The 65,395-nt window shown below is 43.5% G+C and overlaps 1 protein-coding gene and 3 long non-coding RNA genes across 4 annotated transcripts; 2 read left to right on the forward strand and 2 right to left on the reverse strand.

Annotated features, from left to right (window-relative positions):
- Positions 1-21,000: 21,000 nt before the first annotated feature.
- LOC113017781 (uncharacterized) lies at positions 21,001-21,689 on the forward strand. The gene is made up of 2 exons (XR_003271564.1): positions 21,001-21,141; positions 21,368-21,689. It is a non-coding gene; the product is annotated as an uncharacterized LOC113017781 (long non-coding RNA).
- Positions 21,690-27,307: 5,618 nt separating this feature from the next.
- On the forward strand, positions 27,308-28,878 carry LOC113017783 (uncharacterized). The gene is made up of 2 exons (XR_003271566.1): positions 27,308-28,330; positions 28,557-28,878. It is a non-coding gene; the product is annotated as an uncharacterized LOC113017783 (long non-coding RNA).
- An 8,400-nt stretch (positions 28,879-37,278) lies between these two features.
- LOC113017787 (uncharacterized) lies at positions 37,279-38,404 on the reverse strand. The gene is made up of 3 exons (XR_003271570.1): positions 38,195-38,404; positions 37,580-38,098; positions 37,279-37,496 (listed from the first exon to the last, which is right to left on the reverse strand). It is a non-coding gene; the product is annotated as an uncharacterized LOC113017787 (long non-coding RNA).
- Positions 38,405-58,300: 19,896 nt separating this feature from the next.
- Positions 58,301-59,872, reverse strand: LOC113017768 (nuclear factor 7, brain-like). The gene has a single exon (XM_026160883.1). The coding sequence runs from the start codon at positions 59,849-59,851 to the stop codon at positions 58,475-58,477; it is 1,377 nt and encodes a 458-aa protein (XP_026016668.1). The 5' UTR covers positions 59,852-59,872; the 3' UTR covers positions 58,301-58,474.
- Positions 59,873-65,395: the final 5,523 nt, after the last annotated feature.

A 65,395-nucleotide genomic window follows, 5' to 3' on the forward strand; every position in this document is an offset into this window, starting at 1 on the left:
GTATCACAGTATCACCTTAAAGCACTTGTTGCAGGCTGCTGAGTTTGCATCTTTTGCTGTGAAGTACAGCCAGACTTTTGACCGCTTCACCTTGGGCATTTTTACTTGTTGGTTCCAGGGCCGGTGGTTGGACATTGTGGTGTGGTAGTTCACCGGCTTCCTTGGTGGCCAGGGGTGGCTTTGAGCTCTTCCATGTCAGGAGGTAACTGTCTTGTGTACTGGGCAGTTCTTCAGCACATGGAGCACTGGGACCCTGGTCTCGGCTCTCACCTATAGTGGGATCTGCTGCTCATCGACTGGCCCTCTGGGGCTGTCAACCTTTGGCCATAGGTGCCCATCTAGGGCCTCTTCCCTTTTTCCTTCTTGCCCTGCCGTAGACAGGATCATACTCTATACAACATATATTGTAATAACCAAAATAGCATGCATAGACGATATACTGTTATCGCTACGTGTTGGATACACTGTGTATGTTAACGCAGGTCAACAGCAAGCCAAACTCAATTTTCATGAGCCAGGAAACTGAGCGTCTTGCTCCTTTATTACAGTCTTCTCGACGGCTTACAACTTTTACAACTGTGGCTTGATGAAAGTGCTGAGTGAAACTAAAAAATAAACCAGAAAATAAAATATCCTTTAGCTCTTTAACATTGTGAAATAAATGCAGAAAAGAAATAGTTAGTAATAGAAAACATGTATCAAAGTTAGTCTTAGCTGCTAAGTAATGATAAACAGTAGTTTTAACAATCCTCTGATATGCATATTAGGTTGCTAGCATCATTGCTATGTTAATAGACCATGCTCTAAGCAAAAACCGATTCTGGGATAAGGCTAATTCCTGGTACAAACACATTCACACAACGATCTCTAAATCAGCATATAAAACATATAAAACAAACCAGAACATGTAATAAACTTACAGCCATTGCTTTTGATGATGTATATAAAGATTCAGGCCACAGGAGATGAAATTTAAACACAGATAGGCAGGTTTTCTGTACAATGCTTTTTTCCCAACTGACTGCAGCTCCTGCTTTCCACAATGCATTGCGATCACAGATTACTCCTTCAAAATAAGATACAGAAAAACTAATGCTGACTGTATAGAATATATTTTTAACTAAATGACTCTCTTTTTTAACATAAATTACCACAGTTGAAATATTACATTTTTATCACTATATTATTATGAACCATTTTTAATCTTTTACTTGGGACAGAGAAGACAAAATAAACAGTTAAACCTTAAACAAGGGGAGCCCATAGAGAATATACAGAGCTGATTTGGAAAAGCAAAATGTGTTTGGCACAACAGTGCATTCATATCATAATTCTGATTGCAAAGGCTGCCAGACAGAACTGGATTTTTAAAAAGAAAAAAAGGAAAAACTGAAATATCATCATCCTCAACTCTGCTCCACTGACACTGACACCTTCAACGGCAACACTTTCACTTCATCATCAGTGCTAATGTATGGGAACATCCTGTCAGTGAAAGTGTGTGTGAAGGTGTGTATGTGTGTGTTAGTATCAAGATCAGAGAACGACAGCTTTCCTCTGTTCCAGTCCAGATTCACTCTGATCCTCTGGATCATCTGTGCTGCGAGAGCAGTGGATCCTGCTAATGGAGACCATGCTGAGTATTTATCTTCCTCAAACCATATTATCCATAATCCAGACAGTATGCTTCCCTTCCTCTGCACAGACTCTGCTAGAACACCCAGTCCCCACCATGTACTGTCTCCAACTTCAATATCCCAGCTGTGAGTCCCTGAGTTAAAGCCCTCAGAGCCCAGGACAGAGCTGTAATAATCAAACCTCTCTGGATTATCAGGAAGCTGCTGCCTCTCTCCTCGTCGTCTCACACTGGTCAGATCTTCAGACAGGATGAGTTTTGGATGAGCAGTGTTTGGGTCCAGAATGAGAGGAGTGTAGGAGACCATGTCCTTCATGTTGTTCCAGATGTTGAAGGTCAGGTTGCCCAGGTGTTTGGCCTGGTCTATCAGAGCTCCTGAGGGCAGCTGTGGATCATCCAGCAGGGGGCAGCGCTGGACTCTTTCCACTGCAGCCTTGTAGTTGTGCAGGAATGAGACGTCTTCAGCTCTCAGCTCCTCCTCTGTGGCTCTGACTGTGTCTGAAAGAGCTGCTATCTCTCTGCTCAGAGCCTCCATCTTCTCCTTCATCATCCCACTCTTCTGCTCCTCTTCCTCCCTCAGTGCAGCCAGCCTGGCCTCCTCTTCCTCTGCTAGAAACTGGTGAAGCTTCTTAAACTGCTCCTTAATCTGCCTCTCTGTGTGTCGGGCCTGGACCTTAATGTGTTCTGCTGTTTGATCAAACTTCACTTGAACTCGTTTGCAAACATTTAACTTCTTCTTTAAGGGCTCCAGAGTTTCCTGAAGTTCCTTCTTGTGTTGTTGTGCAGCTTCATCGATGGGTCTGAATCTGTGATTGGTGTGTTTTTCTGTTTCTCTGCAGATGTGACACACTGGCACTCTGCTCTGCTCTCTGAAGACCTCCTGACAGACCGGACAGCAGAGATCCTCCTCTGATCTGGAAGCCATTGAGTCTGCGAGTGAAGCTGAAAACAGCAGACAGGAAGTACAGTCAGTCCTGGCTCCCCTCCCTCCTCTACCACCTTCACTGAAACTTCCTTTGAGTCGTGTTTTTGCTCAAACTCACATTCAGTGTGTGGAGCGTCAGCAGCTTGAAGCAGCAGTGTTGGAGTTTTCCACTTTTCTCTCCTGTAGCTGGACTCACTCAGAGGAAGCTGCTAGTTTGGACCAAATGTGAGTGTGATTCCAGTGTTGTTGTTACAGCCCTTACAACTCAGAGTGTGTTTTATTCCAAAGTTCAGACTGCCAGAAGCTACAAAAGTTATTGATTAACAGCGTTTATCTCATTTCACTTGCACAGGTCAGTGCATGAAATCAGCTGTTTGAGAACGTTTAGCATCAATGTGCTGCAGGAGCATGAAAACATGATGTTGCTTTTTTCTGCTTTGGTGGATAATTTACAGTATAGAGGCATGAACAAACTACATTATATAATTCATTGTATGAATAGCCTCTTTGGGCAGCTTTGATAGTGTTGTTTTTGTTGCAAAGTAAGCAAAGCATTTCATTGTGAATCACGTGCAATTAAAACAGAAGAATACCTCGATAAAAACTCGGTCATTCAGTTCAGAAAATTACAAAAAGGTTGGATCTGTTCATCTGGACGTAGCGTTTTTAGTCAGAGAAATGTTTCGTCACTCATCCAAGTGACTTCTTCAGTATCAACTGACTGGAGGTTTCCCCAAATCTTATAAACAGTACATTTACACAATAACTAAAACTCGCCCACAGACTAACAATAGGCTGTAACCTCAGCTTTGTGATCATTAATATTCAAATTGTCACAGCCATCAATCAAAAACGATCGATCAGTGGTCTTTGATCAAGACTTTTGGGTTTTATTTACCTGGGTGATTGAGCATGCTTTAAGAAAAGTTATGAAAATAATTTGTTAAATATGTGTTTTTTACAGTAAAAAAAAAACCCTTTTCTACTCAGATGTTAGTTGTTGTAATAGTTTTATTACAACATTTTGCCACATTGCCTTTTTCATAAGTTGGCCTACTCTTTTTAGTTTTATCAATATTGGCAATAGTGAGAGGTGTTATTGTTGGGTTCGAATATATTTGATATAGGTCATCGAATTAATGCAAATTTCATGTTTTTAGCTGTTATAATCTGATGAGCAATATTTTATTTTATTTTTTTGTGGTTTCATTTTTCAATTTTTCCCCTAAGAGAGTTCCAGCTTTATGTGGTCAGTTGTGTGCCTCAGTGACTCTAAGAGCTAGACGAGCAGAAGCTTAGCTTTCAGGTGATACACCCAACTTGGTCAGGTCAGGGTTGAGGCCTGACAGTGCAATCCAATTACGTGACAAAAACAGTTATCCAGAGAGTCATTTCAGAGATAAAACCTTTAAATCAATCAAATTTGACTGGAGCACAAGGGGGGGGGGGGGTTCTATAAAACCCCGGGGGTTTCTACCAGTGGGTTAGAATCCCATTTGGACTCAGCTCCGCCCCAGCAGAGTTTCAGGGGAGCTTAGAGGAGTGTCTTTGGGGTCTGCGTGATGATACCTGTCTACCGTTCCTTGATGACAATTTGGTCCACAGTAAATCTTTTGAGGACCATGTTGAGCATGTAAGAGCTGTGCTACAAAGGTATCAGACACATGGGGTCAAATACTGCTAAGAAATGTGAACTGTTCAAGCCTAAGGTCAGGTTTTTGGGTAGAGTGGTGTCAAAAGATGGCCATAGTATGGATCCAGCAGAGGTCGCCTCCGTGATGTCACTTAAAGAGAACACCCTAGTACAGTGGGGGAATTGAGACAGATTTTGGGATATTTAACGCTGTCTCCTTCCACACCCTTCAGCATCAAACGCGAGCAGAGGAACTGCTGGACATGATTCAGCCAATACCGAGAGAGGAAATCTGTGCAGCACAGCGGCAAGACCCCGTGATAGGTATAATGTATGAGTCTGTAGTGCAAAACAAAAGGCCCACCACACAGGAAATTAAAACTGAGAGCACTGAGTTTAAAGCATTAGCTAGAGAGTGGAGCAAACTAAAAATCAGAGAGGATGGAACTATGTTCAGAGAGACTCGACACAAAAAACAACTAGTTCTCCCCTCAGCTTACCACCCGCTAGTGCTCAATGAACTACACCAACAAATGGGTCACTTGGGATCAGAAAGGACCCTTTCTTTTGGCCTAAGATGCAAAGAGACATTGAACACTTTGTCAGTAATGTTTGTGAGTGTCTCAAACAGAGGAAGCTAAACAGGCAGGCACGGGCACCTATGTTGAGCATAGAGACCACTCATCCATTTCAGTTGGTTTCAGTTGACTTTTTGCACCTGGAGCAATGCAAGGGGTGTGTGAATACATACTTGTAGTTATGGACCACTACACCCGCTTCGCTCAGGCCTATGCAACTACAAATAAGTCAGCTAAGAAAAACTATTCAATGATTATTGTCTCAGGTTTGGTTTTCCAGAAAAACTACACCACGATTTGGGGCGAGAGTTTGAGAATAGACTATTGAACCATTTAAAAGAACTGGCTGGTGTTAAAGGGTCACACACTACTCCTTATCACCCACAAGGAAATGGGCAGACCGAAAGATTCAACAGGACCCTGCTCTCTATGTTAAGAACACTAACAGAGGAACAGAAAAGAGACTGGAAAAGCCACCTCCGTAAAGTTGTACATGCCTACAATTGTACTGTTAATGAGGCCACTGGCTACCCCCCTTTTCTCCTAATGTTTGGTAGGTCACCACGGTTACCGGTTGACCTTCTCTTTGGTATTGAGCAGTTAGTTCAGGCTCCTACCAGGACTATGTTGACAGATGGAGAAGGAGAATGGCTGAAGCTTACACTGTCGCCTCCAAAAATGCAGCTAAGTCAGCTGACCGAGGTAAAAGGCAGTACAACAAAAGTGTGCATGGTCCACCACTTCAAATAGAGAGTCGTGTCCTTGTTAGAAATGTTATGGAGAGGGGTGGGCCAGGTAAAATCTGCTCCTATTGGGAAGACAACATCTACATCATTAAAAAACAAAAGGGAGAGGACAGTCCTGTGTTTGAGTTAGAGCCAGAGAATGGTAAAGGCAGGACAAGGATTTTGCACAGGAATATGTTGTTGCCTTGTGATTTTCTTCCGCTCCCAGCAGATAAGGAGGCAACTGTAACTAGTACTAGAACAAGGAAAAGACATTATAACAAACGGAAACAAACATGCATACAAGTGGGGAATGAGGAGGAGGAGGAGGAGGACACAGATGAGTTTTCTGATGCGGTTTTCACCTGGCCTTATCCTGAGCCTCAGTGTTCACCCACATTGGACCCCACAGCGGCAGAGTTTATGCCACTAAGGGACGGGGTGAGCCAGATGAGTTTCCTCACATGTCAGGAGATGGCCAGGGGGACCCCAGCCAAAACTGATGAGGAGAAGATGGACAATATGGAACCAGAGGATGTGGCATTTGTGGGTGCAGGGGAGGTGGACAGCAGCTCTGATGTCAAAAAGGCTTTGGAAACAGACCAGCCAAGTCCATACCCAAAGAGAGAAAGGAGGAGACCACAGACTTTGACCTATAGTAAACTTGGACAACCAAGTCTTGAAGAAAGAATAGTGGCCACTAAATGTGTGAATGTTCAGGGTTACTGGCAACCTTGGTAAAAGAGGAAGATATAATATTTACACTTTGTACCCCTATTTCAGATGGTAACAAATGTACCTATGTTGATTGAGATATCGTGACACATGGATTGCAGGCCGAACATGTGTATGAGTAAAGGGAAGATGCTCAGTGTTCAGATGAGATGTGGACAAAGTTAACGCCCTTACAGTAAAATAGCAAGGTAATTTGATAGATTGAAATTTGGACTAAAAAAAAAAAACCTAAACTGATACAAAAGGAGTACAGGGAGTGCAGAATTATTAGGCAAGTTGTATTTTTGAGGAATAATTTTATTATTGAACAACAACCATGTTCTCAATAAACCCAAAAAACTCATTAATATCAAAGCTGAATGTTTTTGGAAGTAGTTTTTAGTTTGTTTTTAGTTTTAGCTATTTTAGGGGGATATCTGTGTGTGCAGGTGACTATTACTGTGCATAATTATTAGGCAACTTAACAAAAAACAAATATATACCCATTTCAATTATTTATTTTTACCAGTGAAACCAATATAACATCTCCACATTCACAAATATACATTTCTGACATTCAAAAACAAAACAAAAACCAATCAGCGACCAATATAGCCACCTTTCTTTTCAATTACACTCAAAAGCCTGCCATCCATGTATTCTGTCAGTGTTTTGATCTGTTCACCTTCAACATTGAGTGCAGCAGCAACCACAGCCTCCCAGACACTGTTCAGAGAGGTGTACTGTTTTCCCTCCTTGTAAATCTCACATTTGATGATGGACCACAGGTTCTCAATGGGGTTCAGATCAGGTGAACAAGGAGGCCATGTCATTAGTTTTTCTTCTTTTATACCCTTTCTTGCCAGCCACGCTGTGGAGTACTTGGACACGTGTGATGGAGCATTGTCCTGCATGAAAATCATGTTTTTCTTGAAGGATGCAGACTTCTTCCTGTACCACTGCTTGAAGAAGGTGTCTTCCAGAAACTGGCAGTAGGACTGGGAGTTGAGCTTGACTCCATCCTCAACCCGAAAAGGCCCCATAAGCTCATCTTTGATGATACCAGCCCAAACCAGTACTCCACCTCCACCTTGCTGGCGTCTGAGTCGGACTGGAGCTCTCTGCCCTTTACCAATCCAGCCACGGGCCCATCCATCTGGCCCATCAAGACTCACTCTCATTTCATCAGTCCATAAAACCTTAGAAAAACCAGTCTTGAGATATTTCTTGGCCCAGTCTTGACGTTTCAGCTTGTGTGTCTTGTTCAGTGGTGGTCGTCTTTCAGCCTTTCTTACCTTGGCCATGTCTCTGAGTATTGCACACCTTGTGCTTTTGGGCACTCCAGTGATGTTGCAGCTCTGAAATATGGCCAAACTGGTGGCAAGTGGCATCTTGGCAGCTGCATGCTTGACTTTTCTCAGTTCATGGGCAGTTATTTTGCGCCTTGGTTTTTCCACACGCTTCTTGCGACCCTGTTGACTATTTTGAATGAAACGCTTGATTGTTCGATGATCACGCTTCAGAAGCTTTGCAATTTTGAGACTGCTGCATCCCTCTGCAAGATATCTCACTATTTTTGACTTTTCTGAGCCTGTCAAGTCCTTCTTTTGACCCATTTTGCCAAAGGAAAGGACGTTGCCTAATAATTATGCACACCTGATATAGGGTGTTGATGTCATTAGACCACACCCCTTCTCATTACAGAGATGCACATCACCTAATATGCTTAATTGGTACTAGGCTTTCGAGCCTATACAGCTTGGAGTAAGACAACATGCATGAAGAGGATGATGTGGACAAAATACTCATTTGCCTAATAATTCTGCACTCCCTGTATACACAACTACAGTGCACGGTAGTTTGGGTAACTTTTAAAAAAATGGTGTAATGTAACCTGGTAAATAGTCCATGCCATTCTATTGTTCTCTATGGATTGTAGATTGAAAGGCACATTTATGTCGGGACGACATTTCTCGAGTCGGGGAGAGTGTGAGAGATACACATATTGACGGGGTCGGGTTATGTTAAAAAGTATAAATTGTTATACTTTGTTCATTGGTTGAAAGGTACCCCACACTTCTTTTTTTTCTTGCTTGTTTGTTCTGGTGTATTTTTCATTTGAACTGTTATTGTGCCAGAGTACTCATATTTACAATATGGCATTGAACGCCCCATTGGTGTGTCAGGAAAAGTCTTTTGTACGTAGGTTCCTTGAAGGGGATTGGAGTCGTTCTCTTTTTCCACTGCAGCCAAGGGCTAGGAGTTGAAGGGGAGTTGCTGTATGTTTTTGTCATCGATCTGATTTTGAAATAAAGCATATGCAGTGAGAAAGCAACTCCCGGAGTCATCCCTGCCTTAAAGCTGCAACAAATGAAATCATTAAAAATTATTTGGTGTTTTTTTTAAATATATTTTTTTATTAGTTTTTCTGTTTTCACAAATAGTACATAATTACATAACATAATAAAGTGTACAATTCAGAACCAAAAATAAATAAATAAATAAAAACTAACAAAAAATAAAAATAAATAAACAAAACAAAAACAGACTGATAACTAAGCACAGAACACCAGCTCAGTTCCATCTAAAAATAAATAAATAAAGAGAGAATACAATACAGTACAAAACCTGTGGTCCCAATAGTACGTTGCAGTTTGAACACTCAAGAGAATCCTTGTAACATAATATTAGAAACATCAGGTTCCACATAATTCAAGTATGGTTCCCACACCTTAAAGAATTGATCTGTTTTTGAATGCAGTATACATGTAAGATATTCCAATGGTACTAGATCCAACACTACTCTTTGCCAACCTTTAATAGTTGGTGCTTTTTCATAAATCCATTGGAGTAGTATATTCTTCCTTGCCGCATAGATGAGAACACAGTGGAATCTCCTATTATTCTTGGATATTAATCGCCGCCTGGGGAGGGCCAGTATGAGAGACAGAGGGTCCAAACCTCCAGGTTCATTATGACATCTATAAAGAGAAACTTCACAATTATAATTTACAACTGAGGAATGCAAGAAGGTCCTACTTCTCTGACATCATCACTAAAAACAGCCATAATGCTCGGGTCTTATTTTCTACAGTTGACAGGCTAACAAACCCTCCTGTGTCAGTGGCAGCTGAACTTCATTCGACCATGGCCTGCAATGACTTTGCCAAATTCTTCACAGACAAAATCCAAAAGATTAGACAAGCAGTTGGTACATCAACAGCAGATCCGGGATATGTACTGTGTCCACCGAAAAACTGTTTAAACACCATCAAACAGTTTCACCCGGTTAACAGCAAAGACCTGGAGGACATCTTAGGTCAACTGAACTCCGCCTCTTGCTGTTTAGATGTCCTGCCAACAAGTTTTTTCAAAAAGGTCTTAAAGACTTTAGAGCCAGACCTGTTACAGATCGTCAACTTTTCCTTAACCCTTTACAGCCGATCGGAGCGGGCACGCTCTGTTTTGCGTAACTATTTTTAAATCCCGGTAGCTCTGCAACCACGTGAGCTAGCGCAATCATTTTTTTTGCATATGAAACCGGAGGAGATGTACTTACATCTTATGCCATCAGCTTGTCCTAGGTCTCAGTTTCCTTCCACATATATCTTTGCAAAAACTGCATAAAAATCACTTGCAGCAACAAAAACATAATATTCCAGAAACACGCTTCGCCGATCCGATCAGCTGTTTGTAACACTTCCTACGTCCATCAGCGCGAACTATCACATGACCGCATGACCTGCCCGAAACCGGAAGTGACGTCATTTTGCGGAAATGTAGTTTTTTACTTGTGTTTTAAAAAGTTATGTTTGAGTTTATGACTTTCTGTGTCGTTTCTGGGATGCTTAGGACTCATATTTGATGCATATGCTGTTATTTTGCAAATTTGCAGTATAATATTTATTTTCGTTTTTCCTGCAGTATATAAAAATTGGTGTATTTCAAAAATAAAACTATGAAGACACTCAAAATAAATTTCCTGTGGTGGGAAACTAGTTTGTGCAACTTTTTTGTATTTACAGTTTTGAGGGATAAGCCTCTTAAATTTCTCTAACTAGAAATATATGTTAAAAAAACAAAAACGATTTTCAATTTTTTTTGTAGTTTATTGCACTTTTTTGCAATTTATGTAATTACTATGCACCTAATGCAGACATATTATTAAAGTTTGGGCTATAATGGTTGTATTGATGTATAGCAACTTGAAATGCTCCCAAAAATGGCTCCACAGCATGTAAAAATATAATATAAGCTCTGGCGGACTTGGTTCTATGGTAAGTCTTAAAGGGTTAATGTCAGGTGTGTTTCCAGAACCACTAAAAACTGCTGTAATCAAACCTATACTGAAAAAGGACAATCTTGACAAGACACAAATGAAAAACTACAGGCCGATCTCAAATCTCCCATTTTTAAGTAAGATCATTGAAAAAGCAGTTTCTCAACAGCTCAGTTACTTCTTAAAACAGAATAACTGCTACGATGCCTTCCAGTCAGGTTTTAGACAGAACCACAGCACTGAAACCGCTCTGACAAAAGTGTTTAATGACAAATGTCTGAACACAGACAGTGGAAAAATGTCAGTCTTAGTTTTACTGGATCTCAGTGCAGCATTTGATACAGTTGACCACAACATATTACTCAAACGACTGGAGAACTGGGCAGGTCTTTCAGGAACTGTACTAAACTGGTTCAAAACATACTTAGAAAACAGGAAATACTTTGTATCAATAGGTAACTTCACATCCGAGCAGACAAGTATCACATGTGGAGTTCCCCAAGGTTCCATCTTGGGACCCCCTCTGTTTAACATTTACATGCTCCCACTGGCACAGATTATAAACAACAACAAAATAAACTATCATAGCTATGCAGATGACACACAAATATATATCACAATGTCACCAGGAGACCGAGGCCCTGTACAGGCTCTTGGTAAATGCATTGAGGAAATTAATGACTGGTTGTGCCACAATTTTCTCCAACTAAACAAAGACAAAACTGAAGTAATAGTCTTTGGCGCCAAAGAAAAACGATTACAGGTCACCAGAGAAATTCAATCTATACATCTAAAAACCACAAACCAGGCGAGAAATTTGGGTGTAGTGATGGATGCAGACCTAAACTTAGAGAAACACATTAAGACAATAACAAAATCAGCTTACTATCACCTCAAGAATATTTCAAGGATAAAAGATCTGATGTCTCAACAGGACCTGGAAAAACTAGTCCATGCATTCATCTTTAGTAGGCTTGATTACTGTAACAGCATCTTTACAGGTCTACCTAAAAAATCAGTCAGACAACTACAGCTCATTCAGAACTCTGCTGCTCGAGTCCTCCCTAAGACCAAAAAAGTGGACCACATCAGTCCAGCTCTGAGGTCTTTACACTGGTTGCCTGTCCGTCAGAGGATAGACTTTAAAGTTCTGATGCTGGTCTATAAAGCTCTGAATGGTTTAGGACCAAAATACATCAGTGACCTCCTGACCCAGTATGAACCTTCCAGATCCCTCAGGTCATCTGGATCTGGTCTTTTATCAGTTCCCAGAGTCAGAACCAGACACGGAGAAGCTGCATTCAGCTTTTATGCTCCTTATATCTGGACCAAACTCCCAGAAAGCCTCAGATCAGCTGAAACACTCAGTTTATTTAAATCCAGGTTGAAGACTCACCTGTTCTCAGCTGCATTTGAATAAAGCACCAAATCCACACTTTTAAGCTTAAATTTCAAAACTTACATTTAACTACTGATTTTATCTATTGTTCTGATTTTATCTGTTTTGATTTTACATACTGTTTTGTTTGTTTGTTAATTAGTTAAGCTTAAATTTCAAAACTTACATTAACTACTGATTTTATCTACTGTTCTGATTTTATCTGTTTTGATTTTACATACTGCTTTGTTTGTTTGTTTGTTTGTTTGTTTGTTTGTTTGTTTGTTTGTTTGTTTGTTTGTTAAGTGGGTTAGAGCTCTGGGTAGCTCCCCAGCTGGGTCTAGACTGGGTCTAGAGAGTATTTTAAATTCAGGGAATTTAAAATAGAAAGTAGCTCGTCCACAGAAGGACTGTGCGCGAACAGGTGTGAAATGTGTGTGTTTAGTTAGTTTGTTTGTTTGCTTGTTTTAATCAATTTTAAATCATGCTTTTTATTTGTTTTTGTTTCTAATGTCTCTGTAAAGCACTTTGAATCACCTTGTTGTTGAATTGTGCTATACAAATAAATTTGCCTTGCCTTCCCTTGCCTATTCTTAATCTGATTCCACAAAAGCATAAAGAAAAAAATTGACTGAAAGTCTAAACTCTCTGGAATAGCTGCTTCAAATTCTTCTTTTTATGTGTGACAGGTGAGACCTGGGCCCTATTTCAGGAAGCCGGTTTAGAAAACTCAGAGTGAAAAACGATACTCAGGGTTGAGTAACCCCGAACTGTCCAACTCGGAATATTCGGTTTCAGAAAGGCTGATAACAATTAGTTCAATCAACGCGGAGTTGCTTTAACCCCAAGTGAAGCGCGCGGACGAGGATACATAAAGCCCTGATTAGTGGAGCACAGATTAAGCGAGTCACCATGGAGACGGAGGGAAAGAAGGCGCGGTCAACGTATGTCACAGCGCTTGAGGCCGAAATTCTGATGGCAACATATGCTGATAACATGCAAATTCCGCGGAAAAAAGTAACACAGCCACAGCTGCAAAAGAAAGGGAGCATGCATGGCAAAACATAGCCGACAGAGTCAATGCGTGAGTGTTAATATAAACATTGATCTAGGGATTTCCACCCATTTAACACGTTATTTTATCATATGTTATTTTATTTGTTATTTTATACATTTTATTTTGTGATGTGATGTGAGCGCAGGTGCAACCCAACAGGCCCCAAACGTGCCTGGCAGCAAGTAAAAATGAAATATAAAAATTTAGTCCAAACAGGTAAGGTGTAATTGTATTATGAGCCATAGTGCTTGGTCTGTTTGTCCCATGTAAATCAATTGCAGTTAGAGGCTACATTAATTTCCTTTCTGTAAGCACTTATTGAAATTATCTGAGCACATTACAAGTACATATTTGCTTACTCTGTATGCTCAAATGTGGTCCGTTATAGCCAACAGAAAAAAAGCGGAGGCCCGAAAAACAGGTGGGGGTCCTCCACCACCACCACTCACAGAGGCTGAGCAGTTGGCCCTCAGCCAAAACAGTGGGCGCCCTGTGGCCGAAGGCATCTCTGCGGGGACATCCTCTGAGTCAATAACCCCGCAAGACACAAGTGCCGACATAAGGGGTAAATTCAAAATAATACATGATGTGCATACATCCTTTCTTCACAGTCACCTTTGCAGTGCTACTCATTCATCTGATAAGCTCTTTACCATAATGGATTATTTTGTAGTGAAGTTATTTTCCGACTGATTTTGCCTTCCCTCAGCCTTGGTTGTCTTTGAGAGCATAATGACAATGAAGTGTAAGGTGATTGGTATGTTTGTTAATTGCCATTTGGTCCCTTGTAAGTTTAAGTGACCTGTATAAACCTCATATTCTATCAGTTGATGGTGATGGTGTACTGCATCTGGTGCAGCCTCCTGTTGAGCCAGACCAACATGCAGTTGTGAGTAATACTCCACAGATTATATGAGTTTACAGTAGAACAGCAATGTTGTTTATTTCTTTACTACAGGAAAATAATGAAGAAACATTGACAGCTGTTACGGAGGAGGAAGCAACAGAGACACTTTATGAGGTGTACATCTTTTAATACTTTGTGTACAGGAAATACAGGCGACCAATAAAGCCAGTTGAACAAAAAAATCTGTTTATCCTTCTTTCAACATGTTGAGGTGATGGGTCAAAAGAAATGATTGTGACATATGGTGTCTCTGACTGCGCTTCCATCTTGTATGTCCGTGGGAGGGTCAGGATGTTCATGGTTTGGATCACTGCTGATGTTTGGTTCAGAAGGACAGTGTTCTCCTCTAATTGTGGCAATGTTGTGAAGAATCACAAATGCCACAATAATGTCACATGCCCTTTCTGGGGTGACCCTGAGTCTTTGCAGGCACTGGAACCGGGCCTTAAGCATTCCGATAGTCATTTCAATTCTGGCTCTTGTCCTGCAATTAGCCAGATTATATCGCTGCTGTGGGCCCGGTTCAGGGTCAGGGTAAGGGGTAAGCAAATAGGGTAAACATGGATACCCCCTATCACCAAGCAAGTAGCCAGTGAACTCTCCTAAGACAGAAGGATACACTTCAGTTCAAATGTCCCTGAAGCAATTGGTCTTTATATATTTTAAAGTATTCTCAACTCACCATGTCCAAATTTTGTGCTCAGTGTACATTCACGGAATATTTGTGAGTCATGGACAGAGCCTGGCCGCTTGGCTTCCACATTTGTGATAATGTTGGCAGCATCACATATGATCTTCACAGTGCAGAGAACACAAATTAGCATCCATTACTATAATGGAATAATTTGTTAGTTTGAAATGCTACAGGGAACTATGTACCTGCACATTAATGCTGTGGAAAGACTTCCTGTTCACATAGTCTCCTTCATTTACTGAAGGAGCAATGATTGGAATGTGAGTGCCATCTGTACAGCCAATCACGCTTGGGAACCGTGAAAATAAATGTACAATTTAAGTAGTAGTTCAAGTATCACCACATCATAAATTAAGTTTTGGTCATCCTGATACCTGCAATTTTGTGGCATCCCTCTTTGATAAATCTTGTGGGTCTATGACCGGGGAACACCACAAACGAGTACAGGAGACGTTTCAGTGCAACTGTAACATTCCTGACTGCCCGACAGACGGTAGCCTTGGAAACGTGCTCAGCGTCACCAATATTATACAGAAAGCTCCCGTTTGCAAAAAACCGAAGTGCAATACAAATAATATGTACAGAACTGAGAGGATGTCCGCGATGTGTCACATGAGCAATATTAGGCCTGAGGATGTTATTCACATAACTTATAGATTGTGCTGAGAAACGGTAACGTTCGCACAGAAAATCATCAGGAAATGATAAAATGTCCAAACGCGCTCCAATCACTCTCTCCCAGCGGTGAGCTCTGCGGAGAATTTGGGCTTCACGATCTACTGGCTCTTCAAGGAAGTGGCACGCCATGTCCGACACTTCCTACTGTCAGGTTTCCGACAAAGAGGCGGGGACAGTCAGGGTTAGTTGTAGTAAACCTGCTAGGGGGCAGGTTAGCTTCACGGCGTGTGTCGTCATAGTGACTTGTAACGTTGGGTTGTGTTGTGTGGTTGAGAAGAGGCGGCAAAACACCTAGCAGGCTAGGCGGAAGGATACACACCCACGCTGGTATCAGTAATCCACGGTGGTTCTTTAATACGCATTCTTCAGCAACCGTATAAAAGCCCGGCTGAACGGCTGCGGCTCAACAACAAAATGCCCAGCGTTCATACAACCCAAGCGTTGCAAACAAAACAAAAAAAAGGGTCTGGAAAAGAAAACATAAGTCCGTCCCTCGTTAAGCACGAGCGTGAAGGCACGTGTCCTCATAATCCCAGAGCGAGAGAGAGAGCAGTGGCACAAACTGATGACACCATCAACCCTCGACTTGGGTGTCTTAAAGAGACACCACACCATTGTGACTGTTACATATTCCCCCCGGGTTAAACAAAGGCTGTCCCCAGCCGAACACAGCAAAGGTACAGTTCAGACTTAACCAGCCTCCATACATGGTCAGCAGGATAAGACGTTAAAAACAAAATAGGGGAATGTACAGTCCAAAATTGACAAACTGGCATACATGACAGTGTCCCACATGGTGAATGCCCATTCAAATAAATGTCAAAGAAAGAAAATAAACTTAGGATAGCCAGGACAATGACAGAATGAAATTCCCTCTTATTGGTACATTGCGTTTCCACCGTTTTCCCAAAAATTGCAACAGTAAGCATGAACATATCACCACAACATGAAAACAGTGCCAACATGAATCGTAGAAAACTCAAACAACGGTCCTGTGACAACAGTAGACCACATGAAACACATCAGAAAGCAAACAAGGTCACTTTATGTCAAATCTGTCAGTATGAAAAGGGTTGGTCCACCTATTGACTGACCAGTCAGCGGTGACCCTAGGAACTCGTCTTGGTCTGAGGTCATAAGAACCTCTAACAGCACACCCATCGGCAGCAGGAGGTGAACTGTTAACCTCTGTCTCCAGAGCAACATCAGCAGTCTCTTGGAAAGAGTTCTGGTCCATGACAAGCGGGGCAGCGTCAGCACAGTCAAAGTCAGTCTCAGCAGGGGCGTTGCTAAAGACCGCGGGAGTTGCGTCAACCGCGTCACAGGGACTGAAAGAGCAGGAGGCAAACTGCTGTCCGGGACACTGAGATCCAAAGCTGCTGTAACATTTAGCTTCGCACGCTGGCTAGACAAAGCTGAGTCCCAGGTATGGAATGGTTGCATGTTCGCAACATGAAAAACTCCCACTCTCTCCCCAGTGTCCACTGTGGTGAGAGAGTAATTCACATCCGACATCCTCTTGGAGATGCGGTAGGGACCCGTGTAAAGCGGGGCCAACTTAGCAGAGAAGTTGGACGATGCATCTGATTTTGGGTGTGACTTTACCCTGACGAGGTCCCCAACTCCATAAGAAACCGTGCGACGTCTCAGATCATAGTAGCGCTTTTGCCTTTCATGACTCTCTCCGAGCACCAAGCGAGCATGTTCGTGAGCATCCCGAAGCGAAGCTCTCAGGTTATCTGAGTGGGACGTTTCCGGGTCGCTCAGTCCCTCCCAGGAGGGTTGAGTGACAAGGTCCAAGGGCGTGTCCAACTCTCGCCCATACAGCATCATGGACGGGCTCAGGCCTGTGCTCTCGTGAGGCGCAGTGCGCAGTGCAAAACAGATCTGGGGAATATATTTGTCCCAAGAGGTGTGTTTATCCCCAACATAGGCTCGAATGGCCGTTTTCAAAGCGCGATTTACACGCTCAGTTGCATTCGTTTGAGGATGGTATGCAGTCGTTAGTCTGTGTTCAGTCCCAAGAGTCAACAAAACATGCTCAAAGAGTTCACTGACGAAAGGCATTCCCCTATCAGAAATAAGGTGGGAGGGAGAACCATGTCGGGCAAATATGTCAGTAATGAACTTGTTCGCTGCAACTTGAGCAGTGGCTTCTCTCACAGCACTCACCTCGACCCATTTTGAGAAATAGTCCACAAAAACAAGGATATAAGCATTCCCTCTTTGTGTGCGGGGCAGTGGGCCAACATAGTCCACCCCTGCGTACTCCCATGGTCTTTGTGGCTGGATAGGGACCATAAGGCCTGCTGTTTTTCTTTGACTTGGCTTAGTGGCTTGACATGAACAACATGAGACTACATACTTTTTCACGTCAGAGTTCATGTGTGGCCAGAAGAATCTGAGACGCAAGCGTGCCAGCGTTTTTGCAATGCCCAGGTGTCCAGCTGTGGGATGATCGTGGTAATATTTGAGCAGATAACCACGGAGGGCAGTAGGAGCAAACAGTTTAAGCTGCTTTAGTGGGTGGAGACCACACTTTGTCTTTGGGTCGAGGAAATAGAGGAGACTGTCATGGACAACGTACTGTTCCAGATCTTGATTATTCTCCCCCGTTTGTTGGTCAGTTTCCAGTTGATTGAGCAACGGGCCTGTGACTGGGTCCTCAAGCTGCAGCTGACGAACATGCAGGCGGTCCGAAACAATCACAGAAGGTAGAGCACGAAGGTCCATGCTCCCAATCACGGCATAGGGAGGGAGAAGATCAATGGGGGCATCCACATCAGGTAGAGGATTACGGGAAAGGGCATCGGGCACCTTATTACGTTCTCCAGGTTTGTGGATGATGCTGAAGTCAAAGTCTTGAAGGCGCAGAGACCACCGAGCAAGCCTGCCAGAGGGATTCGGTCGAGACATCAACCACTTGAGGCTGCTGTGGTCGGTGTAAATGGTTACATGCAAGCCTTCGACATAGGGTCGGAACTGTTCCAAGGCCCAGATCACGGCCAGACACTCCTTCTCTGGAGTTGAGTAGGGCTTTTCCGATTTGTGCATAGCCCGGCTAGCAAATGCTACAGCAACGTCTTTGTCATCCTCATCTTTTTGCATTAATGCTGCCCCAAGACCAGCATCGCATGCATCAGTGTGAATGAAGAATGGAAGCGAAAAATCTGGGAACCTGAGGACCGGCGCTGAGGTTATTGAATGTTTCAGAAAGTCCACAGCTGCCTGGCACTTGTCATCCCAGTGAAACTGCACGTCCTTTTTAGTGAGGGCGAAGAGTGGCTCTGCATGGCGGGCATAGTCCTGCACAAAGCGGCGATAGTAGCCAGTCAGGCCAAGGAACTGTCGCACCTGCTTTGTTGTGGTCGGCACTCTGAAGTCAGTCACAGCTCTCACCTTGTCAGGGTCAGGATGAATGCCAGCCGGCGTAACCCGATAACCAAGGAAGGTGAGTTCTGAAAGGCAAAATTGGCATTTGCTCAGCTTTAAAGAGAGGCCAGCGGACTGAAGCCTACCAAGGACCTCTTTTAAGTCAAGCAGGTGTTGCTCAAAGGTCGGTGATGCGACAACAATGTCATCTAGGACTTATAAATCAGGCCAGCTAGAACATTGTTCATAAGCCGCTGAAAAGTCGCAGGGGCGTTACACAGGCCGAAAGGAAGGACTCTGAACTGAAACAGGCCACAGTGCGTGATAAAAGCAGTCTTTGGTTTAGCTTCTTCAGCAATGGGGACCTGCCAGTAACCTCGAGCGAGGTCTAGTGTTGTGAGAAACTTCCCTCTCGACAGAAAGTCCAGTGATTCATCCACTCGCGGGAGTGGGTAAGAATCCTTCACGGTCAGCTGATTCAGACCACGGAAGTCAACACAGAACCGTGGTTCGCGGGGGGGTTTGTTCACAATGACCACGGGGGCTGCCCATGGTCCTGATGCAGGTTCGATGATGTTATCCTGTAGCATTTTTTCCACTTGCTCTTCTATGATTTGCTTTTTAGCTGGTGAGGTGCGGTATGGTGGCAAGTTAACAGGCTTTGCATCCCCAGTTACAATGACATGTTCTGCCAGAGAAGTGCGACCAAGGTGGCCATCAAACAGGTCACCAAAACTATTTAATAACTCCAACAGTTCTTCCCGTTCCTCAGAATCCAAGTTAGCTTCTCCAGCCTTATCATGGAGCTGCGGGGTGTTCTGCAGGGTCATAGTTCCACACTCAAGATCAGCTTCCACAAAGCCATTTTCAAAGAGTTCATCAAGACATGGGGGATTATCATCCATAATTACAGTTCTTGTTGGGACATGTATTGTCAGTGAAGTGCGAGTCATGAAGTCCATCCCAAGAACAAAGGGGGATGACAGGTCCTGCACTATCACAAACCGCTGATAGACTCGCTTGCCCATAAATCCAATGGTCAGCCAGGTTATTCCTAATGGACTGCAGTTGGTGCCATTGGCCAGTCTTATTGGGGGAGAATCCCACGGATTCTCTAATGACTGGTTTCGGTGTCTCTTAGATAACAGGTCTGCATTTACTGCTGAAAGAGATGCTCCTGTATCTAGTGTGGCATCCAGAGCCGCCCCATTAAAGTTCACTTTAACTCTGAGAGGGGTGTTCCACGATGCTTGCAAAGTTCCATCTTCAACGTGATTGAGCACTGGTGGCACACTTTGATTTGACAAAGGCGATGAGGGCTGAGTTATTGGTTGGGGGGAGGGTTGCCCCTGTGAAACACTCTCCCCCACCTGAAGTTTCCCGGCCTCCTGCCCGTTGCTCTCGTCTCCCTGACCCCGCCAGTTTCATCTGGATCCGCAGGCTGAGTTACTGGATGTTGGTCAGGAGACAGCGTTTGGGGAAGCTCCGGAGCCATCCTGGGAGAGTGTCGAGCTCCCTGAAAATCAGTGGAACAGTTAGGGCACGAACGAGAGGTAACACCAGGCATGGCACATTTGAAACAGCGGGGTCCTCCCTCAGCTCTGTTTTTCGGCTGAGCTCGGGAGGGCCGTGAAAGGTTAGTGCCAAGAACAGAATGCAGCTCGTGGGCACGCAGCACTAGATCAATTACTGACTTTACAGGCGTTCCGTACAGTGCTACTCTGTACTTCTCCACTGCGTGTTTACAGATGAGCTCAATTTGCTCCAGTTCAGATGGTGGGTTCCTCAGTCTCCTAAATTCACTGAGCATGTGGGCAACAAACGTTGGCAGAGGTTCTTCGGGGTGCTGGAAACAGTCCAGGATGCCTCTCAAAATCTGCTCCTGGTTGTCAGCAGGCAAGAAGACGGTTCTGAAAAGTTCACAAAACTTAGCCCATGTAGATACGTGAGGAATGAGCACATTAGACCACTTTCTTGGTTCCTTAGCTAGGAAGTGTGGCAGCTCTCTGAGGATTTGGGCGTCTGTTAGGTCTAAGGAGGTTTTATAAGCAGCAACAGACTGCAGCCATTCTTCTGGGTGAAGGCTGCCATCATTAGCGAACACCTTGGGCTCCAATTTAGCTTGGTGCAATGCCGCAGCAAGGACTCTGGTTGTATTAATTAGCTCCAGTGAATCTGAGTGAGATTGTGACAAGGCTCTGGCGGGCTGTGTGGGGCCAGGTGTTGAGATAGATTGCTGCGTTTCCCTGGTTGGCAGGCCTGGCACATATGGGGTAGAGGAGGCCTGAGGAAAAGGGTGAGTAATCTGGGCAGCTGGCACTTTTGGGACTGGTCGTTTTTGTTGAGTCCACTGCTCCAGAATATTCCTCTGGAGGTCCAAAGAGTCATGAAGACACTGCTGAAGCATATCAACCTCTGCTTGTGTAACATAGTTAAATAGAGTTGAAGTTAAATCCCGCTAAATGGGACATTGGCGCCACCTACTGTCGAAAAAGTCACCCTGCAATATTCACAAAGGGCAAGGGATTCTGGGTAATCCTCAGAATAATGGAGGATTCCTGCGAGGTAAGGAATGCGCAAATGTCGTGGGGAGGAAAAATCATATCGCAGGCTGTTAAAGTAATACAGTCTGACCCGATTATTTTTGTTGTTTATATATCATTTGTTGCGGGTCATTTCTCCAGTCTTTATGTTGAACTGAGTGCACGTTTATGTGAGATTTCTTTATTGGGAGGAGAGGAAACAAAATGGGAGCATAGTTAGCTAACTCTGTTGTTGCTTTCCCGTTTAGATTTTGTGCTGATTGCCCACGACATTAAAAAGAGAGCATTCTAACCATTGCCTTTTTGTTGTGAATGCAGGTATGTGACTGTGCCACACTGTTTAGAGAATTTACATTGTTTCATGTACAGCTTTAAAATATATTTCTATATTCCTTTCATTTGGGAAATTTAACATGCAATGTTAATGGTGTCGAAGTTTTTCTATTTTGGTTGTATAAATTTACCACTATACGATCACACTGCAAGTGGAAATGTAATCCTCAGAATAATGGAGGATTCCTGCGAGATTTTGTGCTGATTGCCCACGACATTAAAAAGAGAGCATTCTAACCATTGCCTTTTTGTTGTGAATGCAGACCAGAGAAGACACTACACAGAGGTCACATTGGTGCCGTGACTCGTTCGTGACGCTGCTGAATCGGGCTGGTGTCCTCTCGTCGCAGCATCATCGTGGAGCATCAGCTTCCTTATTGTTTAGACTGTTGGGTAACAGAATCAAACTTTGAGGACTTTTGGATATACTTTTATATTGGCTTTGTATATTGCCATATTGTATTAAGTCCACCTTAGCTCTATTAATATTCTGCTAGATATGGATCTCAGTGACTCTGATGACGCCCCAAATGTGACTCCCCTTGTTGTGGGTAGGGGCAGAGGGTTCACAACTGTTCCTTTTTCACTGGGTGACTGTCGGGTGGGGCATAGGGCAGCAGATAGTTCTTGTGAGCTGGTGGCTGAGTCGCAGTCAGTACAGTGCACTAAGTCATCTACCTCAGACCCCCCAATAACTGATGTGAGTCTAGTCGACCAAATGAGCGACATTGTGCAGCAAATTGGGCAACGCCTGGCTGATAGCATTCTGTCACACCTGACTACGCCACACACTTCGAGCCCTGCATCTGCTACATATACATGTCCTGAGGTGGCGCATGAAACAACAGATCTCCCCTCCAGCCGCTCACTAGATCTCTCTCAAGTCCAGCTGGTGGCTCCACGACGGGTTAAAGACCCACCTGTGTTTCGGGGGGAGAGTTCAGACTCATTGTCTGTTGATGAGTGGCAGGAAGCCATGCAGAGTTACATAAAGAAGAGTGCCATTCTTCCAGAAAACCAAGCTGAGGAGATTTTGATGCATCTGAGAGGCAGGGCAAAGGATGTTGTGAAATTTGGTGTGAGGAATGGTGGAATTGATGTCCAGCATAATCCACAAGCTATCTACAGACTTCTGCACAAACATTTTAGTTCCACCCAGTGCTCGTCTGTGCCCCTGGCTGACTTTTATTCCACCCTGCCGAAGGACCGAGAGGATCCATATGAGTACTGGCTGAGGCTGAACAAGGCTGCTGATGTTGTTGGCAACTGTCTTAAGGAGCAGGGGAAATCTTTTGAGAACTCTGGTGTGGAGGTTGCACGCATGTTCATCAGACACTGCCCCTGCAGAGACTTGGCTCTTATTTTTAGAACCAAAACATGTGATAAATGGTCAGCTCGTGAAGTTCAGGAGGTACTGGATGAGTATCACCTGGGTAAGGGGTTCCAGTCTCCTCCACAGACGGGTAACTGTGTCTATGTGAATAAGGCAGAGGTTAGCACAAATGGTACTCCTTGTTTGGCTGACCATGAGCAGAGGCCAGCTGTGAGTCAGGATGGCTCTGCTATTGAGAGGTTGATCAGCATGCTAGAGAAGGTGCTGCTTCAAGGCCCAGGCTATGCTCGAGCTAATGCCAGGCGACAGAGTGCCCGACTGCCGAGAATACCGGGCTTAGATGACACACCATGTTCCATCTGCAGAGATAGCTCCCACTCCACACTCACGCACTGTCGGGAAAACAGATTGTGCTTCATGTGTCACCTACCTGGTCATTCGAGACGTAACTGCCCAGAGGGCAAGTGTACTCCTTCCAGTGGTCATCAGGGAAACTGAACGATCTGCGTGGAGGGGAGGACAGCGCAGATCCAGCAAGTAAGCCTCCCATCTTGGATGTGACTGATATTAATGATTATGACACTTTGTATTCTACTTACAGTGGCATTGTCCCGCCAAATAAAACACTGATTGCACAGGGCTTGCATAGGCTCTCAAACACTGATAGTTTATTCTACTCTGCAGTGACTACTAGTGGTGGACAAGTTCTTAAAGCATTAGTGGACAGTGGCTCTATGGCGTGCACCATAAGTGAGACAGTTGATGAGAAACTTTCACAATCGATACCTGATATTGAGAGACGTTCAGCTGAAGACGTTGTCATTGTTGGTTGTGGGGGTCACCTCGTTACGCCTTCTGCTATGTATGATCTTACAGTGTCAATATATGGCTTTAAGGTGGTGATTCCTGTTCTGGTGGTTCCGGGCCAAGCTGATGACATGATTCTGGGCAGCAATGCGATAAAGTGGCTTATTTCACAGTTAAAGATGACTGTTGGTACCCAGGATGATGCTTTCCCTCATTTGGCAACTTTGCTGTCCTATTCTGATGACTGTGGTGGCAGAGCAATGCCTCCAAGTTTCGGCACTGCAAAGCTTAAGAGACGCATCACCTTGCAGCCCTTGTCTGAACATTTAGTGTGGGCTAAGCTGCCTGCTCCTGATGCCTCAGCGGTGGGAAGTGCTGTCATTATTGAACCCACTCAGTCTCGATCCAAACCTGCACAGATCCTAGTGGGGCGAGTTGTCACTTCCTTGTTTGGGGATGGTTGGGTCCCTGTTAAAGTGGTGAATCCCTCCGACAAGCCCCTCACTCTCAGGAGAAATGCTAAGGTTGCTGATGTGTCCCCCTGTCTTTCTGTGCAGGACTTACCTGAACCTGTTCAAATTCGATCCAGTACACAATACACACAGAACTCGTCGCCCGCACCGAGATCAGAAGCGGCGATGTCACAGCGCTTGTGTGATTTGGGCCTGCAGGACCTGGACCTCTCGTCCTGTGAAGTTTCCCCAGAATGGAGAGATAGGCTGCTGCGACTCATTGAGCAGTATGAGTCCATCTTTTCAAGGCACAAAATGGACTGCGGTGAGGCTGCTGACTTTGTCCACAGAATCCGCCTGGTGGATGACGAGCCCTTCAGACTGCCATACAGACGGGTCCCACCATGCCATTACGAGAAGCTTCGCACTGCCCTAGATGAGATGGAGGAGTCAGGGATAATCCGTAAGTCCCAGAGTGAATTCTCATCCCCCCTTGTCTTAGTTGTTAAGCCAAATGGTGACCTGCGCATATGCAATGACTTTAGATGGTTAAATGCAAGAACAGTTAAAGATGCACATCCATTGCCTCATCAGTCAGACGCCCTCGCAGCACTTGGTGGGAATGTTTTTTTTTCTACAATGGATCTCACATCGGGGTTTTACAATGTCAGACTCCACGAGGACGACAAAAAATACACGGCATTCTCCTCCCCATTTGGCCTTCATGAATATAACAGGATGCCTCAAGGCCTGACAAATAGTCCTGCTACTTTTATGCGGATGATGATGTCCATTTTTGGTGATGAGAACTTCACAAGTTTGTTGTGTTATCTGGATGACCTTATGGTCTATGCCCCATCCGAACAGGTGGCTCTTGAACGTCTGCAGATGGTTTTCTCACGACTTTCTGCCAACAACCTGAAGCTCGCACCAAAGAAATGCCACTTTCTTCAGCGGTCTGTGAAGTTCCTGGGACACATCATATGTGGTGAGGGTGTGAAAACAGACCCAAGTAAAGTGCAGGCTATAGACAATGTGGAGGAAGCAGACCTGATGGAGTCTGACGGGGTGACACCATGTGCAAGGAAAATCAGATCCTTCCTGGGGATGGTTCTCTACTACCATCATTTTATCGAGCGGTGCTCTGCAAAAGCTAAGCCACTGTTTGATCTTGTGGCTGAACCAGCTGCGCTACGCAAGAGAGGTAGAGGCCGTAAGCCTAAATTTAAAAGGGGCCACGTGAAGCTGTCTCCGGCTGACTGGACTGATGAGTGCAGGGAAGCATTCAAGGCCCTAAAACATGAACTTGTGCATAGTGTCACATTAGCCCATCCAGATTTTACTGCGCCCTTTCTCCTTGCAGTTGATGCTTCCTTTGACGGCCTTGGAGCCGTCCTCTCACAGTTGCCCCCTGATGGTAGCATCGCCAGACCAGTGGCATTCGCCAGTAAGACCCTGTCACACTCTCAGCTAAACTATCCAGCGCATCGTTTGGAGTTTCTTGCTCTGAAATGGGCAGTCTGTGACAAGTTTAGCCATTGGCTGAAAGGGAGCCACTTCACAGTGTGGACGGACAATAACCCGCTGACATACATCTTAACCAAGCCTAGGTTAGATGCATGTGAGCAACGATGGGTTTCAAAGCTTGCAGCATACAGTTTTGAACTGAAGTATGTCCCTGGCACCAAAAATGTTGTCGCGGATGCATTGAGTAGAGAGCCATTTGTCCAGTCGTGCATAGGCCACAGGCTAGTCACTGAACCTTATGCTGCCCTATTGAACCAAATGCACGGTCTGGTGGATGGGACTGTGCAGGATATGTTTCGGTGTGCTGCAAACTGCCAGTTGGTTGTGGATCAGTCTGAGGAAGGAGCTACAACTATCCTAGCTAACCCTCAAGGTTCTCTCTCGTCACAGGATGTTTCTGCTGTGTTGGCTGCACATGACACTGGTGGTATCAGCCATGTGAGAGGTGTGGGATCTGATATCCCTCAGGTCCCAACTATTGCCCGTCCAGCCTGTACGCCGAGAAGTGAACTCGCTAACCTGCAGGAACAAGATGAGGTTTTGGGCAGAGTTTTCTTTTATGTCCGGCGTCACAAGAGGCCCACCAGGCATGAACGTGCTAGCGAGTCCCGTGGTGTAATGAAATTACTCAGACATTGGTCCAGACTCTTGATTAAAGATGGTATGTTGTATAAGGTGAAGAAAGACAGGAACATGAACGTGACGATTTACCAGTTTGTTGTCCCAGACACTCTGAAGACTGAAGTTCTCCGAGGCATCCATGATACGGCGGGTCATCAGGGCCAAGTCCGCACCCTGTCTCTTGCAAGGCAGAGATTCTTTTGGACAGGGATGGAGCGTGACATCATCAATCATGTGAAAGGCTGTTTTCGTTGTGTGGTTGTGAAAACCCCAGAGCCGAATGACCGTGCCACACTGGAGAGCATTTGTACCACTGAACCGATGGAGCTAGTCTGCATCGACTTCTGGACTGCTGAACAGACTGACAAGAAGTGCGTTGATGTTTTGGTTGTCACAGACCATTTTTCCAAATTAGCGCATGCATTCCCTTGTAAGAATCAGTCTGCCAAGCAGGTTGCTCGCCGCCTGTGGAATGACTTTTTCTGTGTGTACGGCTTTCCCAGACGTATACACTCTGATCAAGGAGCCAACTTTGAGAGTCAACTCATTAAGGAGCTCCTGGACATGGCTGGCATCCAGAAATCACACACCACTCCTTACCACCCAATGGGGAATGGTATTGTCGAGCGATACAACAGGACCTTGGGAAATATGATACGGGCTTTGCCCCCTCAATCCAAAGCCAGGTGGCCGCAAATGCTTCAGATGTTGACGTTCTGCTACAATTGCACTGAACATGAAACAACAGGTTTCGCACCTTTTTTTCTCTTATTTGGGAGAATTCCTCGTCTGCCTGTTGATGTTGTTTTCCAGCATGTTCTCCCTGATGGTGCCGTTGTTGACCACGGTGAATTTGTCGCCCATTTTAAGCATGACCTGTCTGAGGCTGCCCGCATTGCCAGGCAGAACAGCCGTATTGCCCAGGCTCGCCAGGCGAGGAATTATGACCGCAAAGCTAGCGGTGCGCCCCTCTCGGTCGGTGACAGAGACTTGCTCGCTTATCATGGTGATAGAGGAAAGAGGAAGATCACTGACAAATGGGAATCCACAGTTTTTAAGGTGGTATCTGTGAAACCTGACATCAACGTATACCACATTAGAGACCCTATGACACTGAGGGAAAAGGTTGTTCATCGAAACCTACTACTTCCTGTGAGTTTCATTCCTGCAGGAAACGAGTGCATACCAGTGTCAACCTGCCCCTCGGTTGCGGATAGTGGACAAGGTGAACCAGAACTTCCAGGTGATGTGCAGGATGGTGAGACGAAGACGGTTCGCTGGCTCATGCAGATGGACCAAGCAAGTGACAGGGACTCTGCGGTTGGTCAACCTGGTTGTTCTCTTGGTGCGGCTTTCAGCGTCCCAACCTCTGAGGCAGAATCGACTGTGGCCCCGCCTGCTGGGTGTGACCCGTTGGTTTCCCGGTTGCCCTCCCCTGCTCCCTCTATTGAATCTGTTGTGTCCCGGAGTGCCTCCTCGCAGCTTCTGGCGGGAGATGCTCCACATGTCCTTTCCCCTGAGCTTGTGACTGACACACGACTGAGTACAGGGGACCGTGTAGTGCGTACACAGCCACCACCTCTTTGTACTAGATCAGGTAGACCTGTGAAACCTCCAACACGTCTCATTTGTGAGATCAATGAACAACAGGTTGATGATTCAGTGTCGACAGTTGACTCCTTGTTTTCATTTGTGCGAAATATGTTTTCAGGATAGATTACTAGCCGTTTTGCAAATGTGCTGTTACTCAGAACGTTTTGGGTAATACCTGCGTGGAGCAATGTTCACATCATGGGAGGTGTATACGGCATCTTTCATATCTGGGTTGGCAGGGGAATTGGCCGCTCTCTTGCTTGCCTTATTCCATATGGAAAGTTTTTTTAACTGACTTGAACTATCTTGTGCTCCCACGGTCACACTGTTATGTTTTATGCATTGGAAGTTTCTGTTTTTCTGTTGTCATGCCCCAATTTAGCAGGATTTAAGGGGGGTGTGTGTAACATAGTTAAATAGAGTTGAAGTTAAATCCCGCTAAATGGGACATTGGCGCCACCTACTGTCGAAAAAGTGACCCTGCAATATTCACAAAGGGCAAGGGATTCTGGGTAAACCTCAGAATAATGGAGGATTCCTGCGAGGTAAGGAATGCGCAAATGTCGTGGGGAGGAAAAATCATATCGCAGGCTGTTAAAGTAATACAGTCTGACCCGATTATTTTTGTTGTTTATATATCATTTGTTGCGGGTCATTTCTCCAGTCTTTATGTTGAACTGAGTGCACGTTTATGTGAGATTTCTTTATTGGGAGGAGAGGAAACAAAATGGGAGCATAGTTAGCTAACTCTGTTGTTGCTTTCCCGTTTAGATTTTGTGCTGATTGCCCACGACATTAAAAAGAGAGCATTCTAACCATTGCCTTTTTGTTGTGAATGCAGGTATGTGACTGTGCCACACTGTTTAGAGAATTTACATTGTTTCATGTACAGCTTTAAAATATATTTCTATATTCCTTTCATTTGGGAAATTTAACATGCAATGTTAATGGTGTCGAAGTTTTTCTATTTTGGTTGTATAAATTTACCACTATACGATCACACTGCAAGTGGAAATGTAATCCTCAGAATAATGGAGGATTCCTGCGAGATTTTGTGCTGATTGCCCACGACATTAAAAAGAGAGCATTCTAACCATTGCCTTTTTGTTGTGAATGCAGACCAGAGAAGACACTACACAGAGGTCACACTTGCAAACTTTGCACTTTATGCCCAAGGTCAGCAGTACTATGTCTGGCAGTAAGTCGGTTGGGGTGTAATATAAAGTCTATATCATCACACATGTCATTCAAGTCAGGATGAGTAGCCATAATACACACTTATCAAAGACCCAAATCTATACAAGGTAGCAGTTAAGCAGAAATCAACTTCAGTTCTGGTCACACAAAAATATATGAAACGTGAATTCTGAAGTTTAGCTACACAGCTGACTTTGAAACGTGGAAGTAGGAGGAGTAAACACCCCGGATCAAAAGCATTTAGGTGTAAAATAGATCCAAACTTACGAGTAGCTGTGTATGAGTAACACTTTTTCAAGTCAAATGCACTTAAAACAGCATCTCAATAAGAACAGTTAAGCCACTGAGAATCAATAGCAAATCAGTTTGAAATATAGGCAGCGTTTTTTTCTTTTCTTTTTTTTTTTCTTTTTTTTAAATATACACTCACAACATCAGTCCGACGATTTTCCAGAGGACTCCAAACTTGTCCAGTCCTGACACGGCATAGAGGTTTGTCCCGTGGAAAAGTTCCCACTTGCAGAGACCGTACGAACGAAGCAAAGTCTGCAGCGTGAGCTCAGCTGGTGAGGAAGAAAAATCCGGTGCTCTTCACTTCGCATACATGCACTTCAGAAACTATGAAGAAGCGGCATCCGTCTCGCGTCCAAGTAGCGTGAATCCACGTTAATCCAAAAATGTCGCAGTAAAGGCGTTCAGCAGATGACGATAATACATCCCGAAAACAGCGCTGCGGCGGCTTCACTCGTTGCCGTGGAAACACACCTCCGTGATCCGGCGAATCGGACGTCCGCGTCGAGGCCAGCCTGGTCTGTTTCCGCGAAGTATGGCGGGCTACTACTAGATCTACTTTGCCGCGATGTACCTTTTAGTGTATCAATCATCAGCTGCTCGAAGATACTGCATACTGAGGTCCAAGAGAAGATGTTCGGGCGCCATTTTGTAACGTTGGGTTGTGTTGTGTGGTTGAGAAGAGGCGGCAAAACACCTAGCAGGCTAGGCGGAAGGATACACACCCACGCTGGTATCAGTAATCCACGGTGGTTCTTTAATACGCATTCTTCAGCAACCGTATAAAAGCCCGGCTGAACGGCTGCGGCTCAACAACAAAATGCCCAGCGTTCATACAACCCAAGCGTTGCAAACAAAACAAAAAAAAGGGTCTGGAAAAGAAAACATAAGTCCGTCCCTCGTTAAGCACGAGCGTGAAGGCACGTGTCCTCATAATCCCAGAGCGAGAGAGAGAGCAGTGGCACACACTGATGACACCATCAACCCTCGACTTGGGTGTCTTAAAGGGACACCACACCATAGTGGCTGTTACAGACTCACTCAGGCTTCAGCTGAACTCGCTTTGTGAAACCGAAAACCCAGAGTTTTCGTTAACTCAGGGTATACTTACTCAGTTTTTCCACTAAACCGGCTTCCTGAAATAGGGCCCTGACCTTTGTCGGTAGTTTTCCCCTTTTAGGCAACAGAACATGTCCCACTTGAGTTTCTGTAGTTTGGCAGAGGCTTAAAGTCATTTTCACTCTTCTAGAAGGAAACACTGTTTTATTCCTACAGAGAAATGTGTAGTGGACTCCGCCACCACTTGCCGATACTTATTAGGGTGTGACCCTAACTTGTGAACAGGGATATTGCTGCTGTGGTAAACTGTTCAGTGTAAGTGATGTCCTGTTTTCATTTACAGATTGTCAAGCTGCAGCTTTGCTTTGCCTGGATGGATTTTTGGCTGAGGCCGAGGTCCCGAAACACCAGTGCTTGTTTTAATTTGTTTTAGACTGGTTTAACTCGACAGCGAAGAGCTGAAGATTATTGTGACAGATGTGGCTGTCGATGTTGTTTTGTTTATTTGTTTGTTGTTTTTCTTCATTGTATCAGTAGGCACCAATGTGTGTACTGATTGTAGTTGAGAGTGGTTTACTTTCTTCTTTTTTTTTAAAAAAAATATCGTTGCAGACAGCAAAGGCGCTCCAAGGAAACGTTTCTTTTTCTTGCCGCTTTTGCATGCACCGTGGTGGTGAGCTTGGGTGGAGACGGCAATGATGAATTTCCTTTTTATAGTATTTTGCCCAGTTGGGGGAAGTGACTATACACTTACAGCTCCATCCTATTGAAATAGGTACCTCCCTCAAGTCACATATTTTATTTAACTTTAGCAACATATGAGGAAATCAGGGGCAGCTCAAGACTTAAAAACCTGAACTACATGCTGGCCTTAAACTCGCTGCTTTATCAGCATCAAGGCGTTTATTTCTTTTCAGGGTTTTACTCCTGCTAAACAATAATCTCACAGATGAACTCAAACTGCACTGATTGTTTCAGTACGACTGTGAAAAACAGCCAAACACACCTGACTGCAGTCTTTAGCTGATGCCCAGTGTCTGATATTTTACACAAATTAGACTCCGAAATTAAATTAATCACCAAGGTAACAGCTTTCTGCTCCCAGCTAACATCAGAGAAATCCCGGAGACGCTGACGAGCTTTCATGTCTTCATCAACAGAGAGGAACCTGAGCTCAGCACACATGTCCGTACCTGAGCCGTGTGAGTGTGTGTCGGGTCTCCGGCTGATATCCAGCAGTCTGCGCTGACGCTGGATCTCCTCCTCATACTGGACGATGGTTTTCTGAACCTCGCAGAAGATTTGTTGGCAAACAGCAGCCAGCCTCTCCTGTATGAACTCTCTCAGAGACTCAGCTGAACACATGGCTGCTTCAGCTGCGGCGGGTGTGTAGTAGTGACAGTTAGTGACGGTAGTGACAGTTGCTACTCTGCTGAGGTTTGCTGTAAGCGGTCACGTGGGGCGCTCATATCCTACGGATCTCCGCATGGGACATTAAAGCAAAAGAAATGAGGGGGTGTTTCGTGGGATTCCGCAAACGTTTTAAATTCATTCCAGTTTCGTTATGTTATTTCACAGGGAACAGAACGGGTTCTTTTCTAAACCTAAAACCTGGGGTTAGGTTAATTGGTCATTCTAAATTGCCCATAGGTGTGAATGGTTGTTCATCTTTATGTTTTAAACCACCGGTGTCGAACTCTAGGCCTCGAGGGCCGGTGTCCTGCAGGTTTTAGATGTGTCCTTGATATAATACAGCTAATTTAAAGGTAAATAACCGACCTCAACATGTCTTCAAGTTCTCCAGAAGCCTGGTAATGAACTAATCATTTGATTCAGGTCTGTTGACCCAGGGTGTACCATGCATCTCACCCCATGGTAGCTGGGTTCATCGTCGGTTCAAGATGGCGCCGAGTATGGCAGCCTCGTCGCGAGCTCCCCCAAGCAACGGCTTTCTTCTGTGTTTTATTTTACTTTTCCTTTATTTTTTCACGAGCAGCACTTGTCTCCTTGTGTACGACCGACAAACCTTACTGGACATAAAAGACGGTCTTTCTAATAACTTTCCGGAGTTCAAGTTTTGCAACACGGACGCTCCGTTTGCAGACCCCCCATTCATCTCACCTGAGACGCCTTTGTTCTCTGGCCCTGGAGGCCGCAAACGCCGATGCAGAGGGAGAAGATCTGGCGTTCTGGTTCGACTGAGATGGCGCACTTACAGACCACCGTTACCCAGTTTATTACTGGCTAATATGCAGTCTCTGGAGAACAAGCTGTGCGAGCTTCGGGCACGGATCTCATTCCAGCGAGAGATGCGGGACTGCTGCGTGATCTGCCTCACAGAAACCTGGCTATCGGACAAAGTACCGGACTCCGCAATACAACTGCCGGGGTTCTCTGTGCACCGCGCGGACAGGTCACAGGATCTTACTGGGAAAAGCAGAGGCGGTGGTGTGTGTTTCATGATGAACAACAGCTGGTGTGATTATGCGAACGTGCACCCGGTCAAATCCTTCTGCTCACCGGACCTGGAGTACCTGATGATTAAGTGCCGGCCATTCTGGCTACCGAGGGAATTTACAGCAGTGATTATTACGGCTGTTTAAATTCCCCCACAAGCCGACACTGACCGTGCACTCAGGGAACTGTACAGCGCGATCAGCAGCGAGGAAACCGCACACCCAGAGGCAGCGTTTATCACAGCCGGAGACTTTAATAAGGGAGACCTGAAGAAAGTCTCACCAAAACTCCATCAACACATCCTTTTCAACACACGTGGAAACCGGCTACTCGACCACTGTTACACCTCTTTCCGGGTACATGCGTACAAAGCCCCCCCCCGCGCCCCATTCGGACAATCAGATCACTGCTCCATCCTGCTCCTGCCCGCCTACAGGCAGAAGCTGAAACGGGAAGCTCCAACCCGGAGGGCGGTGCACTGTTGGACGGACCAATCGGAGTCTGCGCTGCGGGATTGTTTTGATCACGCGGACTGTGAAATGTTTCACGTGGCCGCCAGAGACATTGATGAATACACAGACTCAGTCTGTGGATTTATCAGGAAATGCGTGGAAGATGTCGTCCCATCCAGAACAGTCAAATCCTTCCCAAATCAAAAACCCTGGATTAACGGAGATGTTCGCGCGGCACTGGCGGCACGGAACACCGCCTTTGCCTCCGCGAACACATCGGACTACAAACACGCACATTACCAACTCCGGAAGACGATCAAAGCAGCCAAACGTGAGTACAGGGACAGGGTGGAGCAACAGTTTGACAACCCTCGGAGTATGTGGCAGGGACTAAACACGATCACAGACTTTAGAGGGAAAACCAGCACACCGCAGACCACGGCCTCTCTGTGTGAGGATCTAAACGTATTCTACGCTAGATTCAACACAGCGAACACCATGAGACCGGACACTGTGCGCACCGCGGATGACATCAGTGCGCACACTGTGTCTGAGGAGGATGTGCGGAAGTGCTTCAGGAAGGTGAACGCACGCAAAGCTACTGGTCCGGACGGGATTCCCGGCCGCGTCCTCAAGTCATGCGCGGCTCAGCTGGCTGGAGTGTTCACGCACATCTTCAACCTTTCGCTCTCTCTGTCTGTAGTCCCAGCCTGCTTCAAAATGGCCACCATCGTCCCTGTACCCAAATCCTCCACCATCTCCTCATTGAACGACTGGCGACCTGTAGCCCTGACCCCCATCGTAAGCAAATGCTTCGAGAAGCTGGTCAGGGACTTCATCTGCTCTGCACTACCCGACTCACTGGACCCTCTACAGTTTGCATACCGCCACAACAGGTCCACTGATGATGCCATAGCCCTGACACCACACACTGCCCTGTCACACCTGGAGAAGAGAGACACGTATGTGAGGATGCTGTTTGTAGATTACAGCTCAGCATTCAATACCATCGTTCCCTCGAAGCTGGACAGGAAACTGCAGGATCTAGGACTGAGCAGCTTCCTCTGCAGCTGGATCCTTAGCTTCCTGTCTGACAGACGCCAGGTGGTCAGACTGGGCAGCATCACCTCATCCCCCATCACACTGAACACTGGTGCTCCACAGGGGTGTGTACTGAGCCCTCTCCTGTACTCACTCTACACCTACGACTGCACAGCCACTAACAGCTCCAACATCATTGTGAAGTTTGCGGAGGACACTACAGTGGTGGGTCTTATCACCAACAGTGATGAGACGGCTTACAGGGAGGAGGTCAGCGCCCTGACCCACTGGTGTCAAGACAACCATCTCACCCTCAACGTCGCAAAGACAAAGGAGTTGATAGTGGACTTCCGGAGGTGCAGAGAAGTACACACCCCCATCACCATCAACGACGCTGCTGTGGAGAGAGTGAGCAGCTTCCGGTTCCTTGGTGTACATCTGGCTGAGGATCTTACGTGGTCAGTACACACAAACAAAACAGTGAAGAAGGCGCAGCAGCACCTCTTCTTTCTCAGGAGACTGAAAAGATTCGGCATGAGCCCCCGCATCCTCAGGACCTTCTATCACTGTGCCATTGAGAGCATCCTCACTGGATGCATCACCACCTGGTTTGGCAACAGCACCGCCTACAACCGCAAAGCTCTCCAGCGAGTAGTGCGGTGCTCTGAACGGATAATTGGAGGTGAGCTTCCCTCCCTCCAAGACATCTACAGGAAGTGGTGCCTGAGGAAAGCGGGGAGGATCATCAAGGACTCCAGTCAACCCAGCCATAAACTGTTCAGACTGCTTCCATCAGGAAGGAGGTTCTGCAGCATCCGGTCCCGTACCAGCAGACTGAGAGACAGCTTCTTCCATCAGGCCATCAGACTGCTGAACACGTCATAGACACCTCAGCTTCACTACTGGAACTTTAACATTATGCACTCCACACTGTATATAAATGCCACTTGTTTTGCACATATTCAACTCTGTATATTTTATATATTTTATTATTATTATTATTTTTATTTTTATTTTTTAAACTATTTAATTTGTAAAAATGTGCATACACACACACACACACACACACACACACACACACACACACACACACACACACACACACACACACACACACGTAGAAAAATATTTAGTATACACATCCAGAAATGCATACACTATTATATATTGTACATATATTTCTTAGTTTCAGGTTGGCCATTCTTGTATTTTGCTCGTTTGTGTTGTTGTGTTTGCACATCTCTGTTGCTTGTGGGGCTCGCACACAAGAATTTCACTCGCATGTGCTGTGCCAGTGTGCCTGCACATGTGATGTGACAATAAAAGTGATTTGATTTGATTTGATTTGGGATACACTCCAGCCACACCTTCTTTACCTAACACAAAGAGAAAGATCACATGCGTCCTCATTACGAGAGGGATTTGTTGGTGTGTAGTAAAAGCGCAACACTGATGAATATTCTCATAACTAACATATAACTTAAGGCCCTTTACATTTGAATGCCTGTGATTTTGACATGGACCTCAAACTTACACAGACGGACACAAAACTAAAGAAACAAAAAAGCTTCAGTGTCAAACTAGCTTTACTTTCATGGATCTGTAGCAATTTCACCTGATTTATCACTCAGAGTCAAAACACACAAATGACTCATTCATTTATTAACAGAAAAGTACAATCAAGTTACCTACACCACAAATTAAGTTCACATGAATAAAATGAAATTATTTTCATGGGTTTACTCCAGCTAAGCTAATGAAACAAACAAAGATGTCAATATTGGCAAAATATAAATTTGTTGAAGTCAAATTATATTATTAAATAAGAAATTAATCTATGAAAGGCAATAAATAATGGTTCAACCATTCTGTTCACTTACTATTTTAATATATCTCTCTCATTTTGTATTACTTTTTCTATACCTGTCTACATGGATTTATCGTTTTCAAACACACACAAAAACATGAATGAAACCACAGAACACATTAAAACCCTTTCAAATATATAATGAAGAAAGCTGAAAGCTACAAAAACAAAAAGTAGAGAAACATGTCAACACAGGTGAAAATACAAGTCAAAACTAAGATCACAACAGTAACTATGGCAACACCAACACAAACTTTACCCACCACCTGTAGTTCTTACTAGAGTGACTGTGACTTTGTCTGTGCCTCCAAAGTGACAGTCAAATTAAAGTGTCAGATACGAGGACATCCAGCATGTTTTGCAACTGCACTCCATTGAAAACGATGATCCACATTTATATCAGGTAAGGTTTGGGACTGTTATGGTCTCATTCATAGCTGTTAATTGTTCAATCAGTTGTTTAATCTCTGCCTCTCTTCCACAGCATGTCTTTATCCTGTTTTCTTTCTCTCACCCCAACCGGTCGCAGCAGATGGCCCCGCCCCTCCCTGAGCCTGGTTCTGCCAGAGGTTTCTTCCTGTTAAAAGGGAGTTTTTCCTTCCCACTGTCGCCAAAGTGCTTGCTAATAGGGGGTCATATGATTGTTGGGTTTTTTTCTTTTTTCTCTGAATTTGTTATTGTAGAGTCTACTTTACAATATAAAGCACCTCGATGTGACTTATTTTGGTGCTATATATGTAAAATTGAATTGAGATGAATTGAACTGAATTCATGGCTGTTACAGTTATTAAACAGTAGAAGTAGAAACAGGACATAAACCGTACAATGTTTTGTTCTCCCCCCTGACCTCCTCAAGCAGATCTCTGGCTCTCCACACTTTCTTCTCTATCATTTGTGTAAGTCAGCAGAGGTTGCTGTCAGATGAAACAGAACTATGGATCCTAATAAACTGCACACAGACAAAGCCTGTGCAGTGACGTCCACAGAAGGACAGAGTCTAAAGTGTTGAAAGAGACGCTGCAAATCAAAACAAGAGACTAGAGCCTATCAGGAAAACTAGTGAGTGGACCTCTGATTAAAGAATTTCTACCAAACTACAACTGCAGCTGAACAAATGAGCTTTTGGTGGAACTTTACACTCTGAAATATTGAAAGATTTAAAGGATGAGACAGCTCAGCACAGCATGTTATTAACTTCACACATGAAGTGGTTCAGTCCAGTCAGACTTCAGTTTTGCAGCCACCGTCCACATCCTGTTTCTTTGACTGGTCATCACGGCAACTCTGGAGTTTCCTCCAACGAATCCTGAAGTCTGTCAGTCCTTCTGACAGCATGAGGCCTGACAGCTGGACAAAATGTGCAGATGATGAAAAACATGAAGCATAGTTTGAACTTGTGTCAAGTTTGTGTTGGTGACTGAACTGCTGACCTGCTGTGAAACCTGCTGCTGGATCTCTGTGCTGTGCATGTCTGCCTCTGACTGAAGCTTCATTTTCACCACTGTTTGCTTTGTCACTGCTAAAAATGAACCACATATAACAACACAAACATTAGTGTTTGACATGATGACAGGATCTTACAGTGTTTGCATTCTGGACCTCACCTCTGAAACAGAAAAAACGGATTCCGACACCACAGGTGCCATCATTCAATTGCCCCGACATTAAATCCATTGCTCCACAGTATTCAACTGAACCGTAGTTTTCAGGCTGACCAGACCTCCAGTTAGTGAATGTGGAGGTGGTGTTGTCAGACCAGAAGGCCCAGGGATCCCTGTAGAGGCCAATCCACACATACTGAACCCCTGATCCATTCAAAGTGAGCGTAATGTTGGATTTCTCCTCTTTGCTTCTTATACTGGTCAGGTCTGTGTGGTATGTCCTGCAGTATGACTGAGCCGCTGACCAGGAGCGGCTCTCCATCACTAAGATGTAACTTGTATTTTTGGCTGTGAAATTAAAAAAAAAAGGATTAATTTTGAAACACACAGACTGTGAATCTCATAAATTAGTAGGACAACTATGCCAACAAATCTTTTTCCTACCATTGTAACACAGGAAAGGGTAAGAAGCTCCACAGGGTCTATCATTCATCTGTGTTTGTCCCTGAAGAGCCACACAGTATTCCTTTGCATTTACACAGTCTGGTTGGCCGTTAGCCCAGATCAAAAATTCATGTGTACTGCCAACATAAAAAAGTTTTCCCTCCATGGACCACTTCCAGCTGTAACGATCATCATAGAGCCCTATCCAAGCCCAATTATTGATCCTTGGTGAAATTGAGAAAAGCAGCTGGTTGATGTTGCTGTTGTAGATGGTGACCAAGTCAGTGAAGTGTTCTCTGCAGTAACTCTGAGCTTTGGTCCAGGTCATCAGCTGGTTCACAAAGTGGTATTCTCTGGAGTGGGGAGGAAGAGTGGAAAGTCCTCCTGAGAAAAATAAAAAGTTTTTATTGTGGAAACTGGGCTGTTAGACAAATCACTGAAAAAGACTGAAAAATTTAAACCCTTTAAATAGTTATACTGTTCTTTGAGTTTAAATGGAGAAAACGATAACACACAAAAGAAAGTCCTGCTGGTGAATGAGCAATATTTTTTAATTCTGTTTATTTTTCTTTTCTTTTTATTCAAACTGCAATAACTATGTGTAGCGCAATCATGTACAATTAATATTATTAATAGTATTAATAATGTTACAACATTTTTATAACATAACCTAAATAGAATGAGTACAACAGAGTAACTTTTTCTGTTTAGCAAAACTCAATAGTTTTTTCTTTACTTTTGTAATCTTTTTAATTACACAAAAGTCAAATAACTGGATATTAAAATCTCAAAAAACATGTCAGACTGTCAGGGTCCTGGGCCTGAGCGACCAAGGATCCATGGGCAGTCATGGACTTGTGTTATTTTATGTATTTTTGGTGTTGCTGCCCCTCTTCTCCCTCTTTGCGCACGTGTGTGTGTGTATATGTGTTTCTGCGGGCACCTTCAGGCCTGGTGGGTGTGGCCCTGCTGGCGAACTGGCCACACCCGAAGCCACACACCTGCTGCTGATCAGGCCTCGTCGGGGGAGCTACCTAAGAGAGTCTTGGAGCTCCCACCGACGCGGGATCATTGCGTGAGACTTCCCGTCAGTTCTCCAGCTGGTCTGTTTGTGAGTGTGAACTTACCAAGTGTAATTAAGGGTGCTAACTACTGCCTCTATTTTTCCAGGAGGATTGCTGGATGAGAGGGCAGCAGGCACAGTCTACACGGGCACAAGGGAGCAGACACATGGAGCACAAACACTGGGAGAAGACACGAAGTGGAAGTTGGGGAAAGCACGGGGATTTATTGTTCTTATTTCCACACACTTTAAATAAACGCACTGTTTATACACAGAGCACTGCGCCTGGGTCCTCCTTCCCCACATCCCCACGGTCTGCCACGCCAAACCGTGACACAGACAAAAATGTAAAAATCTTAACGTAGCTGATTACCCAGTTGCACAGATTGCTGCTTAATTTAAAACCTTAAGTAGATTTCATCAGTTCAACAGTATCGTCACGGTCCTGGGTCACTAAGCCAGTCTTTTGGATTTGTTGCATTATTATTATTATTATTATTCTGTGACTTCATGGTTTTTGATTACTTTTGTTTTGGTTTCTGTGTTAGCGCTCTAGTCCTTTTTTGCTTTGTTAATTCCTAGTTCCTAGATTTTGTTCTGGTGCCCCCATGTTTAGTGTCGGTTTAGTTCTGTCCTCGTGTTTGTGTTGTTCCCCAGTCAGTAATGTCTCATGTTGCTCCTGTACTCTGTTCAGTGTCTAGTGTGGGTCTCTGTCAGTCGTGTACTTCCTGTTTTATTTTGACAGTTCTGCTCTACGTTCAGCCTCTGTTCCCCATCTCCTCTGTGTAATTAGTACCAGCTGTGTTTCCCTTCTGTCTCCCATTTCCTGATTACTAAGTCATGTATTTTAGTCCTCTTTCATACCCTGCTTGTTGCTGTGTCGTCCCTTTTGCTGTGTGCTTCCCTGTGTGTCTCTCCATGAGTTTAGTTCATATTATCTCAGTATCATTTTTTTATTGTTTTTCTTTTGAGTCAGCAATAAAGCTGCTTTTGAGTACTTGTTTTCCCGTTTTTTTCCTCGTTTTAAATCGGTATCGGTCCGATGCTGAACCAAATTACTGGATCGGATATCGGAGAGTAATAAAAAATGCAATCCTAAATAGGGATGCAACGAAACCAATTTTTTCAAACCGATACAATACCGATACTTGGATCTGAGTACTTGCCGATACAGAGTACATAAACCGCTACTTCTACCACACACACACACACACACACACACACACACACACACACACACACACACACACACACACAAATACAATTAATTGGAAGACAGGTTTTATTATATTCCCTGCCGATAAAAAATAAAATCTTAATAAAAATGACCACAAAAAAATTTCAAGTGAAAAATAAGCACTTCTGTTAAATTATTGCAGAGTCTCCACATTGTAATTTTACAAAATATCACTGAACTATTGGCACTGTCTCGAGCTTTCAGAATAATAAATAAACACTTCTGTTTGGAATAAAATAAATACAAATTAGGTTTGCGAATAAAATAAACTTTTAAATTGTTGCAGAGTGTCCATATTGTAAAAAAACAAACAAAATAACGAAAGTATTTGGCATTGACGAACAAACTCCTCATCAGTCCACTGTGCCGTTAAACTGAGGACTGACATCGCGCACACACTGCTTGTCTTTACCTCTTCAGAAAGTTTTGGCACCACTATCTCCCTGATGTATGGGCGGCTGGGAATTTCGTATCGCAGCTCGAGTATGCTGAGAAGACGGTGCTATCCTATGTTTTACACGGCCAGCATTGGCTGGTCATCCAGAGCGATAAAATGAGTCGGACCCTCTGTTATTTAAACTGCCCGTGGATTTTCTCTTGACATTTTTCATCGCTTTTCCAAAACCTGAGTTAAAGTTGGCTGTTCCGGTCCACACTGCTGACATTTTTTTTAGCCTAGCTACAGCAGCCTCCAGTTTCTCTTTTTTATCTGGAGTCGCCAGTCTCACTCCCCTAACCCTGTGCCTGTTTAGCGCGGGATGTCCCCCTAGTGGCCAATCTAAAAAACTACAACAGAAATGACAAGCCACCCTCTGATTAATGAAATAAGTTGGTATCGGTTAACTTTTACGAGTATGAGTACACACACATTTTACAGTATCGGCCCCGATACCCGATACCAGTAGATACCCGATACCAGTATCGGTATCGGTGCTTCCCTAATCCTAAATACAAACTTAACAATGTGGTATATGTAGTGTATAGTGTATGCTGTACAGTGCAGCGAGGAATGCCCAGACCTCTACATTGGAGAGACCAAACAGCCACTTCACAAGCGCATGGCACAACATAGAAGAGCCACCTCCACCGGACAAGACTCAGCGGTCCATCTGCATCTTTCGAGGATGCCAATGTTCACATTTTGGACAGAAAGGACAGATGGTTTGAAAGAGGAGTAAAAGAAGCCATCTATGTCCACTGTGAGCAACCATCTTTGAACAGAGGCGGTGGCTTATGACACCAACTCTCTGCCATCTATAATCCAGTTTTGAGATCCTTAACAGACGCCTTAATGCCCACTCACATCCTGGGCCATCTGACCTCAGGAAATCACATCATAGGGTGGGGCCAGGTTTCACAATGAGCTCACCTGAAACCCTGGCTGATTGTGACCCACACCCGTTTTCACACCTTGGCTCATGTGATTAGGTAGAGGATCATCAGGGGGTCCTTTGTCCCTCTGTGGGGGGATCTCCCACTAGGTTTATATCTGGGACTCTCCACCATTTGACAAGCTTCTCGGATGAGAGGTGAAACGTCTTCAAGCAACTTAAAGAAGTCCCGACGCTTTTCTTTACAAGCTCTTTAGACAGATTGTTGATTGAGCATTTTTATACACCGAGTGTTGTTCTTCCTTCAGCCCAAAGATCAAAGAATTGGGATATTTAACAGAACATTTCAAGTTTCTACACATCAATACAACTGTTATAGCCCATTTTTTTAAAAATATGTATGCATTAAGTGCATAGTAACTACATAAATTGCAAAAAAAAAGAATAATAAAGTACAAAAAAACTGAAAATAATTTTTGTTTTGTTTTTTACATATATTTCTACTTAGAGAAATTTAAGAGGTTTATCCCTCAAAACTGTAAATACCAAAAAGTTGCACAAAATAGTTTCCCACCACAGGAAATTTATTTTGAGTGCCTTCATAGACTTATTTTTGAAATACACCAATTTATGATATTGGTACCGGACATAAAAAAGTGGTATCATGCCATCTCTAGTTGTAACCAATGACAAGCCTCTTGTTCACAGTCACTCATGGATAAATCCCATGAACTCTCAACTGGCAAGCATATATGAACTGAGTAGGACCTAGTGTGTACCATTTCTACAGTTCTGTGACACAGAAATGGAAGGTCAGCATCATGGAAGAGGGGTGAGGATGCGGGGGGAACAAAACAGGGGAAGACGCCACATACATAGGCAGATTCCTAATGAAATTGGGGCAACACTTGTTGTCCATGTTGTCAATCGCGGCCTCAAAGTGGATGAGGCTTGTCGGAGGGCGCAACCAAATGTTGGAAGAACCACTGTGAATTCAATCATTCAAACATTTCATAGGCAGAACAGGTATGTATAGTATGGGACAGTAATCCAACATCTCATAATATCTCATGTTTAGTGTGCATTACTGTAGTTTTACTGTAATTTGCACCACAAAGGATTGAAAGACAGGCTCACAGAGGTGGAAGACAGCCCCCTTTTACCCCGCAGTAAGAGGAAACTATTTGTGCAATGGTGATTGCAAACAATGCAATAAAGTTGAAAGAAATTCAAAGCGCTGTCATAGAGGATAACGGTGTATTTGGTAATATTGGATCTGTGTCAATTGCAATAATGGACAGAGTGCTCAAGAGAAAAGTAATGTGCATGAAACAATTGTACAAAGTGCCATTTGAACGGAAAAGTTAAAGAGTGAAGGAGATCGGTCACCAGTATGTACAGGTAAAACATGTCTCGTATACTCTAATGTTTAGCACTGTAAACTCTTTTACTTTGTGTAGTTTCATGTAGTAGACTAGCAATTCTGTTTCTATATTCACAGAACATGCAAAATGCATTATGTTACACTGGATAGGGAACCACTGCACACATTCATATATGTTGATGAGGCGGGTTTCAATCTGGCCAAAGGCAGAAGGCGTGGAAGAGATCGCTTTGGACAGACAGCAACCACTGATGTCCCAGGTTGGCACGGAGGGAATGTTACAATATGTGCAGCCAACTCAGACAATGGCATCCTCACCCATATTCCCTTTTTGTTCCATATAAACACAACATCTCCTGACTTTTCAGACACTCTTTACAGGGACATAGTCCCTGAGAATGAGAGGGGTGGAGGCCAACTCAACATGAATGTTGTTGTGTGGGATAATGTCCGTTTTCACCACTCACATCTGGTCATAAAGTGGTTTGCAGCACATGACACAATGCTGGTTTAACTTCTCCCTCCCTGCTCCCCATTCCTTAATCCAAAAGAGGAGATTTTCTCTGCCTGGAGGTGGAAGGCCCTGCTAGCAGCCATGGATGCAGCATGAGACGACATTACAGAGTCATGCAGAGGGTGGATTCGCCACTCCAGGAGATACTTTCCTCGTTGCATCACAAGGGATGATATCCGTTGTGATGTAGATGAAATTATGTGGCCAGACAGACAGGAATGTCTGGATGTGCCACAAAACCCTAGAACTGAGGAAGCTTCTTAGATGAGAGGTGAAGTGCCTTCAAGCAACTTAAAGAAGTTCAGACGCTTTTCTTTCCAAGCTCCTTTAATAAGTTAAGTATCATTTCCTGTAACTGGGGTAAGTCATTTGAGGAACTTTTTCCACTATAGTTTTGAAGTGCAACATCACTCTCAACCCAACTGTATATATATAAAACCCTATTTATTGGACATTACTTTTTAAAACTGGTTTGTATATTTGTACATTTCTCTTTTCTTTGCTTTAACCATCTTGTGACTCTTATCTAACAATTGCATTTTTTTAAATCTTTACTGTGACCGAAAATTTCCTCACTAGCTTTTTATTAGAGAAATGCATTTAAAGCATTGAAAAGCTAAATAAAGAAAAGTCAGTTGAGTCTTTTTAAAGATTGCAGTTGATACATGCTTCATTTTAATGCTCCAGTAAATTCATTATTTTTTTCATGAATTGTTTTTAAAATCATTATGCTATGTTTCAAAACAGAAGTAAAAACAACGACATCAAAAACTATTTGTTAAACTTTGTGCATAATGTTAATGCAAGAACCTGAGAGCAATTGATAAAAGACAAGGACATTTTACTTTTACTCGAGTTCCTTTGCTCAGAAAAGTCTTTTATGTTTGTGGTCAAATTGACCCCAGGAATCGAAACCTTTCAAAGATGACCTCCATATAATAGAAATAAATAAGTCAAACTTAATGATATTTTTAAGTAGCAGATTACTACTAAGTTGATCAGAAATAATACATTAAACTAAGTCAAATAAAAGAAAATGTTAGATGAACTTAATTTAATTTAGCAGCACTATTTTCTTTTAATTACACTTACAATTCCTAATTTATTTAATATCAATACCAATGTATGTACATTCATTATCTGCAGCCAGTCCTTTCCCTTTACAGTCATAGTCCCTATATTTAAAATCCTTACTCTTACACACCACACTGCCTTTACCTCTCTCTATTTACACATATTTCCCTGTCCTCCTCCTTTGTCTAAGCCCAGCAGTTTGTAATGGCGCTGCTATTAGCAAGTGTTAACTCAGGGCACATCCAGTATGGAAATTCAATTCTTATCCACATTTGATTTGGCAGTGATTTGACGTCAGGTGTCGATAATGATGCAACTCTCAGCATTTTGTCTGGGCTTGGGACAAACTATAGGTTTACGCTGGCTTGTTGTTAATAACAGTAATAATAAGAATGAGGAGGAAAAGAAGTGAAGAGAAAAAATATTTATTCCCAAAGCTGTAGAATTGCCACGAATCAACAGCCAAAGCTTAAAAATCTATTTGGTTCAATAGATATCATTATAAATAACAACAAAAAAACAAAATATTAACAAAGGAAGATAATTTTACATTAATGCAGGTGTTGTGGTAGGAGGAGATAAAGATTTTCTGACTGTTCTTGTGGTTGATGTGTTAATAAAAAAAAAACTGTACATGTAATCTGATTACCCAAATGACATCAGTCTGCCTCTGTGTGTTTATAGGCTACATTTCAAATGTTTAAGATATTAATATTACTGACCTGAGAGCAGCAGGATGAGCAGTAAACAGGTTTCTTCCATTCTTCTGTTTAATAGATACTCATCATGATTATTATTGTACTGTAATTATTATCAAGTGTTTATCATTTAAGGTTTCTTATCTCCAGTCTACAAAGTTAAGTAGGATATAGTTCATATGCATATCCAAAATAATTATATTCAATACTTTTTAAATATTCCAAAACTATCATGTCTTAAAAATGGTTTAAATCATCATTTGTAAGTTTTAGAATAATGTTTAGAATATAAACATATCCAAGAATATAACTGTAGAATTAATGATGCATAACTTACCTGACAGCTTATCTTCTCCTCTGTTGACTGAAGCTGACTTTTAAGAAGGTCTTTGTTTGTTCTTTTCATATATTTTACTGTCAAATGAGGAAAGCAGAAGGGAGTGACCTCTCTGTAGAAACACACTTTTATCTAAACTATTATTGTATGTTCTGAGCTCTGACCAGTTTATTGATTATCCCCTTAGCTTCTCTAATTGGAGATCTTACGAAAACTTGTTAAACATGAAAATGTTTCAAACTGAATACTGTATATGTAAATGTTTGATATCTTCAAGTGGGCCTATCTGTAATTTTCAGAAAGGTAACACGTGGACATGCAGGTATGTTCTATAAAACCTTTGAGGCAACAAGTTTTCTGAGTCTATACAGTCATGAAACGTTTTTGCAGTGGCACCAAAGTGTTAAACTTTTATTTAACATGTTTCAAGGTGTGCCTCGATGCTCGATGCAGATCTATCATTAATAATTTTCCAATAATTCAATTCAATTTTATTTATATAGCACCAAATTATAATACATCAGACATAATACATGTGAGGCCAAAAGACCACTAACTATACATCAATGCATTTAATCAGAATCAGAATACTTTATTGATCCCTGGGGGAAATTATTTTTTGTTACAGTGCTCCATTATAAACCAACATTAAGACAAGACAGACAATACACTAACTAAGAATAGTACAATATACATACATACATACATACATACATACATAAGTCAACAACAAGAACCTAACCACATTCAAATGCCATTTAAGCAGTTTATTATTAAAATATGATCTATACCAGTGTTTCCAAACCACTGTGCCACAAGAAATTATCAGGTATGCCTGGAAAATTATCTGGTTCCACCTGATTAGTACTCAAAGTACGGGCTAGTAACGGGCAGAACAATTACAATCTCTACCACTAGAGGGGAGTACAACTACCAGCTGTAATTAAATTGGTTGCCAACTGCCGGAAAAACAGAAGAAGACGTAGAAGAAATTACATATTAGTCGTAATATGTGTGAAATAGCAATAAATAAATATTTAAAAAGAAAAAAGTAGTCAATCTCACCTGGGTCCTGGAGAAAATTTCGACGCAGATGAAGGCCCCATCATGAGTAGTGGAAAAAAGTGTTGTTAAAAATAACAGTGCATAATAATCAATGTTGATGTTGATCAAGTAGATGTCCCGGACTCTACTATTAATAATACAGCAGTCCCTCGTTTATCGCAGGAGTTACGCTTTAAAAATAACCCGGGGTAGGTGAAATCCATGAAGTAACCAACTTGATTTTTTTTTTACATTTATTATAGATGTTTTAAGACTGTAAAACCCCTCACTACATGCTTTATACACTTTTCTCAGACAGGCATGAAGCTGACTTTTAAGAAGGTCTTTGTTTGTTCTTTTCATATATTTTACTGTCAAATGAGGAAAGCAGAAGGGAGTGACCTCTCTGTAGAAACACACTTTTATCTAAACTATTATTGTATGTTCTGAGCTCTGACCACTTTATTGATTATCCCCTTAGCTTCTCTGATTGGAGATCTTAAGAAAAATTGTTGAGCAGGAAAATGTTTCAATTTAATGCTTCAAACTGAATACTGTATATGTAAATGTCTTCAAGTGTTCCTATTTGTAATTTACAAAAAGGTAGCAAGTGGACTTGCAGATATGTTCTACAGAACCTGTGAGGCAACAGGTTTTTTCTATACAGTCATGAAACGTTTTTGCAGTGGCATCAAAGTGTTAAACTTTTATTTAACACGTTTCAAAGACTTTTATTGACAATAAAACAACTACATGTAGCTGGAAGTGCTGTCACTCCCAAAACTAAATATTATGGTATTTTTGGCCATGTGACCATACCTGTGCTTTTTAAAAACCAGGAATTCTGTAAATGGTGTGCCTCGATGCTTAAAGAAACACACGCAAGGTTACGCTAAAATGATTCTGCTTCACCAACATGCAAACCATTAGGAAAATCAAGCTGTTAATAAGTTTAAAAAAAAACAAAGCAAATTAACTCAGGCGTGGTTCTAGGAACAGGCGCAGTTGTTAGTAGGATTAAGTGGGGAAGGATTGTTGAGTCTGTGCTCGTCATTTGTCTCCATGCGTTAAGGACACTGTAGAGTTTGTCACTGAATCTCAGGGATGGGAACGCTTAAGCTTCTAAGATAAGATAAGATAAGATAAGATAAGCATTATTTGTCCTACATGTGGGAAATTTGTTTTGCCACAGCAGGAAGTGGGTGTCTGTAGCTCAGGTGGCAGAGCAGGTCAGCCACTAATCAGAAGGTCGGTGGTTCGATCCCAGGCTGCCTCCTGGCTGCATGCCAAATATCCTTGGGCAAGATACTAACCCCATGTTTGCCTACTGGTGGTGGTCAGAGGGCCCGGTGGCGCCAGTGTCCGGCAGCCCTCTGTCAGTGCGCCCCAGGGCAGCTGTGGCTGCAATGTAGCTTGATGTAGCTTGCCATCGCCAGTGTGTGAATGTGTGTGGGTGAATGCCTGAATGTAGTGTGAAGCTCTTTGGGGTCCTTAGGGACTAGAAAAGCGCTATACAAATGCAGGCCAATTTACAGTGCAAAGGTTATATAGCAAAAAATAGAATACAATAAGAATACAAAACTGTACAGAATAGAATAAAATAAAATACTATATACAGTAGAATAAAATATACAACAGGATAAAAATACAATACAAATTCTATATGTAACTGAGTAAAAATACAACTTTGTCAAAAAAAGAGTATTGCACTTAGTGTTATTGCACATGTGTGGATGTGTGTGTTTGATCAGTTGAAGTCTTTGTTGTGGAGTCTGACAGCAGTGGGGAGGAAAGACCTGCGAAATCTCTCCGTCCCACACCGTGGGTGCCGCAGCCACTGAAGGAGCTGCTCAGTGCTGTCACAGTCTGCTGCATGGGGTGGGAGATGTTGTCCATCAGGAATGACAGCTTAGCCGCCGTTCTCCTGTCACTCACCACCTCCACTGGGTCCAGAGGGCATCCTAGAACAGAGCTGGCCCTTCTGATCAGCCTGTTCAGTCTCTTCCTGTCCCCGGTTGAGATGTTGGAAACCCCAGCAGACCACACCACAAAAGATAGCTGAGGCCACCACAGAGTCATAGAAGCTCTTCAGGAGTGGGCCCTTCACTCCAAAAGACCTGAGTCTCCACAGCAGGTAGAGACTCTGCCCTTTCCTGTAGAGGGCGTCTGAATTAGGAGTCCAGTCCAGTTTGTTGTTCAGATGAACACCAAGGTACCTGTAGCTGTCCACAGCCTCAGTATTCATACCTTGGATGTTCAGTGGTTGCAGTGGAGGTTGTTTGTGCCTGCGGAAGTCTACCACCAGCTCCTTGGTTTTACTGGTGTTAATCTGGAGGTAGTTCAGCTGGCACCAGTCCACAAAGCATTGGGTCAGCATCATCTGCTCCAATGCTAGGTTGGTAGGCAAACTGAAGTGGGTCCACTGATGAGCTCACCAGGCGCTGAAATTGAGCCAGAAACAACCACTCCAGGGTCTTCAGGGTCAGCTAAAAATAATTTTTGTATTCACTAAAATATAAATTTTAAGTCGTCCTAAACCTAAATCATGATCATCATTCAAACAACCAGCAAAATATTCCTGAGTTGTCTGCTCAGTACATTGGGCGTGGCTGTAGCTCAGGAAGTTGGTGGTTCAATCCCTGGCTGCTCTGTCTCTGATGGATCCTTCTGTGTCAATTTATGATAGAAGAAATGTTGTAGTTGTGAAATGATTGTATAGATGTGTGGAATGAGGCATGTTGAGTGCTGAGGGAGAGTAGAAAAGATGCTGCATATGAACAAGCCCATTATTTTGGAACTTTACAGTGTTGTTTATTAGAGATTTACATCATTAATTTATTACTGAGACTAAGTGGAAGTTAAAATACAAAAATACATAAAATAAATATGTTTATGTGTGAATGAACAGAAATCTGTTAAAAACCTAAAATATAAATTAAAAATAACCATGCAGTGACACCTGATACACAGTAATCGCATCAATGCCAGCAAAATGAAGGAGCTAGTGAGTGACTTCAGCAAGAGGCCACCCCCTATTACACCAGTGAACATCCAGGATTTGGCAATTGAAATGGTGGAGGAGTATAAATCAGAATCAGAATCAGAATCAGAATACTTTATTGATCCCTGGGGGAAATTATTTTTTGTTACAGTGCTCCATTTTAAACCAACATTAAGACAAGACAGACAATACGCTAACTAAGAATAGTACAATATATACATATATATACATACATACATACATAAGTCACTTATAAATAAATATTTGGAAAAGAAACATGTGTAGCTGTAGCAGCAAACAGTGTGTTAAGTGGATGCGTTGTACAGGGAGATGGCCACAGGCAGGAATGATTTCCTGTGTCGTTCAGTGGTGCTTTTCGGTAATCTCAGTCTCTCACTGAACGAGCTCCTGTGACTGACCAACATGTCATGGAGTGGGTGGGAGGTGTTATCCAACATTGTCTTTATCTTGGACAGCATCCGCCTCTCCGACACCACCTTGAGGGAGTCCAGCTCCATCCCCACAACATTGCTGGCCTTACGGATCAGTTTATTAAGTCTGTTGGCATCTGCGACCCTCAGCCTGCTCCCCCAGCATGCAACAGCATAGAGGATCGCACTGGCCACCACAGACTCATAGAAAATCCTCAGCATTTTCTGGCAGATGTTGAAGGACCTCAGTCGCCTCAAAAAATAGAGACGACTCTGGCCCTTCCTGTAAAGTGCTGTGGTGTTTTTAGCCCAGTCCAGTTTATTGTCAGTGTGTACTCCAAGGTATTTATAGTCCTCCACAATGTCAACACTGACCCCCTGGATTGAAACAGGGGTCAAGTGTTTCCTGGTCTTCCTGAAGTCCACGATCAGTTCCTTGGTCTTTGCCACGTTGAGCTGCAGATGATTCTGCTCACACCACGTGACAAAGGAGTCGACCACAGCCCGGTACTCTGTCTCATCATCCCTGCTGATGCATCCAACCACCGCAGAGTCATCAGAAAACTTCTGAAGATGGCAGGTCTCTGTGCAGTGGCTGAAGTCTGTGGTGTAGAGGGTGAAGAGGAGGGGGGAGAGGACAGTCCCCTGTGGTGCCCCTGTGTTGCTAATCACCTTGTCAGACACACACTGTGGGAGACGTACATATTGTGGTCTTCCTGTCAGGTAATCAACAATCCAGGACACCAGAGAAGCATCCACCTGCATCGCTGCTAACTTATCACCCAGGAGGGTCGGCCTGATGGTGTTGAAAGCACTGGAAAAGTCAAAAAACATGACCCTCACAGTGCTCGCCGGCTGGTCCAGATGGGTGTAGACACGATTGAGCAGGTAGATGATGGCGTCCTCTGTTCCGAGACGAGGCTGATAAGCGAACTGAAGGGGATCCAGATGTGGTCTTACTATGGGTCGCAGCTGGTCCAGGATGAGCCTTTCCAGGGTCTTCATGATGTGGGAGGTCAGTGCCACGGGCCTGTAATCCTGGGGGCCACTGGGACGAGGCGTCTTTGGTACAGGGACGAGGCATGATGTCTTCCACATCACCGGGACCCTCTGCAGACTCAGACTCAGCATAAACAGTTTATGAAAGACTCCACACAGCTGGGGGGCACAGGCCTTGAGGACAAGGGGACTCACTCCGTCTGGTCCAGCAGACTTGCCTGAGTGAAGTCTCCTCATTTGCATCTCAACCTGGTATTGAGTGAAGGTGATGGGTGGGGGAGGGGTGTCAGGAATCTCACAGGAGGCAACATGTGAAGAGAGAGGCTGGCACAGTGGTGTGGCTCTGGATTCCAGGCTGACTGCAGGTGAGGTTGTGGGGGTGGGAGCAGACACTGTGGTGTCGAATCTATTGAAAAACAGATTCAACTCGTCGGCTCTATTCTCACCTCCCTCAGCTCCCCTGCTGTTGGTTGGCCTGAATCCAGTGATGGTCTTCATGCCCCTCCACACCTCTCTCATGCTGTTCTGCTGGAGTTTCCACTCCAGCTTCCTCCTGTAATTGTCCTTAGCCTCTCTGATCTTGTCCTTTAGTAACACCTGGATCTTCCTCACCTCCTCTTTGTTGCCCCCTCTGAAAGCCCTCTTCTTCTTGTTGAGGAGGGCTTTGATGTCCTTAGTCACCCACGGCTTGTTATTTGGGTAACAATGAACAGTCTGAGCTGGAACAATGGAGTCGGTGCAGAAAGTTATGTAGTCTGTGATACACTCAGTAAGCCCATTGATGTCCTCGGCGTGAGGCTCACAGAGTGTTTCCCAGTCGGTCACCTCGAAACAGCCCTGTAGTTCCGCTATTGCCTCCTCTGACCACCTCCTAACAGTCCTGGTGGTCACAGGTTCCCTCCTCACAATTGGCACATAGCGGGGGGTGAGGTGAATCAGGTTATGATCTGACCTACCAAGTGGGGGGAGGGAGGAGGAGCTGTATGCATCCTTGACGTTAGCATACAGTAAGTCTAAAGTTTTCTCTCCCCTGGTGGGACAGTCCACATATTGTTTGAATGTTGGTAGTGTATTGTCCAGTGATACATGGTTGAAGTCACCCGAGATCACAATAAAGGCACTCGGGTGCTGAGTCCTGTAGCCGAGCTATGGCAGAGTGGATAGTGTCACATGCAGCTGTGGGGTTAGCAGAGGGGGGAACATAAACAGCCACCAAGATGACGTGAGAGAATTCCCTGGGTAAATAATACGGCCTGAGTCCAACAGCACACAGTTCAGTGTCCGGGCAACAAATCCTTTCTTTGATTGTTATGTTGGCAGGGTTACACCACCGGTTGTTAACTAAAACAGCAAGCCCACCTCCTTTACGCTTACTGCTAGCGATGCTGTCCCTGTCCGCCCGAACAGTGTGGAAGCCTTCCACGGAAGCATTCTCATCGGGAATGACCTGGTGCAGCCATGATTCGGTGAAACACATCAGGCTACACTCTCGGTATTCCCTCTGACTCCGTACCAGTGCTGAGAGCTCGTCGATTTTACTTGCCAACGATCGCACATTTCCCATCACGATAGACGGCAGACACGGTTTAAACCTCCTCCTCGCTTCGAGCCTCCGCTGTCTCACCGTCACCTTTTTTCTTCTCTTCTGTCCTTGACCTCTGCATCCCCGATGTGTTTTCCTCCAAATTTCAGCTGGTACTTCTGCGGGCACTTCTGCGGGCCTGGCCAGCGAGCCGGCCGGCATCAGGGCGATCAGCTGATCAGCTGATCTCTGGGTTTTCTGCTCTCTTTTATGTTGGAGTGGTGGAATGGCAGAGAGGGACAGGGGGAAACTTAACAAACTTTTCAAGATGGCGCGGCCATGTCCAGACGCCTTCCTGACCGCTCTGCTCCGACTATCCACTTTTCTTGTTTTTTACTTTTTTTTTGCCCTGGTTGACATCCCAAAATCCTCTAATCTTATAGTATACGACAGCAGATCACTTGTAAACATCGGTGACAAGGTTGCACATCTAATCTTGGACAATTTTAAACCCGACCCATCCTGGCCGCCAGAGATTCTACGCGGCGCGGAGAACAACAAAGGACGGGGCGCTCATCCGAGGCGTAGAACAAAGAAGCGCCGGGGGAAACGCGCTGGCATTAGGAACAGACTGAGACAGCAGGCGCATTGCGCACCACTGCCCAGTATCCTACTGGCCAACATACAATCCATGGAGAACAAGCTCGATGACCTAAGAGCAAGAGTCACCTTCCAACGTGACATGAGGGACTGCAACATTCTGTGCTTCACGGAGACATGGCTGACCCCCACTGTGCCGGACTCCGTCGGATTCCACAGAGGAGGGGCCTGAAAACTGAAGGCTCTGCCTCCCATTCTACTTTTAAATACTCTAGGAACAACAAGTAGGCCTGCAGAGCGAGAGCGAAGTGCTCTAATAGGGTGATATGGTACTACAAGGTTATTAAGATAAGATGGGGCCTGATTATTTAAGACCTTGTATGTGAGGAGCAGGATTTTGAATTCAATTCTGGATTTAACAGGAAGCCAATGAAGGGAAGCCAAAACAGGAGAAATATGCTCTCTCTTTCTAGTCCCTGTCAGGACTCTTGCTGCAGCATTTTGAATTAGCTGAAGGCTTTTCAATGAGTTTTTTGGACATCCTGATAATAATGAATTACAGTAGTCCAGCCTGGAAGTAATAAATGCATATATATATATATATATATACATATATATATATATATATATATATATATATATATATATATATATATATATATATATATATATATATATATATATATATATATGATGACGTCACAGAGCAGAATCATTCTGTCCAATAAAGGATCTCAGATCAGCTGCTGCCATCTTGTGGCCACAGTTGGTTACTGTCTCTGAAAGCTGCCTCATGTTTCCTGTTTTCCTGTTAACAAAGGTTGGAGCTCATCATGCTGAGAGGGGAGCAGCATTTGTCGGCTCTTCACACATGTTCATTATATTCTGATGATCCGGGATGGAGACAAAGTGTGATAAGTGTGTTCAGCACAACTAGTTTTGTAGTGGAGATATCAAAGATAGGCACGGCTGTGGCACTGATTCAGTCTTTGAGCACTACGGTCACCCCGGTGTGTCGGCCAGATCACCACTGAAGGCCAAATTGTCCCAGTGTATGAGAGAAGAAGGGAGCTTGAGGTTTGAGGCACTTTATTGTCACCACTCAATTTCTGGGGCTGTAAACACAGCGGGTGTACATAGGTGTGTGTGTGTGGTTTTCTACAAAGGAAATAAACAATGGAAATAACGATAAATAAAGAGAATAGACAAGTAAAACACTCAAATACAGACATAATACAATATAGTTAACATAATTAAATATAAAGATCACAAAAATATAGTACACTTCAAACTGCTCACACTATGCAACTAAACGGCATTAGTGCGAGGTTAAAAGTTACCGTGGGGACATAGGAACTTCCGGTAGTTATAATATAAAAAAAAGTAAAGCGTCCGCATTATAATCAGTTGTAATGCTCTTATTGCGAAGGGCAAGCAGGAACGCCATACTTCCGGTCGAACTATGTTTGCTATTTTATTAATCCTCGTACCTAATTGTTCGCTACAAACTCCGCTACTTTAAAGTAAACAATCACAAGCATCACATACAACATACAGAGAAGGTCTGATAACACAGGAATGACGTTATGGACATACGAGCGACCGTCATGCGTCAACAAAGCTAAACCGGGGTAAGCTAACAACATAAATTAGCATATGAAATGAGGGTGAACTCACGCGTTGCATGCGTGGCCTACCACTCCAACTATGGACTACATTAGCCCCTAAATGGTAACATACTACAGTACTGACACAAACAATGGCAAAATACAACACAGGCCAATACTTACTTGTCATTTACGCACACATAACATTCCCCATTCAGTGCACCCCCTCCGGACCAACACTGCTCATCCGACATTAAACTGCCCACCTTATTAATCGTCACTAGAAGGTGGGCTGGCCCAAACTGACAGAAGACTGAATATTAAATGAACTTATATAAACTTATAAACACCAATAAAACTATTCTATGAACTTTGGGGCCTTTTATACAAGTTTATCTCATTACAGCAGTTTGATGTTTCCCTTTGAATCCCCCTGAAGATCCTGACAGTGAAGCACGTACATAATACTCCAGCCTTTCAACTCTGAGCTTATTTAGTTCTATTAATACACTGAAATCTCATTTGTGTCATGAAGAAAGTCTTTAATCAAACAGAATTCAAAGATCAGAAACATTTCATATATGGAGTTAAACATGAATCATTGTTTCAACAACATATTTATTGTTGTCATAAACAGACAAGAAGACAACAACAAACTGCTCCTCCCATTCAACACATGTCAGTCCATATCCCAGCAAACTAAATCATCTCCATTTACACATCAAATAGAAACATGAATCACTTGTAATGATTAGAAACTTGATAGAATTTCAAATCTAGTTTGGGGAGTCATTCAGTGAGAAACAGTGAAATGATTTTCCATGTGAAAAGGTGGACAGAAGAAACAGAAAGAAACAGTGAAACTAAAAGAGAAACAAAGAGCTTTGGAACAACGAGGCAGCAGGAGGACAGCTGCAGTTTAACAGCTTCAACTCACTGACAGGAAACAACATTAAATATCATCATCCTCAAAAAAGGGATTGGCCATCTCTTGAATTTATGTAAGCATCTTGCCTGAATTCAACACAATTGCCTTATACTTTAACCCTTTAAGACCTACCATAGAACCAAGTCCGCCAGAGCTTATATTATATTTTTACATGCTGTGGAACCATTTTTGGGAGCATTTCAAGTTGCTATACATCAATACAACCATTATAGCCCAAATTTTAATAATATGCATGCATTAAGTGCATAGTACTTACATAAATTGCAAAAAAGTGCAATAAACTACAAAAAAATTGAAAATCGTTTTTGGTTTTTTAACATATATTTGTAGTTAGAGAAATTTAAGAGGCTTATCCCTCAAAACTGTAAATACAAAAAAGTTGCACAAAATTGTTTCCCACCACAGGAAACTTATTTTGAGTGTCTTTATAGTTTTATTTTTGAAATACACCAATTTTCATATACTGCAGGAAAAACCAAAATAAATATTATAGTGCAAATTTGCAAAAAAGCAGCAAATGCATCAAAATAAACTATTTCCAGCAGTGCAATATGAGTCCTAAGCATCCCAGAAACGACACAGAAAGTCATAAAGTCAAACATAACTTTTAAAAACACCAGTATAGGCCCTGAGGCCCTGATGGTAAAAAACTACATTTCCGCAAAATGACGTCACTTCCAGTTTCGGCCAGGTCATGGCGGACATGCGACAGTTCACGCTGATGGACTTAGGAAGTGTTATGAACAGCTGATCGGATCGGCAAAGTGTGTTTCTGGAATATTATGTTTTCATTGCTGCAAGTGCTTTTTATGCAGTTTTTGCAAAGCTATATGTGGAAGGAAACTGTGACCGAGGACAAGCTGATGGCATAAGATGTAAGTACAACTCCTCCGGTTTCATATGCAAAAAAAATTATTGCGCTAGCTCACGTGGTTGCAGTCCTACCGGTATTTTAAAATAGTTACGCAAAATGGAGCGTGTCCGCTCCGACCGGCTTTAAAGGGTTAAAGTTAAGTGTAACTATATAGTGTAGAAATTACATGATATGCAGAGAGGGTATATAAAATTGTTCATATCATGTTTGAGGGAAATAAGTCAGTAATGTAACAATGCTAAATCTCCCAACACCGCATGCAATTTCCACTCGTGAGCTTCAGATTGTGGTTTGAGGAAGGTATCCATCTCAGTCAAGTCAAGCAGTCACCTCTACTTTTGTTGGTATACCAAAAAGGAAATTGGTTGGTTCTTACATTTACAAAAATCGAACTTATAATTTGAACAAAATAATTTCATGTTTTTGTGGTGAACGTAATGAAATCATGTAGGATCTGTATGAAATTCATCAACTTAATTTGTTCTTGTTGAGATGACATGATACAATCTAGTAAGTTCAAGTTCAAATTTTATTCGCCACACGCAGGATGCCCTGCATGTTCATTGTATGTTCTTCAGCGTCCTCGATCGACAGTCCCGCCAGGCACACGACCCTCCATGTCTGCATGGAGACATCGTGTACTCAGCAGGGAAAGTCCCTCCAGGGCACTCGGGCTCTCCCAAGCCCAGACTTCTTGTTGAGAAAAGGGTGTCAATAGCATTCAGAGACCAGTTGATCAAATCCTTAATTCTCTTTTAGGTTTTTAGACACAGACTGTGAGAGAGTGTTCCAGAGAAAGTAATACATACGAGACAAGACAAGGACACAAGAGGCTAAGCAGGGAAGATAAGGGAGAGGAGGAGAGGAGAAAAGTGCGACTGCCTTCGCCAAGAGCCAAACGAGAAGAGTGGTTAGTTGCTGGACTCATGAAATCAACAAGATCGCACAAGATTTCAAACTGCAGGACAAAAACCTACAGAAAAAGCTGCATCAAGCCTTGTAATTATAGCTTTCCTGCTCTCATTAAGTCTGGAATGGTGGCATTGTGTTTAGGGCAGTTACCTCACCGCAAGAAGGTCCTAAGTTCAAATCCACAGTCTGGCTAGTTTGCAGTGGGTTCCCTCTGGGTATTCTGGTTTTCTCCCACAGTTAACAGTCACACAATTGGAGTTGGGTGTGTTGGTTATTCCAAATTGCCTATGAATGTGAGTGCAAATGGTTGTTTATCTCTATGTGATAGAGCTGTCCAGGGTGTACCCTGCGGCTTAACCTATCGCAACGTAAGCCCTACAACCCGGATATAGATAGGAGAATGGTAGTTGTTGTAAATCCATTCAATTTTTATGTTAGCCAGACTCTAGACTTTGTTGAACATGTCATATGTAATATGAAGACAACATGTAGTATTTAAGTCACCAAGTAGTATTGGGGTAACAGTTATTGAATAGTGTTGCAATAAAATGACAAAATTGTGAAGGACTAAAATATTCCGTATTATTGAATATGAATCAGGTGTGTTGATTTAAATAAGTTGTGTAAGTTTCTGCCAAAGCAAAAAAAAATGTGTGCAACCAATGTCCACTAATGAATTAAGTAAATCCAACATGCTCGTTTTTTAGTGCACTGACACCTTCAACGGACACACCTTCACTTTACGCAAAGTTTGAATGTATGGAAACATCCTGTGAGTGAAAGTGTGTGTGAAGGTGTGTATGTGTGTGTTAGTATCAGGATCAGAGAACGACAGCTTTCCTCTGTTCCAGTCCAGATTCACTGTGATCCTCTGGAGCTTCTTCTGGACTGAGAGAGCAGTGGATGGAGCTGATGGTGAGCGTGCTGAGTATTTACCTTCATAGAACCATATTCTCCATAATCCAGACTGTATCAGTCCCTTCCTCTGCACAGACTCTGCTAACACACCCAGTTCCCACCCTTTACTGTCTCCAACTTCAACATCCCAGCTGTGAGTCCCTGAGTTAAAGCCCTCAGAGCCCAGGACAGAGTAGAACAAATCAAACCTCTCTGGATTATCAGGAAGCTGCTGCTTCTCTCCTCCATATCTCACACTGGTCAGATCTTCAGACAGGATGAGTTCTGGATGAGCAGTGTTTGGGTCCAGAATGAGAGGAGTGTAGGAGACCATGTACTTCATGTTGTTCCAGATGTTGAAGGTCAGGTTGCCCAGGTGTTTGGCCTGGTCTATCAGAGCTCCTGAGGGCAGCTGTGGATCATCCAGCAGGGGGCAGCGCTGGACTCTTTCCACTGCAGCCTTGTAGTTGTGCAGGAATGAGACGTCTTCAGCTCTCAGCTCCTCCTCTGTGGCTCTGACTGTGTCTGAAAGAGCTGCTATCTCTCTGCTCAGAGCCTCCATCTTCTCCTTCATCATCCCACTCTTCTGCTCCTCTTCCTCCCTCAGTGCAGCCAGCCTGGCCTCCTCTTCCTCTGCTAGAAACTGGTGAAGCTCCTTAAACTGCTCCTTAATCTGCCTCTCTGTGTGTCGGGCCTGGACCTTAATGTGTTCTGCTGTTTGATCAAACTTCACTTGAACTCGTTTGCAAACCTTTAACTTCTTCTTTAAGGGCTCCAGAGTTTCCTGAAGTTCCTTCTTGTGTTGTCGTGCAGCTTCATCGATGGGTCTGAATCTGTGATTGGTGTGTTTTTCTGAGTCTCTGCAGACGACACACACTGGCTGCTGATGGTCCAGACAGAAGAGTTTGAGTTTCTCAGAGTGCAGACTGCAGAGAGCCTCTGAAGCTCTCTGATCTCTCTCCTGTAAGAACGACTCACGCAGGTTCTTTAAAGCCAGATTAAAAGGTGGATCCTCCCTTGAAGATCTTCTGTTACAAACTGGACACTCGTGTGTTGGTCTCTCTCTCCACCATCTCTTCAGACAGTCTTTACAAAAGCTGTGGCTACATGACAGAAGAACAGGATCTCTGAAGACCTCCTGACAGACCGGACAGCAGAGATCCTCCTCTGATCTGGAAGCCATTGAGTCTGTGAGTGAAGCTGAAAACAGCAGATAGGAAGTACAGTCAGTCCTGGATCCCCTCCCTCCTCTACCACCTTCACTGAAACTTACTTTGAGTCGTGTTTTTGCTCAAACTCACATTCAGTGTGTGGAGCGTCAGCAGCTTGAAGCAGCAGTGTTGGAGTTTTCCACTTTTCTCTCCTGTAGCTGGACTCACTCAGAGGAAGCTGCTAGTTTGGTCTTAGCTCAGTCTGATCGTCTGTGCGTCTCTCTTTACTGAGGACAAAGAACTTCCTGTTTCCTGGTTTGTTGCATTTGAGTGACGTAAGGGGAGGAGTAAAATGTTGCTGTTTCACCTGTGACTGAGGTGTGTTTCATTCCAGAGTTAAACTGTAATCCTGCCTTCAGGTCAAAAGCTATTAAACAGGTTTTGCATCATTTTCACCTTCACATGTCACAACATAAAACCTTTTGTTAATTCTATAAAATAAAGCGTGGCTCAGTCGTGCAGTTGTTTGGCAGCTTTTATTTCAGACTTTGTTCTGGTTATTGTTCAGGTTCCCTAGCAGTGGGAGTGTAATGCAGTCACACAAACACAGGTTTTGTTAAGGTGTATTCACTTTTTTGCAGACCAAAAAATTCAAATGGATCATAGATGTGCGTTTTTTGCTCCTCTCACTGAAGAACCAGCTGTTACTGTAACAGCAGCTACATTTCCATCAGACCAACACCAACATCAAATTGTCTTTGGGAAAAACTACAGCTCTAGATGGAAATTAATCTTTGAGTTTAAGTCCTGCTGTTTATTCCCTAAAGCACAATTACATTAATTCATTGATTATTTTACTCAGAAATTTCGTTTATTACCATTAAATATGTTTAAGAATTACACATTTACAATTCATTCATGAGTGCACCTGCAACGCTTACCTGTTGAAGATCATGGTTGATGTAATAGCATTATTTAAGACCAGCATCCACATCTCCTTTTTGCCAGTTTGTCACCTTTCTCTATATCCACCAGTCGCTCTGCCTGCAGCTCGCCCACTTCTCGGACATCCTTTTCACTTGGTCACCTGAGGCAGACTCAGCCTTTAGGCAACTAAAACATCTGTTCACTTCTGTACATCCTGACTCATCCAGACACTAGCAAACCATTCAATGCTGAGGCTGATGCCTCAACTGATGCTACAAGCCTGTGCCTTTTTTCCCATGGTTCAACCCCTACTGAGTGAAATTATGATGTTGGTGAGCGAGAACTGTTGGCCCTTGAGGAATGGTGTCTTCTGTTAGAGTGGACAGAACAATCTTTCATCATTTGGACCAACCATCAAAACTTAACGTACTTAAGAACTATCAAATGGCTTGCAGCCTGTCATGCCTTTGGGTCCCTGTTTCTTTTTACTTTTCTTTCTTTCTTTTTTTACTGTTTTTTTGTTGTTGTTATTTTTTACTCTACCAGATCCCTGCAACACCAAACTAGATGGATTGTCACATCAATTCATCACCAACACAGATACAACTGAGCCCATTACCATCCTTCCACCCACCTGGAAAATCGGCTACTTTACCTATGATATGGAGGGGGCCATTCATCAAGCTCTGGTATCAGCACCAGATCCCGACGCATGTGGCAGGGCCTGCAACACATCGCTGATTTCCAGCAGAGTAGCAGCAGAGTCACAGTCAGCTGCAAAACGCTACCAGATGAGCTGAGTTGTACGCTCGCTTCAACACCCAACCAAAACAGAGGAATTTTATCAGCAGAGGTAGCACAGAGCTCTTCACTCACTCTGACTTCGGCTGAGGTATGCAAGGTTCTGAGGAGGACTAACCCCTGAAAAGCAGCCGGCCCTGACTACATCCCTGGCCGTGCTTTGAGGGTCTACTCTTCAGAGCTGGCTGAGGTGTTTACAGACAGTTTCAATTTGTCCCTCACATGGTCAGCTGTGCCCACATGCTTCAAGTCCACCACCATAGTGCCCCTCGCCAAGAAAAACAACATAATCTGTTTGAATGACTATTGCCCAATTGCACTCACTTCTATTGTAATGAAGTGTTTTGAGAGGATAGTCATGTCCCATATCAAAGAAGCCATCCCGGACACATTAGACCCTCTGCAATTTGCATATTGGAAGAATCGTTCTACTGAAGATGCCGTTAATGCAGCCATCTACTCAGCCCTCTCACACCTCAAAAATAAGCACACCTACGTTCAAATGCTGTTTAGACTACAGCTCAGAATCTAACACCACCATCCCAAACAGACTGGTGGAAAAGCGCTCTCCTCTTGGACTGACACCCCTCCTCTGTCGCTGGGTCCTAGACTTCCTCACAGGCAGAGTTGGTACCAGGACATCAGGTACAAAGATAGTGAGCACAGGGACTCCCCAAGACTGTGTGCTCAGTCCACTCCTGTACACCCTCTTCACTCATGACTGTGTCCCCTCCAGGAGGAACACCTCCATCATTAAGTTCGCTGACAACACAACCATCGTTGGCCTGATCACTGGTGGAAAGGAGACGGCCTACAGGGAATAGGTGGCTCAGCTGGTGTCCTGGAAAATGATCTCTCCTTAAATGCTGAGTAGACTAAAGAGTTGATTATTGACCTGGGATGAGGAAAGACCAGCACACCCCAACACACACCAACGGGACTCAGGTGGAGAGGGTGAAGACCTTCAAGTTCCTCACCACCCACATCAGTGAGGAACTCAACTGGACCCATAAACACATGGCAGATCATTCAAGAAAGGGCTCAACGACGAACTAAGGAAAGCTGAGAAATTGGAAAATTGATGAACTAAAAAAGCAGTTTCTATCCACGGGGCCATCAGGGCTACTTGAATCAACTGCTATGTCAAACTGTATTATCCATAACTGTAATTTGCAATTTGTACAATTCTAGTACATATACCACCTTTAATATTGCATATTCTGTATATATTATCACTGTGACAGTGTTGCAACTACTTGTGCTTTAAAATTCTGTTTACACTCACACATAAGCTACAAGATCTACAAAGCACTATTATACTTATTATTTCTTTTTTTAGCCGTGTGAAGAGAACCTGCAAAGTAAGAATTTCATTGCTCTGCAAAACCGATTCTGTTTTGCGGTGTACATGAAAATAAACTTCTTGAATCTTGTCATAGTTCTGAGTCTGATGACTGAGTGGTTTTGTTTTGATTTATATTGTCTTATGTTTTGGTTGAATTCTTGTTAAGATTTTCTTGTTCTTAGGTTCTGGTTTCCATGCTCACACTGCTGAGTGTCTGGTGTGTGTCTATGCACCTGCCCTGGTCCCATGTCTCCTGTCTAGTCATCCCTGTCCTTGTGTTCCCACTGTACTATGTCAGCATGTTGTCTCTGTGTCTGTAAGTTCAGTCTGAAAACTGAAAGAAGATGCACATTCTCTGTCATATGGACCTGCATGAATAAACTTTCTGAATCCTTTATCATCTGCAACTGAAAATAGTTGTGGATGATTACTATACCTTTCTAATGTGATGTTGTTGTCCCTGGCTCTCTTTCTCTGTCCCCCCCCTCCCGCTCTTTTCCTGTGCTACTGCGAGTGTAACTACCGCCCCTCTTCCCAGCGCAAAGCACAAGGCTCACATGCGGAGTGAAGGGGAAAAAAGTGCGAGAGAGAGAGAGAGAGAGAGGGTGAGAGAAAGAAAAAAAAATCCCACGGCTCACAATAAGGAGTCGGCTCACGTCGTTCACGTCAAAGATCCGCCTCTAAGAGCCATTTCGTTCGCGACCGACACATCACTATCTAATACTGGACAATGGTTTTCTGAACCTCGCAGAAGATTTGTTGGCAAACAGCAGTCAGCCTCTCCTGTGTTAATGTCTCCGACGCTGTGTTATTGGTGTTTGATCGACAGGAACAGGAGCGATACTTACTTTCTGCGTGAGCTCGGTCTGCTTCATAGGACGGCAGCCATGTCTGCGCACACGCAACTCTTCTCCCGCTGTCGCTACTCTGCTGAGGTTTGCTGTAAGCGGTCACGTGGGGTGCTCATATCCTACGGATCGCTGCATGGGACATTAAAGCAAAAGAAATGAGGGGGTGTTTTGTGAGATTCCGCAAACGTTTTAAATTAATTCCAGTTTCGTTATTTCACAGGGAACAGAACGGGTTCTTTTCTGAACCTAAAACCTGGGGTTAGGTTAATTGGTCATTCTAAATTGCCCATAGGTGTGAATGGTTGTTCATCTTTGTGTTTTAAACTACCGGTGTCGAACTCTAGGCCTCTGCAGGTTTTAGATGTGTCCTTGATACAACACAGCTGATTTAATGGTAAATAACCGCCTCAACATGTCTTGGAGTTTTCCAGAAGCCTGGTAATGAACTAATCATTTGATTCAGGTGTGTTGACCCAGGGTGTTATCTAAAACGTGCCGGACACTGGCCCCTGAGGCCTGGAGTTCGACACCCCGTGTTAAACCAATGACAGGATGGCGCCCTTTCCAGTGTGTACCATGCATCTCGTCCCATGGAAACTGGGATACACTCCAGCCACACCATCTTTGCTTTGTATTCATACCTAACAGAGAAAGATCACATGTGTCCTCATTAGGAGAGGGATTTGTTGGTGTGTAGGGCTGTAGCCTCAGGTTTTTATTATGAGACAGCGTGTTTCAGATCATTTTACAAAGTAACATCCAAGTAACTTAACAAGTAGTACAAGTTAGCTAATTACACCCAGGTCTTTCTCCTGGGTGTAAATATAATTCATGTCTGAGCAGGGACGCTGAGATTGGAACTTTTACTACCATTGGTGAAAAGTGATCTATTAAACAAAACTCTACTATAAAGCATAAGCACAACAAATATCCTCATAACTAAAATATAACTTAAGGCCCTTTACATTTGAATGCCTGTACTTTTGACATGGACCTCAAACTTACACAGACGCATACAAAACCAAAGAAACAAAAAAGCTTCAGTGTCAAACTAACTTTACTTTCATGCATCTGTAGCAATTTCACCTGATTTATCACTCAGTGTCAAAACACACAAATAACTCATTCATTTATTAACAGAAAAGTACAATCAAGTTACCTACACCACAAATTAAGTTCACATGAATAAAATAAAATTATTTTCATGGGTTCACTCCAGCTTTGTTGAAACAAACAAAGATGTCAATATTGGCAAAATATAAATTTGTTGAAGTCAAATTATAATATTAAATATGAAATTATTCTATAAAAGGCAATAAATAATGGTTAAACCGTTCTGTTTACTTACTATTTTAATATATCGCTCTCATCTATACCTGTCTACATGGATTTATCGTTTTCAACCCAAAAAGCTGTGTATTATTTGTAACACAAAAACATGAATGAAACCACAGAACACATTAAAACCCTTTCAAATATATCATGAAGAAAGCTGAAAGCTACAAACACAAAAGTAGACAAACATGTTAATACAGGTGAAAATACAAGTCAAAACTAAGATCACAACAGTAACTATGGCAACACCAACACAAACTTTACCCACCACCTGCAGTTCTTACTAGAGTGACTGTGACTTTGTCTGTGCCTGCAAA

Source organism: Astatotilapia calliptera, unplaced genomic scaffold (genome assembly GCF_900246225.1).
Source record: "Astatotilapia calliptera unplaced genomic scaffold, fAstCal1.2 U_scaffold_2, whole genome shotgun sequence".
Lineage (NCBI taxonomy): Eukaryota > Metazoa > Chordata > Actinopteri > Cichliformes > Cichlidae > Astatotilapia > Astatotilapia calliptera.

Excerpts from the sequence above, each read along its gene's own strand:
- LOC113017768 (XM_026160883.1), bottom strand. The coding sequence starts at position 59,851 with ATGGCTTCCAGATCAGAGGAGGATCTCTGCTGTCCGGTCTGTCAGGAG.